General features: G+C 36.9%; 2 protein-coding genes across 5 annotated transcripts; both read left to right on the top strand.

Annotated features, from left to right (window-relative positions):
- The first annotated feature begins 16,058 nt into the window (after window positions 1–16,058).
- Window positions 16,059–21,029, top strand: LOC109021620. Of its 4 annotated transcripts, none has more exons than XM_035690108.1 (10): window positions 16,059–16,391; window positions 16,539–16,589; window positions 17,420–17,536; window positions 18,017–18,463; window positions 18,782–19,218; window positions 19,368–19,467; window positions 19,674–19,733; window positions 19,868–19,957; window positions 20,065–20,166; window positions 20,411–21,029. In XM_035690108.1, the coding sequence occupies exons 1-10, from the start codon at window positions 16,344–16,346 to the stop codon at window positions 20,717–20,719; spliced, it is 1,761 nt and encodes a 586-aa protein (XP_035546001.1). In that variant the 5' UTR covers window positions 16,059–16,343; the 3' UTR covers window positions 20,720–21,029. The 4 variants fall into 4 exon arrangements, with proteins under 4 accessions (XP_035546001.1, XP_018859821.1, XP_018859820.1 ...); XM_019004276.2 differs by having other exon boundaries at window positions 20,044–20,166; XM_019004275.2 differs by having other exon boundaries at window positions 20,041–20,166.
- Window positions 21,030–49,277: 28,248 nt separating this feature from the next.
- On the top strand, window positions 49,278–50,213 carry LOC109021395 (kiwellin-like). Its single transcript, XM_019004015.2, has one exon. The coding sequence runs from the start codon at window positions 49,406–49,408 to the stop codon at window positions 50,054–50,056; it is 651 nt and encodes a 216-aa protein (XP_018859560.1). The 5' UTR covers window positions 49,278–49,405; the 3' UTR covers window positions 50,057–50,213.
- Window positions 50,214–60,948: the final 10,735 nt, after the last annotated feature.

Below are 60,948 nucleotides of genomic sequence, written 5' to 3'. Positions count from 1 at the left end.
GCCCGTCCTTGTGGTGGGACTTTTTCCAAAATATTTTTATAAAAGGATGACGGGAATTACCGTCCTATTTAAAACTTTTTACTTGCATACCCAGGGTGTGAGACTCCACGTTTATAAATAAAATGTGTTTTGATAATAAAATAGGGTTACAGCGGAAAATATAAATCTTATAATAAAAAGACCTCTCGTACGTTTAAAACTCGTGCCTAGACTTCCATGCTCTTCCCCATGGGTCATGTCCATCCCGATCATGCAGTTCCTGTGGGGGGAAGGGACATGCATAAAAATTAAAATGAGTCGAAGACTTGTAAGTATTACTTCATATAGTTAAAATATAACAACATAGGTTTTCATTCATACATTCATCACTCGTACATACTATTACGTGCATGCATACGTGCTTACGTGCGTTCGTTTGAAAACTTCACTGGACGGGATTTTTCTCTTTTAAACATGGGCATCCTTTTTGTAAAACGTTTCTCCCGCCAGTGTCTTCATTTCTTCAAAAGTGAGTGCATGTTTACATGCATACGTGCGTTCTTTTGAAAACTTCACTGACGGGGCTTTTCTTTTTAAAAGGCTTTCCTTTCTTTAAAACGTGTCCCCCGTCAGTGCCTTCATTTCTTAAAGGTTCATGCGTTTGTGCGTTCGTACATGCATGCATACATCCATTCGTTCTTATCGCTTTCATAGGCCAGTACACACTGTTACGCCCCGTGTGTTTGGGGTTAGCAGTCTTCCTTTGGACCCGGATTCCGCCTGTGACCACGGGTTGGGAACCCCTTTTCATAGGGGGCAGCACTGGGTGAACTTCCAGTACTACTTACCCAACATTGCAATCTGCTCATTCATCAGTACCCTTTTATTCATGTCATGTGGCCGTTACGTGTCTTCATACGTTCATGCTTTCATTTCTTTCTTTCTTGCTTTTCATTCATTGGTTCATGACAGCTCGAAAGCACTGGAGCTTTCATTCAGTTCGTTCTTTCATTTGACGGTCCTTTGTTTTCATGAGAAAACGTTTCTTTTCGTGAGAAAATATCGTTTGGGGCGTAAGCCCGAAAATGATTTTTTCGTCTTTCAGTTCATTTCAGTTCTATCATTTCTTTAACAGTTCGTTCGTGGAAAACTTCATTTAAGAACATACATGGGCTTAAACGTCAGCTTTCGTGGCATCCATAAGCGTCACATTGAACGTCGTCAATCATGGCATCCACGAGCGTTACCTCGTGGCGCACATGAGAGCGTCGGTTCGTAGGATTCACAAAAGCATCCGCTTTCATGCCTTTCATGCATCTTCATCAGTTTATGGATTTTCTTAGAAAATACATACAATAGATATAGCGTATAGTCATCCATTCACATGCGTACAATTAATACTTTAGTTGCGTAAACAGGGGCTGCCAAGGAGGGGCCGTACATATTTATACCTTTGAACACTTAGCATTTTCTTTCTTAAAACGTCTTTAGTCTTTTCTTAAAGCGTCATAAAGGAAAAACTTTCGTTTTCATTTTCTTTTATCTTATAAAGACTCTAGAAGAGTATGAACGTAACACTTACCTGGACTCCATGCTATTTGCATGTCATTCAGTCCATTCATGTGCTTGTCAGATGGCAACGTACATGCATACACATAACCTTAGCATCATTCTCTGTCTAATGCATAAGTAACTTAAACTATAAATAGAACTACGCTATACTTAGAATACTCTCCTTCTATCTCGTGCACTTACGTGCCCTTCACTATGTTAAACCCTTCGGGGACCACTTACGGTCACCACAACTTCTAACTCAAAGTCTTGTCTCGAGTGCTCATCCACTAAAGTGAACTCATTATTCATCTTAGGATTAAGACACTAAGACATTCGTCTTACTCTTCTTACAACCACATTCGACGCATGATTCCGACCGATAGAATCACACATCTCAATCCTAACGATGCATCCATCACTACCTTCATGCATCTTAGCCCCTACTAAATCCTCATTCCCATCCATAGAAGCACACGGCTCTAAGCCAACTCTGAGGCTCAAGCACCGTGTAACTGTACTTAAGACAGATTATCCATTACATATGGTGAATCCGTCCGACACATGTGTCTAACCAGATTACACATGTACCTTACCCCTTTATCACCTAAGATCAACATATATAACAGGTTGATCACCTGCTCGTAGGGACAAGGGCCATACTCCAATACCAATCTTCTCTTAACCCGGCTAGCATGACTCTTCACGCTACTCGTCGCTTTTGACAGTTCATCCCAACACTTAACACGATAAGACTTCATTCACAACTACGCCTTATATCACGTCACATAGCTCGAGATTGCTTCAGAGCTACACTGTGACCTTGTCGCGTTACCCAACATTCAGCTACGTCAACTCCTGACTCATCACGAGTACGGTTCCTCACGTACTCCCATCACATCGTGACATCTCATCACGTTCCCGTTACGCCATTTCTATACTTTAACACTTCACCCATCATAAGCATGACTTCCAATAACCACGTCACCTAGTGACGTTGCCCAGTCATGCTTCTGCTGCGTACTCTTACACTTGTTCCACTACTTCGCCCATCACAAGCACGACTGTCAGTAGTCATGTCACTTAGTGACATTCCTCAGTCATGCTTTCGCTGCGCACTCTTATACTTATTCTGCTACTTTGCGCATACTCCTAGCCATAAGTCCATCACAGTGACACTTGTCACCTCAGACTACAGGCTATGCCATAACTATTTCGGAACACTGTTCCACAGTTCCCGACACTATTCATCACGTTCCACGCCCATCAAACACAGAACCATCCTTATCTCTATGACACGCCATACGGAGTGTCGCTGCCACGTGGAGTACATTCCACGTATACTCCCCTCATACATACCACATCACCACTATGGCATACCTGCCATATGATACTTCACTCCATCACATGGAGTACGTTCCACTCGTACTCCCTTTACATATGCTCCATCACCACTATGGCATACCCGCCATATGGTGCATCACTATATCACATGGAGTACACTCCCCGTATACTCCCTTTATACACACTACGACACATCACCATTATAGCATCCCTGTCATATGGTGCATCACTCCACCACATAGAGTACATTCCACATGTACTCCCCACATATATACCACATCACCACTATGGCAGATATGCCATATGGTACATCACTCCATCACATGTAGTACGTTCCACCCGTACTCCCTTTACATACGCTCCATCACCACTATGGCATACCCGCCATATGGTGCATCACTATATCACATGGAGTACACTCCTTGTGTACTCCATCCACATGCATTACGCCACATCACCATAATGGCATATCCGCCACATGGTGCGTCACTCCACTACATAGAGTACATTCCACATGTACTCCTCACATATACAACACGCCACATCACCATTATGGCCTACCCGCCATATGATGCGTCACTCCACTACATGGAATACACTCTACATATATTCCATGCACGTTACGCCACATCACCACTATGGCATACACGCCATATGGTGCATCGTCCACCACATAGAGTACATTCCACATGTACTCCTTTTACATGCACTACGCCACTGAGTACACACCACTTGTACTCATCCCGTTCCACAATACGCCAGGAGGGTATATTTTACATATACTCTCATTGTCTCACATTATGCCACACATAAAGTACACCCAGCGTGTACTATTCCCATTCCACATATACCACGCCACCTCACCACTATGGCACATCCGTCATACGAAGTACATTCCACATATACCCTACCCCACATAGTGTACACTCATCGTGTACTCTTCCCATTCCATATACACTACGCCGCCATTACAATACAATCCACAACACTACACAACACACTTTTCAATTACGCCCAATACTTCACAGTACACTACACGGCACAATGCACTCACATACAACACAGATAAGCCCCAACACTTCACTACCCAGAATGCCCAACACTTCATCATACAACACCACATCCACGATATCACAACTCCATTAATACTAACAGCACAGTCCACAACCTAGTCAACTAATCAATATCTAACATAATTAACGAGAGATAGAGGGTTATACCATCAACGGGATAACTCGTGCGTTGCTCGTTGACCGTCATAGCTGATGATATCGGAAGAGTCGTACGTGGCGGCTAACTCACGTACGGTGACTGTTTAGGTGTTTGGATAGCTAGGTGTGGTCTTGTAAGGGTTCGTGGTGGCCTTGTGATGATGGCAAAGAGCATAACACGGCGGATCTAGCCGTGTATAGTGGCGGCCAACCACGCGCAGTGGCTGTCCATCACGTGCAGTGATTACCCACCACATAAAGTGATGGTTTGGACCTAGGGCTTGGCTAGGGAGGTGCGGTGAATCTCGTGGTGGCATCGAGGTGGCGCCACGGTGGCGGATCTGGCCATACCGTGGAGGAGAAGCCGTGGGAGAGAGAGAGAGTGTGCTCTCGTGGGTGGTAGATCGGGGCCAAGGGAGGTCGGGTTGGCTTGGTGGCGGCCTGAGGAGGCTGATGGTGGTGGCTACCAGCCGTGGGTGGCGGTGCATGGTGTGCAACCCGTGCATGCATGAGGGGGAGACCGTGAGGTGGAGGAGGGGGTTTCTGGCCATGGGTCACGTGGAGGATCTCGGGAAGGAGCCATGGTGTTGCTAGGTGGCCGTGGGTGCTGCGCACAGCAGCGCTAGAGGGTCTCCTTGTGCCTGCGTGTGTGCGACGGAGGGAAGGTGGCTACATGGGAGAGGCCAAGCTCGCAGGGGAGTGGTGGCCGATGGTAGAGGAAGCTGCCGAGGGAGTGGTGGCATTGGAGGGCGGTGCACGACGGCGCTACGTGCACTATGCCCATACGGGCTGTGCAGTTCCGAAATGGAGAAAGGGAGAGCGTGGGAGAGGGGGCCAATGGTGCCGGTGGTGAGAGCTGGTGGTGCACGGCGGCGCCGAGCTGAGGCCTTAAGCCATTTGGCGTGGAGGGAAGCTACGTACATTGTATGCTGGGGAGAGGGAGAAGAGAGAGGGTTATGGGGAAATGAGAGGGAAAGAGAGGGGGTCTAGGTATTTAATCCAGTCCCTTCATATGGGGATCTACTCAACGGTCTAACGATGATGAATTAAAATACTGATTTGAAAATGCGTAAACGTTAACTTAATTAAAAGCACTTAGATGAATTAAGGTAAATATTATTTTAAACTAACTTTAGTTTATAAAATAATATTCTTCATCATTAATAAAATGATGAAGTCTCACTTAACATATTTAAAAGGATTAAACCATTTAATTAATAAAAGTTCTCAACATAATTTAAATCTCATAATATCTTAAATAATTGAAATCATTTAATAATAATATTAAAATGATTTCCGGCAATTATAATATTTTTAGAGCTCTTCAAAAATATTATGATTGTCGTATTTAAGATCAAATTTTAATTCAATAACAATGGAAATACTCCTTATAAATATTTCCAGCATATTTAAAACATTGGGCGTGCCCTAGAAGTCACACGATATCATTCGAGACACGCCATCATGGTTCGGCACGCATAAAGTGGCTCGTAGTCGCTAGATAGAAGGGCAGATGATCACATAATCTCTGCTTTCGAGATTTGCTTACGTCCTAAAGAAGAACAGACGTCAGAAAGAGAGAAGCATACGTAAGAAGAAGGAGCTGGGTATTACACGAGCAGAATCCATACAGAGAGGTTCGCTCGTATTGCGCTCACTCAATGCTCGAGCAGAACTCATCCAGAGAGGTTCGCTCGAAGTACACTTGATGTGGCGCTCGAGCAGAACTCTTCTAGAGAGGTTCACTCGATGTGCGCTCGACTCAGCGCTCGAGCGGAACCCATACAGAGAGGTTCACTCAAAGTTCACTCGACGTAGTGCTCGAGAAAAACTATTCCAGAGAGGGTTGCTCGACATCTCGCTTGAGCTAATGTTCGAAACAACGTGCGCTCAACTTGCGCTCGACACCTCGCTCGAGCCAACAGAGCAAAAATCATAGGTGTTATGTTCTTGATTCTCTTGCACATTTTATCAAACACATTGCATGCATACAACACAACTTACAAACACAACATACAATTCATCAAACACATTTCCTTACTACAAATTTACAAAACCAATTTACAAGAATCACAACAAAATACCAATTGATAAGAGACCTCGAGTAGAAAAGTAAATTGCTTGAATTAAATTTAGGACTCGGAACCCCTTACTCTCACCGTAGGTGGGAGCTGAACAGAGGAGCAACGACGAACGGCACTGAGACGCAAGAGAGAAGGGACGCGAGACGGCTTCACTGGTTCAGACTTCAGATGGACTCCGTGAGACGCGAGAGAAAAGAGAGAAGGAAGACCGAAGAAGGGGGGTCCTATGTTTTGGACCCCCTAGTGTGATCAAAATGATACTGTTCCATATTAAGTGGAACGGTGCCGTTTAATTTAAAAACAAAAACCCAGCTGTAAAACTTTAAAAAAAAATTGGAGTCGGAGCTGGAATCGGAGCGGATGTCAGACGGAGTCAGAAATTTTGAAATTTTGCACAGCCCTAACCATAGGTATTACTTGTAAACTTTTTAAACCACATGTACCAGATACGATACTGACTGCCATGATCTCGGTGTTTACCACCCTGCGAAATGCTTTGATTAATCAGAAAAGAAATTAATTTGGTCATTGGTTAGGTTGGCGGCTGCCACCATTAGCAATGGTTGGGGACCTCCGAAAAATTTCGACAATGAACTCGGAGTCGGGGAAGCTGGGTTCGACTATGGAATGGTCAAATCCGGCCATTCTGGGCTGTTTTGGCCAGTCTGATGCTAAAAGGGTGGTCTGTCACCACCTTAGCACCAAAGGTGGTGGCAGTCCATCTTATTAAATTTTTTTAATATTTGAAACTAAAAGGATTAAGAGTACTGCTACAGACCATTTGAAACTTACTGCTTAGATGATCATCTTTATGTGACACCACTAAATAATTCCACGAGATTTATTAAAGATTAAAAAAAACACAAAAAAATATATTCAAACCAAAAAGGTATTCGAAAATACAAAAAGAGAAAGACTAAAATTTTAGATTCAATCTATCCCTTTTGTGTTTGTATTTTTAATTTTTTTAATAAACCATGTGACATTTGAATGCTAAGTTTGATATGGCTAAGTAGCATTATTCAATGGTTAAAATCTTATATGGGTAAATCTATCTTACCATCTAATATCATCCATATTGAGATGACCAGATTTTTTCCTAAATCTTAGTAAAAAGTCATGTAGCCCCATTTTAACTACTCATTTTTCCAAAACATCTTATGGCCGATTCCCTATTATTTCTCTATTCTATTAAAATAATCTTTTTATATTATTTTTTCTCTCACTTCTATTTATAGTTTTAACTACTTACTCTTGTGTCTTTTTCATTTTTTTTTAACTACTACTCTCTAGCAAATATTTTAAACAAAAATTTAAATTATTTTTTGTGGGCACGATAATATTTCCAAAATTAATACATTTTTAAGAATAATTTAATTTTTTGTCGAAATTTACCTTTTCCAATAGTAATATTTTGTAACGGTTAAATTCTCAACGATAATGCTTTTTGTCATTCTTCTAATGGTAATATTTTTTTTTTCATTTTCCTAATGGTCATATTTTCAAACGTTAATATTTTCGTGTATAAATAAGAGCACTTGCTCTTTCATTGATATCCAAAGCAACCTAAGTTTTATTTAAGATTAAGAGAAAATTTTCATTCTAGGCTCATTCTTCACTTTTGTCTTTAAATGACTTGTTCTTTTTTTTTTTGCGAATTGTTTCTTCACTAATTAGACTATGAAGATTAACTGGAGATAGATGAAGGATCAACATCTACTCACGATGGTACTCATTAACGTCTTAAGTACATTAGACATGATCATATAGATGGGCATGAACGACTATTTTGCAACTATTTGCAAAATCACCAATATATCCCTTGAATCTATTTTGAAGGTGATTTCGTATGAGTCATTCTATTTTTCTTTGTATTCAGCATGAGGTAGAGACTTACGAGCACTACTTCATCCAAAGATGAGATAATGCTAGAAGACTTGGTTTATCTTTCTTGTAAAAGATAAAACCCCTGCACTTATAATACTTACTTATGGAGTAACTGCTGATTTCATGGATGAATACATACGAATTGGAGAAAGCACAACAATAAAGAGCTTGAAAAAAGTTGTGGAAGCAATTGTAAATATTTCTTCTAATGAATATTTGATGTCTTCAAACGCAATTTGCTCAATTTTTCGTTGTTGGTGAACAACGTGAATTCCCAGGGATGCTAGGGAGTATTGATTGCATGCATTGGAAGTGAAAATTTTATCTTTTGTGTGGAAAGGTATGTACTCCAATTATAGTCGTGAACCAACGTCTATTATATTATAATCGGTGGCATTTTATGATCTTTGGATATGACATGCATTTTTTTATTATCCAGTTCTCTTATTGATATTAATGTGCTAGATAGCTTTTATTTTCACTAAGCTCGCCTAATGATGTGCTCTTCCAGTCAATTACTCAATTATTGGTAATGACCACACTATAAGATACTATCTTTCCGATAGTATTTATCCAAAGTGATCAATATTTGTGAAGAAAATCTCATCTCAACAAGGGAACAAGAAGAAATATTTTTTAGCAGCACAAGAATCAACAATAAAGGAGAGCGTGCATTTGTCCTTCAAAAATGCTTTCCAATCATTCATGGGCCAGCTCGAATGCTCAAAATCAGCGATCTAAAAAATATTATAAAAGCATGAGTAATTCTACATAACATGATTATCAAATATGAGTGAGACAATAATGGAGTTCCCAACTTCAAGTATGAACAAATTGATGATAATCTTCCTGAACTGTCGCGCAATCCTACAATTGAACTTATGGAGTTCATTCAATGTCATCATCAAATTAGAAACACTTCAACTCATTATCAGCTCCAACCACACCTAATCAAGCATCAATGGTAATTATATAGCCATATTTAGAAAATTAACCAACTAGTTTAATATCTATTATCAATTTGGTGTTTCCATTCCTATGTACGATTTCAGTTTCCTAATAAAAGTTATCACAACAAGATTTGGGCTAATATTTTGAAATGAGTATCCATAATATCTATTGTAAAGTAATATGTTTCCATACAAACATTATCCTCGATAATATGCATCCAAAAGTCCAATTTTACCATATTGCCAACAAAACAAACATTGTCCAATACCACAGACAATGTCCTCAAATCTATAAAAAATAAAAAAGTTAAGGAGATACATATTAACCAATGCTTTCCATTGGTGAAAATTGTCATGATGATTAAATCAATTACACAACAATGTCACTCCCAACTGTCACTGATTATCTACATTATGTTTTGCCACAATTTTCATTTGACGTTGTTGAAAATATGTGTGTTGTATTTCAGATAAGACAGTGACATCCATCAACATGATCCGCTCGTCCCTTTCTAACCTCTCCCTTTCCGCTTTCTCCTCAACTTTAAGCCGAGCAAATTCAAGTCTTTCCACTTCCAACCTTAACCTCTTGTCCTGCTATCGTATTTTATGCTCCTCCATTTCTCAATCATTATGGCTTTTCTGCTCCATCAAATAGAAATACTCTTTCTCTTGAGTACGTGACCCCTCAATAAGAGTAAACTTCGTCCTGGAGATCTCGACAATGTCCTTAGTTGGCCTAGTTGGGACCTTCAGTTTTGCTTTCTCCGCTTTCTTTCCCATTGGCCTCTCTAAGTCAAAAACATCATTGTCAAGAACATGCTCCTCCTCAACATCATTTACTGAATTTAGAACAACAAAGGTATGTGTTGGGGTCAGCGACATCGTGAATTTTCACTCTGGACCATCCTTGGAGCAACACTCAACCCATTTTGGTTGGTCCTTCAACAAATTCCAACAATGTTCGAATGAAAATTGAATTTTCTCGAGTGATTGGTACATAAGCTTCGCTTTGTTAACCTTGTAAAATACAAAAAAAAAAAAGGAAATAATTAGTGTATTTATCCAAAATTTTATAAAACAATGTGTATAAGAGCTTGAAAGTAGAGGATGATATACCTTGTCTTGTTCGGTGATACCACTTTGATTTAACCGTTCTACTCTGGCTTGCTTCACACAAAATCTATTAGTCGTCTTTTGAATCGCCGGCCATTGATGCATTGAGGATCCACTGGTTCGCTCTATTGTACTTTGTTTATACTTATTGAAGTATAAAAATATTTTCTACCAAAGTTGGGGTGTTTTTAATCGGTCTCTTGGATTGCATCTAAGCTAGTGTTTAGCTATGCCGAAACAAGTAGTTTGTCCTCCTCTTGTTTGAAGTTGGCATCCCATTGTGATTTTTTCATGGTAAGAATCTCTACTTTGGGTGGGGGTGGAGAGTCTTCCACTAACACTAGCGTGTGTTGAATTTGACTCAAGAAAGTGTGGTCAATGTTAGGATTCTGATTTAGGAGGTTCGTGAAGAACATATTTATATACCCTTGTGAGTTTATCTTTATAAAATCGTAGGCAATAAAAAAATTTAGACATGTTAGAAACTCAAAATCAATGTGAAAAGCATTTTGTAAACTGGTTCAGGAAAATAATAGTAACATAAAGGAAGAGGCAAGAACTTTTAGTTGCAATAATCAGTTGCTAATATTGTGGGTCTTCACACATATATTGGCCATCCGAGTTACCCTGCCATGAAGTTTGTATCAATCTCCCTTGTCTCCACTCAAGTTTTCCATCATCATAGTCGAAGGGGAAATAAAACCAAGTAAGCAAACAAAGCACAACAATGATTCAATGAAGCTAAGAAAGCACAAACCATAAGTCCAAAAAAGGTTAGAAGGCACAAAATAATGCATAAAACAGATTATAGCAAATGATTTTGGGGCTGCCAACATAGGTGGATGGGGCTACTACATGGAATAACATGGGCCAAGCCCCCTTGCACACCGAACCAATTAAGCTAAGAAAGCAGAAACCAAAGTTCAAAATAGGTTATAGCACATGATTTTGGGGCTGCCAACATAGGTGGATGAGGTTGCCACATGGACCAACAAGGGGCAAGCCCCTTTGCACAGCTAACCAATTAAGCCAAGAAAGCACAAACCAAAGTCCAAAACAGATTATAAGGCACAAAACAATGCACACAATAGGTTATAACACATAATTTTGAGGCTGCCACATGAACCAACAAGGGCCAAGCCCCCTTGCACACCCAATCAATTAAGCCAAAAAAGTACAAACCAAAGTAAAAAACAAGTTATAACATATGGTAATTGGGCTGCCAACACAGGTGGATGCGGTTGCCACATCAACCAACAAGGGCTAGGCCCCATTACACGCTCAAATAATTAAGCCACGAAAGCATAAAATAGAGTCCAAAATAGGTTATAAGTCAATAAAATTGGGCCTCACAAGATCGAATGGTTGCAAATCCTGGTTGCCTTTGTGAAAATTTTACAATAAAGATGGTCATCCGAGTTACCTTGCCATACCGATCGATAAGCATTCACAAATAATGTTAACATTACACTCGCAACTTGCAATCCTACCATCATCACAGTCTCATCACATTACAAATATAACCACAACAACAACCCGTGCATATAAATCCCAAAAGATGCAAGCAAGAATGCACTAACTCAAGAACAAATCAATTAATAGTAGAGTGACTGCCTGAAATCACAAAGCACAAATCAGTGATATCTAAAATCCAGTGATAAGTTTACAACAACATATCACAAAACACAAATCTTAGAAATCAAAAAGCAAAAAGCACAAAGCACAAACCATAAACCACAAATCTCAGAAATCACAACCAACCAACAACCGAGATCAACACATTACACAAAGTACAAATCACAGAATCTGTACAACAGAAATCAAAGAAAATGAAAATCTGTCAAAGCCCCAAAACATGAGCATCAAAGCTCTACAACTCAAAGATGGAATAATCGAATAAGAGACCCAATAGTAACCAAATTTGTACAAATCAAAGCTATACAACTCAGAGAGCCAATATCATTGCTATAAAATCGAATGGTAAACAAGCCCAATAATAGCAATGTACAAAATGATCGGAGGAGTTGCCGGATGGGGACACGAAGGACAGAAATCCAGAGTATTCCAATGTGAGAGAGAGAGAGAGTGTGTGTGTGTGTGTGTGTGTGTGTGGATGTGTGCGTGTGTGGAGAAACTTATCGAAGAAGATTAGGGGTGTAACCGGTCCGGTTTGATCCGATTTTGGACAAACTTTGGGACCGAACCGGTATGCACCGGTTTTGCATTTTCAAAAACTGATTCCGCACCAGTTACCCTCTAAAACCGGTACTTCTAGTTTTACCAATTACAGTCCGGTTCGATCCGATTTTTCGATTTTAATATACTAAATTATATATATTATATAATATATATAATAGTATATTATAGCATATAATACTGTAGTGATAATATTTTGTAATATATTATAATTATATTATAGACTATAGTGATATATTATGGTATATTATAGTATATTATAATATATAACGATATAGTATTAGTATAACAATTAATACAATAGAATATAGTGATATAAGATTTTAAAATTTAATATTATATTAATTAGTAATTTATCATATAATATAAAACTATTTTATATATAATTAGATATTATATATAAAAATCATATACAATATAAAAAATTATAATATATATATGAACCGGTCCGGTTCTAATTTTTTTGTCCGATCTGGTTTTAGAAAAAGAAAAATCGAAACCGGACCGATTTTGACTAGTTTTAAGAAAAATAAAATGGGTACCAGACCAAACCCACCAATTCGGTCCAGTCTAGTTTATCGGTTTACTAATTTTTTGTTTACACCCCTAGAGAAGACGATAAGAGGGGCTGCCAAATGGGGACACGAAAGAGACTCAGAAGCAAATAGGTTGTGAGAGAGAGAAGCTACGCAGAATTAAAGGAATCGAAATGAGAAAATAGGATGCACACTGGCTCTCCAAATATGGGGATCCACGGTAGCATCTCCAAACCCAAATCCTATTTGGGAGAGCTGTATGGAGGATGCATTTCGGGTTTTCTCCAAATATAAACCCTAAATTTTGAAAAAAATGAAGATATAAAAAGCCGGTGGTGAATAATCTAATAGAACATTGGATTGTGTAAAAGGACCTAATGTAAAAGTCATAATTTTATATTTTCTGTATATTACACATTTACAAGCACGCATTCACACAAAATCATCATCGACTAAAGTAATGAAAAAATTAATAAAATATTATTATTTTTAAATAAATATTAAATAATTAGTGCTTGTGCCAATTCACTCTCAATTGTTTTATTATGATTCATGAATAGCCACACAGGATAAAGATTTCGAGTAAGTAACGGTGAATGTACAAATGCTAATAAAAGAGATTCCTTCATCATTGATACATTGTTACTTATTACTTGTTCCTTAATCCTTATTAAAAAAATCTGTACTTCAACTTTACAAGACTCCTCAACAGAAGGTGAACCAGCTTGTATGATCCAGCAATCATGGCTACGTGGAAGACTAATTATTGTAGATTATAAGGCTAAATATATCTTATATTTAGGAAAAATAATATTTATAGTTTTAGAATGTATAAGTCACACACACTCTATTTAAAAAAAAGTAAATAAATATAGAATTGGTCACATGAAAAAATTAATTTTTTAATAATAAATCATACTTTTTTTCAAAGATAATATACGAGATTTGAACATTTTAGAACTCTATTTAACTTTTTATATAGATAGTAATATGGCCCACATGGATAATATAATCAAATTTTCTATCTTTTGATAGAAGGATCCAACATTATGATACAGCTTCATGGTAATCATGGATGGCTTAGAAGATTCATTTTAAAATCCAACCAATTTGCCCCTGGCCTCCAAAATATAAAACAAGATAATTCTCATGTAATCTATTTATTTCTAACTAAAATTGAGAAAAATAATCTTGATTCTTTAAAATTTTTTAAAAATACTCAAAATACTTCAAAAATATGAAAGCTCTTTTTTAACTTCATGTGATATTCTCCATAAAAGTATGAAAAGAATTTTTTGATTCTATTAAAATATAATATTTTGCCTCCAAAAAGATCTAGAAAAGAATTATGCATGCATATCCTTAATAAAATTAGGCAAGATTAATCCAAAAGTTCTAAAAAAATTGAAGATATTCTTAAGTTTTGGAAAACCCAGAATTTTGGCTTTTAAAATATGAATATCCATACATGATATATATGTACAGATATTTAAAATGTGTATTTTCTAAACTATTAATATTTGTTATTATTATACCTAGCTATCTCGATATTTCTTCCTTCAGTTTCTTTTTTTCTCTTTGAAAAAAATACGTGAATAAGAAATATGATGATTTTTCTTTACTTTATTCATATTGAGAATTTTAAGATGATCAATTTTAATTTTGATAAAATTGGTTCAATATAATGAAATTGCATTTATAATATATATATATATATATATATATGTTTTATAATTATAAATATGTATAAATTTGGCCTCCTAAAATACAAAGACTTCAGCACTGCTTATGATTTTCCAAGAATATTTGAACAAACAAAGTTACGGGTGTAACTGGTTCGATTCGGTCCGGTTTTTGACATAGTTTAGAATTGAATCAATATATAACGGTTTTGTGATTTGAAGAACTGATACTGCACCGGTTATACTCTTAAATCCGTACTTTCGATTTTACTGGTTCGATCTGATTTTTCCAGTATAATATATAGTATATAATAATATAGTAATAATATATTGTAGCTAGCATATTATAATATATATTATACTTGTATATTGATAGACTATAGTGATATATTATAGTATATTATAATATATAGTGATATAATATATATTAGTATAACTACTAATACAATAGACTATAGTGATGATATAGAGTTATTTATATAGGATTTTAAAATTTAATATTATATTAATTTGTAATTTATCATATAATACAAAATTATTTTATTATATATAAAAATTATATATAATATAAAAAATATTTTATACAATATAAAAAAACTAATATATATATATATATGAATCGGTCCGGTCCAGTTTACCGGTTCACCGGTTTTTTTTTTCACCCCTAAACAAAGTTGATAGTATTATATTTTTCACATTTTGCTATCATGTTTTGTTCAAATTTCTAATATAGACACCAAACAAGCCCTTAGTACTTGAAGAGATTATAAAACATTAATTCAAATAAACAAGTTTGACTTCCATCCTGACAAAATTACTACAAGAAAACTGCTTATTTGTGGTCAGTTAATTCCAACGAAATTACTATTTACAGTTAAAATGAGTCTGTTTTGGTCACAAATAGTCTTTTCGCCGCAATTAAATAGCCACAAAAGCCTGTTTTTCTTGTAGTATATATATATATATATATATATATATATATATATATATATATATTACTAAATACATTCCATTGAAAAAATGAATAGATAAGATTAAAAGATTGATGAAAAAATCACCTTATTTTTTCACTTAAAACAATCTCATCAATTCATTTTTCAACAGGACGTATATATTCATTAATATTTAAACAGGATCTATTTAAGCCAAACTCCAAAAAAACATTAAATTCATTAATTCAATGAAATATATATTGATAATCTTGCCTCTTCAATTATAAAATAGATAGAAGTAAACAATATATGGTGAATGTACAAATCCTTGTAAAAAAAGATAGATTCCTTCATCAATGATACGTACGCTATAATATAATACTCATTACTTGCTCCTAATGAATAAATAAATCTCTACTTTTAACCTTAGAAGACTCCCCAACAGAAGGCATAACCGCTTTCAAACTACAATTGCAAGCTACGCTAAAACCAAAGCCCACTTCCACTCTTTTCTCTGCATGACCATGTCCCCACAAACCAGACGGTTGACGAAGCCGCCCCCCTTCCATCTCTTGAACTAACCTCATCACCTTGAAAGCTCCATCTCATCTTCTCAAGATTGAAGCTCAAAAAGCCTTTTCCCGGCCAGATCGATTCAAACGTCAACAACAACAACAACCAGTAGTCTCGATATTCATCTCTTCCTTTGCCTCCACGCTAGCTTCCATTCATGATTCTGATCTCCCCACCAACACCTCGATAGAGTAACCAAACCCTGACCAATATCCCATGCTATTTTTAGTGTTTCTTTGAGACGCTAGCTGGGGCTGGCTTGCTGAAGTTTGAGGAGTGCTGTCGTACGTGGAGTTTCGTTCATGGCGAGCCAAAGTGTCATGTTTTCGGTTCAGACGCCGTTGGAGATTGTAAGTATCGTCCGTATAATATTTCGGTTTTTCGGTTGCTGCAGCCTTCACTGTCTACTTCTTTCTATCGATATTTCTTGCTACTTTTGTCTTTCTGTTGTCACGTTTTTCTTCCTCTTGTTAATTTCTAACGTCGAGAATTTACAGAACAATAAGAAACCTGGTGGGCAGCAAGAGAGAAAACAACTTGAAAGAGAGGTATATATGGGATCGGAAAACCATTTATTTCCCTTCAATGCCTATATAACTCTTGGTCTGATTCAAAAATCAAGCATCTTGAAGAATATCGAACGAATAATTTTGCCAACCCAGAAATGTAGACAACGATAGGTGACGATCAGTACTACTCCCCCTATCTGGTTTATGTTCATCTGGTATTAATTAAGCAGTCCAATATTGATGGTTCATATGCAATTGTTATTGTAAAATCTGAGGCATTTATTTCTAACGAATGTTAGAGTTTAGTCTAAGAGATCACTATGAAATGTTGATTTTTCCCTAACCAAGGATCAAGTGAAAGTGGACTAGAAAGTCTCTTCTAGCCAGTCCAGACCAATTAACAAGATGTAGCACACAACCATTCACTAATATTATAGTCTGTTTATCAGATTATATTAAAACCGGTTCAAGCCGCTTCCCTTGATGGGAAATTGATGGGAGTCAAACTTTTGACTCTAGATCCATTTTTTTTCTTATTTTCGTGATGTATATGTTGGCTTTGGAAAGACTATAGGGGACTCTCACCCTCATTAGAACTTATATCCTATAAACCGCTAGTTTATCTATGAATATTTTAGTTGCAGAGAGGAAAAAAAAAATGAATCTTAAATATTTTACTGTACTTGAGGAGAAGTTCTTTTGGTAGAATGCTCAAAAGCAGTTAGGTAATATCATATGGCAAGGGACATGTTAACATAGATATATGGGATATAATCGAGAGCTAGCTTTTATTCGATCTGATCCAGAAATATTGCATTCATGTTGTTGGAGAAAGCTATTTTAAGCTATTCCCATTTAAATGCATGCAGGTCTCTATGCTACAAAAAATGCTGAATCAAGAAGAAATGATGCACGAGATTTTGGATCATGCACATAATCAACATAATGGTTCTGCTATCAGCATCCCTAACTTCCTGCCTCCAAAGGTAAACAGCCATTCATTCAAACACGCAAAAACATGCAACATTTCATCAAGAACGCATGATTAATGAAGCTCCTTGTAGGAGACATGACTTCTGAATACCTCAGTTTGAACATTGAGATAACATTGATACATAGCATCTACTGAGAGTACTCGTCCAGACCTCTCTGTATACAGCATTGCCTTGAAATTCTAAGCTGTCAAAAATTAAATTTTATCTTGTGGGAAAAATATATAGGCTCTCAGACATAGTAATCCTTCAAAATACTATAGTTTTGTGTAATATACCAAGTCCTTTTGACATACATTTTTCTTACCAAATGTTTAAAGTTCATATTATAAAGATGTAGGCTTCTAGGATTTTGTACACAATGGAAACTATATGCCATCTTATATTAAGGTTCCAAAAATGCTTTAAACAAAGTTAATTCATTAAACTTCCTTTAAGGTGTGCTAATAATTGTCTATCATGTTTACTATGTAGATGAAAGAGCTCTTAGCAGAGTTAGCAATGGTTGAGGATGAGATAGCTCGACTAGAAGACCAGATAAGCCAACTTCAAAGCAGTTTGAAACATGAACAAGAGATCATCAAAGATTCGCAATCTAAAGTACAATGGCAACGTGGAAGTCTGAGCCATCCTGATCTTCATCATCCCTCACTCACAACAAAGCCAAACTCCATATACAAAGGTGGCAATGAAATCATGGCCTATGAAACGAAAGCACTGCACTTCATAAGTAAAGCTATAAAAGGCGATTACAGTCTTAATGATTTCACTGTATCTGAGAAATTGGGAAACAGATTTGATGAGCAGAAAGAAAATCTTTTCCAAGAAGCTGCTAAATTTCAGGACAAGGTGGTTCCAAGAAAAAGTGGGATGCTGAAACCATCCTCACCCTTGCGAGATCCTCGACATCCATCACCAAAGGTATACCTCTGCTCATTACTGCCATAATTTGTTTGTTGGTGATCATTTTCTTATATTCATTTAACATCTTGTTAGTAAATAGCAGAATCAAAGATGAGAGAACTATACTAGACTATGGATCTACCTAATTTATTGTATAAATTTTAGATACCAATGATTAAACCATGTAAACTATACTCTTTCTTCTGGGATAACACACTTCATTTTCTGCTTCTGTTTCTATTTTCATTCTATTAACATTGATAACCAGATGGCAACATATTGAGATGTATATAACATGAGGTTACTAAATCTAGATTTCAAATGACTTTGTTTCAGCCAAGAGAACGTAATTCACCAATATTTTCAGACATCCCTCCAAAATCTCTATCGAGTGAAATTCAACTAGAAGATCAGGAAAACCAGCAATGGCAACCCAACTTGCTATCAGAGAGCATCATGAAATGTTTGAACCTCATATATACGAGACTGCTAAGAATATCAAGAGCAATGGAACTGGAGAAGTCAGGCCCCATTTCAAGGTCTATGAACACTTCTTTTAGTTCAAGAAGCTTTAGGGCCGAGACTGGCTTAAAGTCTAGTCTTCTGTTACAAAAGGAATCAAGACAACAAGACCCCTATGGTATCTTCGACATGGAAGAGTCTATCCCCAGGGACATTGGTCCTTACAAGAACTTGGTTATTTTTACGTCAAGCTCTCTCGACCCCAAATCGATATCAAGCTCCAGTTCTATTCCTTTACTAAGAAAGTTGAGGTAGGAATATGCTAAACTCTACATATTGATAACTATTGTATACACAGATTCCTACCTAATATGAGTACCATGCATAAGTTTAGGCATAAATGCAAACACGAAATAAGATGTCATTTTGATCTCCCTTTTGTCTTTGTGGATTAATGCAGCATTTTGTTGAACAGTCTTCAGACAGTGGACTTGAGAATCTTGACAAACCAACAGAAATTAGCATTTTGGATCAACATGTACAATGCTTGTATCATGCATGTATTATGGAAAAAGCCATTCTTCCTTCTCTTTTTCATCTTATTGAAATGGGTTTATCTAGCCTGATGTGCATGTAATCTTGCAATTGCATCAGAGTTGCAGCTGTAGTACTCTGATGTTCAAGTAAGCTTAAGAGCACATCAGGATGCCCTTACACATATTACTTAACTCTATCAAAATTCATCGTAATTACAATTCTGTTTCAGGGATTTCTTCAATATGGAGCGCCTTCTACTCCACACAAATTGCTTGCAATAATGAACAAGGTACGTACATCTCGGAACTCTCTTCAAAGACAAATTTCTCATGATTTTTTTTAAGCAAATTGCATTGATTCCATTGAAAAGGAGTTCTAAGTAATTGCAACTATGCTAGCGAACTATGTATCTTGTGAATACAGGCAACCCTTAACGTAGGAGGCAACATAATAAATGCTCAAGCAATAGAGCATTTTATTTTGAGAAAGGCAGCATCTTCAAGCATGAAAGAGGTAAATTTAACCAAACCCATTTTCTATCCGAGTCATACAGACATGAATATTACTTTTACAATCTCTTGAGAGGTGATTTCTAGAAGGTTTATCGCAAAGGTGAAAAGGATGATGGTAAGGAAGGCATTGTTCGCGAACTTTTCGGAATTGAATCAATGGATCCAAATGTCATATTTGCTCTGTGCTGTGGAACTCGTTCATCTCCTGCTGTAAGTGAAAACTATCATAGTTCATGGCATTTCTCATTCTAACTATCTTATGCTATACACTCTCATCCCGCTCTTATCACATTGCATTGATATGTGTAATGTAATCAATAATCAGATAAACTCATTTTTTTAAAATAATGAATTCAAAGATCATTAGGATAAGAGTGGAATGAAGATATAATATATAGTAATTTTCTTTTCTTAACCTTGACACAGCAAGAAACATCATTAATATCATGTGCAGGTAAGAATATACACAGCTGATGGGGTTGTAGCTGAGTTGGAAAAATCCAAGTTAGACTATTTGCAGGCTTCCATAGTGGTGACTAACACAAAAAGAATAGCATTCCCTGAACTCCTGCTTCAAAATATGCTTGATTTTGCTGTAGACACAGACTCATTTGTGGAGTGGGTTTGCCAACAGTTGCCAACTTCAGGTTCGTTGAGGAAATCAATGGTGGATTGCTTCAGAGGCCATAGCTGTGGCAAGATATCCAACATGGTTGAGAAAATACCTTGTGACCTTGAATTCCAGTATTTGTTGGCAATATAATTAGCTCCAGAGATCATTTTTCCAGCACTTGGTACGTCCTCTGCAACAGAATATGCAGATCAATGAAGTATTTGAGTACTTGGTCACAGCAAGTTTCCTTTCTTTTTACATCATTTTAGCTTTGGTTGACAAATTTCATGGATGGTTTTCTTGTATCTACTTATTAGTGAGTACTGCATGGACTTTCCTAGAGTGATGATGATCATCCTCAATTTTCCAAGATATCAGGAAAATAATGGAATTTTGGTGAAAACACACTTGCATCCTCAAATTAGCACTTCAATGTAAAATCATAACTTGTCGTAAAAGGTTAAAGTGATGAGAAGAGGTAAATTTTATTATTTGTATTATATTCTTAACACTCTTCCTCACATGTGGGCCAGTCTCTTTCTCAATGAGTAGACCCAACACGTGGAATATTTAATTAAGTGGGTAGAGTGTAGAGTCAGGGTTCAAACTCAAGACATCTGCTCTAATATCATATGAAATCACCACTTATCCCAAAAGCTTAACCTGATGGGAAGACGTAGATTTTATTATTTGTATTATACTTTTAACATTCAAATCATATAGAACATTGTCCAGATTTTGACACTAACACGACACAATCTTGAAATTCAAATCTTCATAAAGGTCAGATCTTATGGATAATGCACATACCTTAGGATTAATCAATCGCAATATATTATATAGAAAAATGCACCAAATTAACTGCAAACGGATTATATACAATTTTTTTTAATTAAATACCTTTTATTATTCTGAAAAAGATAGAAGACAGGCAGAATCTGTAGACCGTATAGACCCGAATATAAAATATTGTTCTCTAAATTGTAAAAATTATTTAAATTAAAAATTATAGAAAATCTAATTGGTTAGAACCTTCACTACATATAAAAGGTGCCACGGTGATATAAAATGGATATGCAGGTGCTCAGTGAAACACAGCAAACCTGATCCGACAAAATTGCAACAAAAGGCCATCTGTGGTGGTTGGCTAAACTAGCGTAACAAGTTATAGCAACTCATCATTGCGTCAGTTTACAGATCTTTTCTTTGTTTACATTAGGGGTGGCAATATATGGCACGATTTGTAAATTCAACACAAACACAATACGAAATTAGTAAGTTTGGATTTGATATAAATAGATTTGAATTAAAACAAGTTGACCCATAAATTCAACTTTGCAGCTTTGACCATACCTTATGTTTGATGTCAGAAAAAGCTTGGTTTTTTTATTTTCCAACCATAGGAGGGAAGCCCAGATATTTCTCGTATTGTAGCACATGACTAGAACCCCACAATGCCATGATATCCCTCTGTTTTCCAACTATTACATTGCTGCTTAAAACCATTGAAGTTTTTTCCTTATTGATTTGCTGACCTGAGGCATATTCATATTGTTGCAGAAAACCCTGTAGTCTTCTGTTGGTCTCCACTTCAACTGTACAAAAAATGACACTATCATTTGCAAAAAGCAGATGATTCAAACGTGGTGCCCCTCTGCAGATTTGTATCCCAGTTATATACTTTGACCTTTCAGCTTCCTTCAAGAAACTAACAAGGCTCCCTGTGCACATCAGAAATAAATAGATAGAAGGGGATCCCCTTAACTCAATCCTCTTGTAGGCACAATATAACCAGCAGGTGCACCATTAATTAGAATTGAGAAAGAAGCTGTCTTAATACACCTCATCAGCAAGTTGATCAAACTTGAATGAAACCCCAACTTCTGCATCAAGAAAGCCCCACTCCACCCTATTATAAGCTTTACTCATATTTAGTTTTAAAGACATAAAGTCTTTTTTGCCAACTCTTTTGTTTCTCAAATAATGGAGCACTTCATAAGCAATTAATACATTATCTGTAATTAACCTACCAGGAATAAATGCACTCTGAGAATCTGAAATGACAGATGGAAGTATTGTTTTGAGCCTATTAGCAATAACTTTAGACATTAATTTATAAACCACATTATAAAGACTGATTGGTATAAAATCATTTACTTTCAGATGGTTTTTTTTTCTTAGGCACCAGAGTAATGAAAGTATGATTTATGGACTGAGGGAATTCACCAGTGTTGAGGGCTTTAAGTGCTACATAAGTCACAAACTTACCAATGGTAGGCCAATACTTTTGGAAGAAAACAGGAGACATGTCATCTGGACCAGGAGCTTTCGTGAGATGCATCTGTTTTAGAGCCTACAAAACTTCTTCCTCAGTGTAAGTTTTGATAAGTTCCTCATTCATAGTATCAAACACCTTCCTTTCCATTTTGTCAAGAATAGCAGCATGTCCTCAAGAGCCAGAAGCTGTAAAAAGAGACTCAAAATAATCAAGAATTAGCTTGTCACAATGTTCCCCTTCATACCAAACTCCATTTGCATCTTGTAGTTTCAAAATACTATTCATTTTTCTTCTTTGAGACCCCTTAGCATTAAAAAACTTTGTTCTGATCTCCCTCAGCTAACCACAAAGCTCTTGATCTCTACTTCCACATAATCTCTTCCCTTTCCAACCACTTCTGGACCTCCTGTGTAGCGGAGATGAAAACTTCATTTTCATAACCCATTGGATCCTTTTCCTGCACAATCTGCAATTTTTTCTTTGCCTCTTGTAATTTCACATGGACTCTGCCAAACTTTGACTTATTCAACTGATCTAGTTTAAGGCTACAACCAGAAATCATATCCATAACTTCATTCAAGTTGCACTGGGAATTACCAAACCTCCACGAGTCAGTAACAATCTCTGAACATTCATCCTCACCAAGCCACATGGCCTCAAATCTAAAAGGCTTCTTCCTTCTTTTTGTCATAGTAACACCCTCTAACTCCAACCATAGAGGCAGGTGGTCAGAGTAGGTTGCTGATCCATGAATCACAGTGGCCCTTTCATACAGAAATACCAGGACTGGTTTGCAACAAACATGTCCAATCTTTCACAAATAGTAGCAGAACCACCTCTTTTATTGCACCAGGTAAAATTAGTCCCTCTGAATCCCAAATCTCTAAGCTCGCAGTCTGCTTAAAGATTTCTGAAATCAGCCATTTGTTGTTTAGGCCTGCCTCTTCCACCCCACTTCTCACTTTGAGTCATTTCTCATTGAAATCCCCAAACATCAACCATGCCTCATCTACCCTTCTATCAAGCCTTCTGATCAAATTCCAAGTCTCACACCTTTTTGCAACTTCAGGATGGCCATATATACCCATTAGGAACCACTATTTTCTAATAAGCAGATCATCCACAACCTTTGCATCAATGTGTGCTATGAGTAGCTAAGAATAAACAGATCAATATCTTTCTTCCAAAGAAGAGCAAGCGCCCCACTACAGCCAATACAATCCACTGCTAGACAGCCATCAAACTTCAAAATAATTCTACAATTCTCCATTGCATGTACTTCAAGTTTTGTTTCCTGCTTAAACAAAATGTTAGGATCTTCCCTCTTGATTAGATCACAAAGGGTTCTAATACCGCGGGATTCCCAAGCCCCTGGGTATTCCAGCTTAAGAGTTTCGTGGCTCCCGGGGGGGCTGGGAACCAGCCTCCACCGATGATAAAAGGTGATAGTTTAAGTTGCTAACATTCTCTCTCAACCTACTCTTCATTCTGAAGTACCCTCTTCATACCCACAACTAGTCCTGCATTAAGAAGCTAAGTATCAGCAGCTTGAGACTTTCTCTTCTACTTGTAAAGGCCTCCAGATGGTTTAGTCTATCAATATAGTCAGTGTTATCACTTACTATGGTGATAAAAATATAAGTTTAATCATTTGAGATAGTTAGAAGTGTCAGAATGAGTTATAGTCTACGCCATTAGACTCAATTGATTATTTAGGATTTTTATGGCGCAATAACTCATTTTCATAATTTCAGACGTAACGCCTGTTTGAAACTGCAAAATTATTTTTAAAGGCACTTCGAGGTTGAATTTTGGTAAACAATTTTCACTATAGGTTAATATGAATATTTAGGATTTTTTTTCAATACTAAGTTTATTATGCTTTTTTTGAAATAAATAGTAATTTTGATAAGTGCATCAAGTGCAGTGTTTTCAAAATCACAGTTTGGAATGTCCAAATTAGGTTAGAGAAGTTTTATTTTGACACTTGGCAAGATCTTAGCCACACATAGTGAATAGTATTAGACACTTGGCACTATGAGGAACTATTAGATGGATTTCTGAAGTAAATCAAGGTGTGAGATCATGCCACCTAAGCAAAACTTTGTTTTATCTGGTCAACCAAATTGTGCCGGACCAAAGAGGGTTTCAATCCTAGTGAAACTCTAAATGGTTGGGATACAATTGAAATCCCAAAAACTTGGTTGGAACTGAAACCCTAAACGGTTTCCCAAACCCTAAAGTTGGCCTCCAAACCCTTTTTAATCCGATTTCTAGCAATATGTTTAATCACTTCATTAAATCACTTCCACATGCTATTAATTAATCAAATCCTTGTTATAACATCATTATCCAACCTTTTAAACCTTGAAAATTTGATTGGGCCAAGAAAAATTAGATTTGGGCTTGATAGCATCTCAAACCCAAACCAAACCTCATTTAAACCCCAAATTGAAGCCCACTTGATTGAGGCCCACGAATTTGGCCACCTTGGCAAACCTTCTTGAAGAAGTTTCCTCTCCCACATGGCAGGCCATCCACTGCCCTTGGCTGCACCCAATAGTGCCTTAATGTCAAGGAGAAATCCACCTCATCAACCTTCATACCTCACAGCAGCTACAGACCGTCTTTGCCCCCACTATTTTCCACTTTATGTCACATAGCCACCTCCAATCAAGGGTCATTCAAGCCCATAACTTCCCCTCCAGAAGTCTAAAGTCATGCAAGACACATTTAATTTCCTTTCATCACTTCTTCACCCCATTCTTAGAGAGAAACTCAAAAGAGCTCTCTCAGGTAGATTTCTAGATATTTTTCTGTGGAGATTTTCAACCCTTTGTAAGTATTTTCACATGATGAATCCTTCATAAACGTTGTTTTTATTTGAGTGTAGTTTCCGTAGATATATTATTAGTCTCATTTCATGCTTATTTGATCAGTCAAAAGTATTTTTAACCATGAAAATGTCATTATGGGCATAAAACTGAAGAGTATGTTATGTTTTGGAATTTTTGACCAAGCTAGTGGACATATCTTGGTCCGAAACTTTAATGGAGTCTTTTTAGCATGTGTTTATGAATGTTCATTGAGGTTTTATTGCATGACTAAAGCTTTCGATTATAGATTTCTTTAGATCTAGAAACTTAAAACTGGAAGTGGAGAAACAATTTTGGTTTGAGAAAGTTTGAATATTTCGTGGTTTAATCTTACTCCAAAGACTTTGATATTTTTATGTGATGATCCTAAGCATCTTATATACATGTTAGGATATCATGTTTAAGATATTTAGCATTATTTTTAAGGATATGATTTTTCTATGCAAGAGGATTTCAGTTAGGCCTAAGATTTTATATTTTTGGATTAGATCCATGTTTTATTGAGTTTTAGCCATGTAATTTTAAGTTTGATGGTTGGATCTTCTTTAGGACACATTTTTAAATCATGTGATGTTTTAGTTTGAAACTCACATGTCTTTAAAGCATGGATCAAGAGATTGATCAAATTTAATTGAGAGAAAAGTTTTTGTTTTTGGACCAAGTGTAAAACTAAAAACTCCAAGTGTTATTTTGTGATTTTTGGTATTTTGTTTGATCATTTAAAGCATGGTTGATCTTAGAATAATGTTATGAATATGTTAGAAGTAATATTTGATTTTTTTGGAATTCTTGGAGATGTTTTGAATAAGATCAAAACTTGTGATTCAAATGTTTGTTTTTAGTAAAAAGATCCATGTTTTTAGTTAAAAAGTTTGGATCTTTTTACTAAAAATTTTTGGGTTGATGATTAGTAAGTTCTTGTTGGATGTTTTATGTATGTTTTTAAACTTAGGATAGGAAGATCTTTGTTGAGAAAATTTGGTTTGATCATGAGTTTTGAAATTAGAAGAAGTGCGACAAAAATCAAGGGAAAAATCCTTTGGATGTTTCGGCCATAGTGTGTTTTCCATAGTTGTGATTTGTTTTAAATTTTTCTGAGTTGATATTTGAGTTTAGGAAAAAATTTACATGAGTAATGTAAATTTTGAAAATTTTTGGAGTTGGGATATGAAATCCTTAAGTTATGGGTAAAATGATCATTTTCCCACATGTAGAGGGTTAAATGGTAATTTTACTCTAAGTTAACTTGTTTTCATGCTTCTAATTGTTAGTGATTAAATTTTTAATTTTTAGAATCACTATTTTCAGTTCTTCGTGTTTCGCACTTTATTCTCATAGAACGCGACGATTGAAGTAAATTAGCTCTTAACTTACTATCAGTTTACTATGTATGTGTGATGGGTAAGGAAACTACAATTTCATCTTACTTTATGCCATCTATTACATATATGCCATGTCACATCATGTTCAATGTTACATGTATGCCATATCACGTAATATTCACTATTACATCTTATGCCATGTTATGAAATGTTGTCTGTCACATGTTATGTCAAGCTACAAAATATTTTCTGTCAATTATGTCGTGTCTTTCGACTTACGTTCATGTACGTTTTCGTACAGTTAAGTTATTGTTCATTTCATGGTTATTGTTAAATCATGTTAACCCCATGATATAAGAATATCCTATCATGGTAACCTCATGAGATAAGATTACGCAATCATGGTAACCTCATAAGATAAGACTACTCTATCATGGTGACCCTATGAGACAAGAATATGTTTCAAGTTCATGTTTATGTCATGTTATGTTCAGGTTCATGTTATGTTCAAGTTCACGTTCATGTTATGTATGTTCATGTTCATGCTATGTTTCAAGTCATATTATGTTTCAAGTTGACATTCATGTCTGGTTATATTCAAGTTCATGTTATGTTCAAGTTCACATTCATGTTATGTCATGTTCACGTTTACGTTATGTTGCAAGTTCATGTTCATATTATGTTATACTCAGGTTCATATTATGTTCAAGTTCATGTTCATGTTCAAATTATTTATGTTCACGTTTCATGTTATGTTTCAAATCCATGTTATGTTTCAATTTCACGTTCATACTATATTGCTAGTCCATGTTATGTTTTAAGTTCACCTACATGTCATGTCACGTCAAGCTAACTTTCAGTTTCAGTTTCAATTTCAGTTCAAGTTATGTCATTTTTGTCATGCTATATGTCAAGTTATGTTATACTTACTTACGACTTTAATTATGCATTCATACTCTTACTATCATGCATGTATCATTGACATGTGTGGAAGTTTCCTATTAACTTGCTGAGAATCTCACCATGGTAGTCCTAACTACCATTCCCCCCAAATGGTAGGCGATGTGTCAGGATCAAAGCAGGGAGCAAACACTGGCAGACTGGAGGAGGTTGACTAGATGCCGTAGACGCAACACAGACCTTGTAGCCTCCATAGTTAGGTCTTTGGACAGTATTTTAGCATCGTTAGTAGAGTTACGCGAGTGACTCAACAAACTAGCCCAATAGTGTATTTTGATAATATAGTTATGGAGCTAGGTCTCCGTTGTTTTGAGATTACAGTCTTCTGAGACCCGTGCAGTAATCGTGGATACTTATTTTGTTAAGTATGCATGAATTATGTTTTAACTATTTGAGATATTATAAGTTTGGTGCATAGTATTCCTTAACAAAAAAAATATTATCCGTTGCGAATATTGTACAATGCTATATGCATGTTAGGAACATTGCATCTTATATGTCATGAACAGGGACAAGTAACCTTGTGTTGCATGTCCCAACGCTTCGGATGTTCGTCCGTTCCCAAGCAAAATCTGGGGGCGTCACAAACTCCATGCTCGAACCTAGAGTGATCAAGTACATGTCCCGCCAAGCTTTCTAATCCAAGCTCCATGCTAACATCTAGCACGGTCAAGTACATCTCCCACCAAGCCTTCCAATTCGAGCTCCATGCTCGCACCTAGCGCGGTCGAGTACACCGCCCACCTAGCTCCCCAAGTCGAGCTCCACGCTCACACCTAGCGTAGTCAAATACATCTCCCGCTTAGCTTTCCAAGCCAAGCTCCGCTCTCGCACCTAGTACAGTCAAGTACACCTCCTTCCATATCTCCAACTCAAGCTCTGCACTCGCACCTAGCGTAGTTAAATACATCTCCCGCCTATCTTTTTGAGCCGAGCTTTGCGCTTGCACCTATCGCAATTGAGAACATCTCCCTGATAGCTCTCTATTCCGAGCTTCGCACTCCCACCTAGCACGATCAAGTATATCTCCCACCTAGCTGTCCAACCCGAGCTCTATGCTCCCACCTAGCGCGGTTAAGTACATCCTCTGCTAGCTCTCCAAGTCGAGCTCTGTACTCCCACCTAGCACAGTCGAGTACATCTCTCACCTAGCTTTCAAACTCGAGCTCCGCACACCCACCTTGCATAGTCAAGTATATCTCCTGCCAAGCTATCCAAGTCGAGCTCTGTGCTCACACCTAGCGTGGTTCAGTACACCTCCCGCCTAGCTCTACAAGCCAAGCTCCAAGCTCGCACCTAACACGATCAAGTACACTTCTAGCCAAACTTTCCAAGCCAAGCTTCGCGCTCGCATTGGTGCGTCCGTGCTCGAAAATCTTCTGCACTCTAAAGTCTTCATCAATTAACACAAACAAATAGAGGACTAGAGACCAGCTCCAAGAATTTATTTTTATACAGTTTTCCACAAACTGTACCTATCATAGTTGACTCAAAGATTCTCAAAATCTTCTTATTGAGAAAATTGACCTTAAGAATTGTGGGTAACTAAAGAGGTAAAAACAATAAACCATATATCTAGGTCCAACCCATCAAAGGGCCACCATCAGGAAGCTAGAGAGAAAAGACAAGGAGGTGACAAGACAAAAAGCAAAAGTTGAGGAAGGAATGAAAGTGAGATACGCAATGGAGAAGTGACATAAAGCTTATTTGCTCACCTACCTTTGACAAGGACACAATAAAAGGGATTTGAGATCTGAAGGAAGGGGGACTTCTAGACTTCTAAGCGACGATTACAAGAGAACACAGAGCACCTTCTCCAACCTCCAAACAGGAAAGTCCATGTAACACCCCGTTTCCGGAGGTCCGGAGAGTTAGCTCGTAATACTTAATATCAACTTCAATAACACAACTATAAAATCCAAAAAACTCCATAAAATGTTAATCCATTTAATCAACTCAAATATCTATGTTCCTTCGTGGGGACAACAAAGAAATTCTCAATAACATAAATTAAAAACTCTCCAAAAACTCAAAAATATCCTTAACTCATCAAATTAAAATAACCGAAAATAAATCAGTTTACTAACTATGACTCTCAAATAAGCACTTGTACCCTCAGGCACTTATTACACTACGATCATCACACCTTACTAAAACTTCCTACTCTTGTTCTCCAGCTGAACTTTCAAAATTATCTGAAAAATATTTGGAGATAAGGGGTGAGTTATCAACAACTCAGTAAGCAGAGGATATATACTAGTGTGTAAACATGAGCATTTATAGAGTTCAGAATACAAAAGAAAATATTCGCTTTCAGAATGCAGAATCAGAATATTGTTTTCAAAATGCAGCGTCAGAACATGTTATCAAAAATATCAGAGCGAAAGTTTGAAAATATTCATAATCAAGATCCCTTTGGCATAGCATAAACTGAAACATCACATCTTATCTTATCATATCAGAATAGATACTATGATTAATCCATGTGGTAGGGTTGTGCAAATCACGGTAGCTAACCGAGCAGAAACAGAATGTGAATCTTCCCCTTATTCATTCTCGGAGCCCCAAGTGTGCACAAAGAAAAGACCACACAGAAAACCACTTTGTTTCCAAAGTAGGTGCACCAAAAACAGAAAAGTTGGTACCAACCTGAACAGAGCTCACAGTTTTACACCAGTGTGGTAAGGTCAGAACGGAACAGAAATAGAAATAGAATGTTATACCAGAGGTTTTCAGAAATCACATCATATTATATCAGAGTACAGAAAATCTTCAGAACAAAACTAAATCAAATCACAAAAACATAATTTATGCACAAAATTTCATATTCACTCTTGTTTTCAAAGTTCAGAAACAGAATGTCAAACATAAGCTCATGTCTACACTAGTCAAGATAGAAAATACTTTCTTCTTAAACAAAATCTCATGAGTAATGCAGAACAAATAACTGAGGTAGTTCAAATTTCTTTTCATAACCAAATATGTATATTTTCCAAAAATCAACCTCAGCTCATTTTATTTTAATGCAAAGTCTAGCATAGGAACTCCGCTTACCTGGACTTCTTAGCTTTTTCATAAGTTTCCTAAAAAATGTCGAACAATAATTAATCACCACATATAACATAATCATGCAATTTTCATAAATTTTCAATCGAATGCATATTTCAATAATTAAGCCTAGGATGCTAAAATGACCTATTTTATTTCTTCAAAAACCTAACTTCACATAATCCTAAAATATCATCACATTTTCTAAATTCATCAATATTCACTTAATCGAATTCTTACCGAATAAGAATTTAATCGAGCAAGTATTAAGATAATTACAGAACTCAATAAAAAGTAATATTTAAAATATCTAAAATTCCAACAACATTTTATAAATAACTAGAATACATTGGCTACTAAAATTTCCAAAAAATAAGTCATGAAAAACTCATCTCTTAAGAAAAATAGGTTTACTTCCTTTAATTAAAAATATTATCAAAATATTATCTACACAAATATGATATTTAATGAGACTTAAAACAAAACTCATTTAAACATAAACCCAAAAAAAAAACCTCTCACCCGTAAACATAAATCTGGGAACTTTCCATATATATATATTAGGTTAAAACTGGTAAGTACCCAATCTAGGTTAAAACTTTACATATATATATGTGTGTATATATATATATATATACACCTTTTGAGAAAAAAAATATCGATGAACATAAACAAAAACATATGAATAATATAAGTGCAACGGTGGCAGGGACTTACACCTGGAGAAGTTAGGGGCCGTGTGACAGTTGGGCTGGAATACCGTGGTGGCGCGACTGGAGAGCAGGCATGCGGTGGTGAAGCTGCTTACACAGGGCAGTGAGAGTGAGAGAGATGCGAGAGAACAGAGGGTGAGTGCACGAGAGGAAAAAATAAAAAGAGCAACTTGAGAGGGACTCACCGTGTGGATAACGATGAAGCAACGACGAAGTGGTTGGGGCTGAGGCAACTGGCGCGGGCGGTGGCTTAAAGGCAGTGGGTTGGTTGTGCCATGACTCCTCTGTTTCAGCTGTCTAAAACAAGGGAGTTTCGTGGCTTGCAACGGAGGCGTTGGGCGGCAGCTTCGTGTGGCTGGGCATCGTGATGGGGTCTGGACAGAGTTTTTTGTGGGGTGGATGAACTGGGCAGCAACTTTGTGGAGGTGCCGATTCGTTGTTGGCCTTGCGTGGGTGCTCCTCGCGGTTGCTAAAGTTGACTGGATGTTGAACGTTCCCAACACAACAGTTTGTTGCTACGACTGCAAGGAGTTGGCTCTCAGTGGTGCATGGCGTGGTGGACGGTCATGCGAGGGTGCAGAGATGAATCCGAAGCAATTGTGTGTGGCTGTGCTAGCAGGTGTTGGGAGGCAGCGACGGGGAGTAGGCTAAAGAGGGTAGCAACTTTGTTTCGATAGTTTCTCTGTGCATGAGATGATAAGTGCATATATATATAAATATATAAATATATAAAAGAGTGGTACGAAAACCCTAGAGAAATGAGGGAGACATGCGTGTGCATGGAGTGGATAAATACATTAGAGACATGTAAAGGTGGGGAGTGTTTTAAAAGCAAACTACGATTAGGTCTCTAGTTTAATAATAATGAGCACGGGCCATACGATGATCGGGTAGAGTTCATTTCAAAAAAATAAAGTTTTTAGAAAGCGGCTTAGTGTTGGGCTCGGATGTTGCACTCCAGCTTGATCATTTGTCTAGTAAGTTACAAGAAACCATGAGAGATTGTAAAATACTCTCATTTATAGTGACTTTACACTCCAAAAAACCCGTGGACGTCGGCCTTGGTACGGGCACCTTACCCCCACCCAAGACCCCACCATTGCGGGCTCAAAATGATACCGATTGAGGTCCAAATCGTCACCGTGGGCCAAGAATGACTCATTCTCTCATTCTGGCCTGTTGTGCGATTTTTGGTATTAACAACGATGATCCCATGACTTGAAAATGTGTACTTTCCTGATTGCAGAATGTCGACTTATTATTTTTTTTTTAAGTTGATTAGATAATAATCAGTATTATCTCTTAATTGAAATAGTTACTCAACAAGCATTTATGGCATTTTACGATGATTTAAAAGCTAGGATTTTCCTGAACAATCCCTGTTTACTGTGGGAACGAAGTTAGAATAGTAATATTGGCGAGACCTTTTGGTTCTTTGAAGTTTTAAGATATATTTATATATATATATATGAAAAATGTTAACCATAAGTAAGAAAAATTTACAAAAAAACCTACTTCTCTACGTATCAGCTATTGATACGCTGAAAGTTATAAATTTAAAATTCAAAATTTGAATTTCAAAAGAAAACTAAAAAAAATGAGTTTTGTTCGTAAAATTATAAGTACATATAACACTACTCATATATATGTGTTTGTGTGTGTGTATGCGTGCTATATATATGCTTGGTTTTATTTTGAAGGAATATTGTTTTTAAATACTAAATTTTATAAAATGGAAGTGCTTTCCACTTGAGTAAATTGTTAATGCCAAAAATCACACAACAGGTTGGCGCTAACTGTTAATTTCAAAACTAAGATCTAATCCCACACACGGCGCAAGTCATGGGATCATCATTGTTAATGTCAAAAATTGCACAACAAGCTAGAATGCGAGGATGAGTAATTCCCGGTCCACAGAGATGATTTGGGCCTCGATCAATGTCGTTTGGAGGCAACAATGGCGGTCCAGAGTGGTGGTACGGTGCCCGTACATACATCTATTGCAACAAATAGAAGACAATTTCAGCAAATATAAATGCAGAACAAGACACACAGATTTACTTAGTTCGGCATAGGGCCTATGTGACTACAAATGAGTGGTATTTTACAATATCTCATGGTCTTTAATAGCCCACTATACAAATGATCAAGCTGGAGTCTCTCCTTTGGAGGTTGAAGAAAGTGCTCTGTGTTCTCTCGTAACCATCGCTCAGAAGTCTGGAAGTCCCGCTTTCCTTCAGATCTCAGATACCTTTTATTGTGTCCTTGTCAGAGGTAAGTGACACTACAACAGTAACGGCTTTTTGCATCTAAAAATTTCGATGCAAAAAATCCACACCTTCTTGCCAATATTAATTCCCGTCCAAATTCGATCGATGCAAATTGGACGCTATTAACGACTCTCAAAAGGTTTATCCCATCAAAAAGTGTTAACGCCGTAAAAAAACCAATTATTGCGGCTCAATATATTCTACACAATTGTTGATTTTAAGTGACGTAAAAGCATACGCTGCTGGTAGAAAAAATACATTTACGGCAATACTTACATGCCACAAATACATAGATATTGTCACTCCTCTATCACTCCTCCCTTGAGTGTCTCACTTTCCTTCCTCAATTTTTGCTTTTTGTCTTGTCACCTCCTTGTCTTTTCCCTCTAGCTTCCGGATGGTGGCCCTTTGATGGGCTGGGTGTGGTATATCTGGGCCTGCTATTTGTATCCCCTTTACTCACCCACGAGAGTTGTCGCGGTGAAGAAAGATGCAACAAACTGAAGTAGTGAAATAGCCACAGACAAATGTGTGAACCGTGAGCCACTGAGAGGAACAACCAAGTATCGTGAAGCTCAGCCCCGAGTTCATCTCATCAGACTGTAAATCAACCCCTTTCTGTCATCAACACTATACCGAGGTAAGTGGTTCTCAGACTATACTTGAAATATTTGTCATCAGAATTGTGAAATTGTGAATTGGGTTCCATTGTAATCTATGTAATTAAGTGAAGTGTTGGGATTGAAATTATAGTTGGTTGTGATCTTGTGTCGTGGCAGAGAGACCCCTTGAAGCATTGGGATTAAAACTATAGTTGGTTATGATTCTATGTGGTGGCTAAAAGCCCTTGTGAAGCATTGAGATTGAATGTACTATTTCAAAATATTGTATTTTTCATAATAAATATTGTTGTTGATATGTCACTCATGTATTAACTACTGCATTATAATTGATACCTGTTGATGATAATCATGCCATTGAACTCTGCTTTTGTGTGCATAAGCTGCATTACCTTAGTGGAGCTCTTCTGGTCACTCGGGAGCACATAAAACTGAGTAACATCCCCTGGATTGTCACTAGGCATCAATGGGCTCGAGCGAGATAGTAACGCTCTTGGATCAACATCATTGCCTCCCTACTAGTAGAGGCTAAAGGATTCTTGGCCACAAATGCGCTAGGCATGGAACTGGACATCGCTTGTTACAAAGTTACTCGCACAGTCGTTACTCATGGTGTGACAAAGGGAACCAGAGTGTGTGGATGGTCCATTTGAGAGACCATGGTGTGCACATTAATAAAATGACTATTTGGATTTTTGGTGAGGTTTGTGAGTATCACGACCCCGAGGTAGGATGGGGCAATATCTCGGTGGAGCTCCTCTAGGCACTCGATAGTTTATAAAACTGAGTGACGTCCCCTGAGTTATCGTTAGGTGACAACGAGCTCGGGCAAGACAGCAACGCTCTCTAGTCGACGTCATTGCCTCTCTGCTAGTGGATGCTAGAGGATGATTGACCATGAACACGCTAGGCGCAAAATTGACTATCATTTGTTATGAAGTCACATGCACGGTCGTTACCCGTGGTGTGACGAAAGGAGCCAAAGTTTGTGGATGGTTCATTGGGGAGACTATGGTGCATACCTTAATAAAATAGATGTTTTCAAAACAAAATGTGATTTTCGAGGGTGTAATGTTTTGAGTGAAAAATGTTTGGTTAATTGAAAAATGTCTAATATTATATTTATCTATATCTTTCTTATTTCCATTATTTCTATTCTACCTGCACGTATTTTGAGTGTTAGACTTAGTTCTACTTACTAAAATTTTGTGAAATCTCACTATGGTGTCCCCACCTGCGATTCCACTCCTCAAAATCGTAGATTTTGATGCAAATGATGGGTATAATGAGGGGTACGAGTATGGAGGTCCGGCTCTGCCAGGAGAATGAAGATCGAGGTTATTCTCCCTTTGTAATTAAGTTTTGTTTTTGGCTCTTTGTAATTATTAAAGGATAGTAATATTCTCGTCTACGATTTGAAGACTTTTGACTTACAGATATTTTGGACTATGATGTAATTTAAATTTCTCTGGTATTGTTAGTTAGATTCTTATGACTGCCTTTTTTATTTTTTGATGGGATATAACTATACATATTATTTAAATATGTGAGCACACACTTGTCACAATAAGCGAGGGGTGTATGACCCGAGTGATCAACATCCACGCATCGTGGCTGCTACCAAAACCACAAGCTGGGGCCGGGGGCTCCATACTTCTCACTTAGAGATACTTATGGCATCGGGGATGCTTCTACCCGACCAACCAACTCAAGGACACCACCATGTGATACACCGAGGGATCCCACATCCCAACTATCAAGTGTGGCCAAATACGACACCGTTCCAACCCAATCTCCACAAGGCATTCTCCTCTCATGTGAAGCACGTGGCAACATTTCGTGGAATGGTTCAGAGAATTCTCCATCCCATCCCATGAGTATAGATTCACGATATCTACCTCTCACACAAGGATAGAAATCCTCATACATAGATAATGGGTTCACACTCGGGGTTTCAAGGTCATCTATTGAAAACAGTTAAAACACATTCAAACATTCAAAACATTGAAAATCAATGCGTAAATGTAGATATAAACATAATGATTGTAATATTTATCATGCATGTAGAATGGGGGGAAAAGTTACAAAGATAATGCAATACCTCTTACAAAAAACATTCAACCCACATTACCTAGCCCTGTCTTAGAAGCTAACCTACATTCCTACATTGGAAGTTCTTTTATTGCCTCTCCACTCCTTGCTTTCCAAATCAGAGCTCTTAGGTGAATGAAGTCTCAAAAGTGAGATATCGTCCCACATCTAGGCCTTTTAAATATAGGTGGATTGTCAGATGTCCTTTTTGGCGGATCTCTGACTCTAGATCTATTGTAAGGGTTTTCCTTAATCCTTCTATGTTACATTGCAGAATGACAGGGACAGATTGCCAAACATGGCCTGCACTCTTGGTCTTTTAACTTTCCTTGAGCTTGGCTTAAGTCGAACCACTACGTTAGATAATGACTTGTCAAGCCTTCACCTTTTATTGTAAAGCCACTCCAAATGTGACCCTTCACATGGAGTGTGGGCTTCTGCATACGACAATGTCACCTTTCCTGGTCCTTCCGTGTTATCTTGAAAGATTCCCATGTCTTGGTTGGTCAATCATTCATTGACTGTTGTTCATCCTGGACAAGTAATCCTATCTTGCCTTGGGTGAGTAATTCATATCTTTAGGGGTGAAAACCGACTCATTTGGCGTGGTTTTTGGGCAAAACCGACGCCGACCAATGAGAGAAAATTGTGTGGAGCAACCAACCGTAACCAGTCAATGGGGAGGAGGAAACTGATCGAGGCGGTTCTTTGGAGGTTCTTGGTCGAAGTTCGGTTCCCGTAGCGGCGAGATTCTTCTGAGAGAATAGAGAGAGAATTGCAGAGGTGTAAAACGAAGGGGAAAAGGTGATTGGGGAAGAAGCAACCCCATCTTGAAACAATGCCGTTCAGTTTAAGTGAAACGATATCGTTTCATACATACATTTTTTTTCATACGTGTTAAACGAAACGACTCCGTTTGGTTTAGTACCAAACGGCGTCGTTTCTATTATGTTTTGTATACTTATAAGTGCACAACGACACCGTTCCAAAATTAAGTGGAACGGCATTGTTTCGATTAGGGTAGATTAGGGTATGTTTGGCAAGTGAGAGTACCTCTATTCTTTACTTTATTATTACTTTTTACCTACTTTTCTACTATTCATTACTTTCCACCTACTTTTTACTACTATTCAATATTTTATCATTACTTTTTCATTACATTTCCATTACTATTCACAAACATTCTCAACACTTCTCAACACTTTTCACTATCCAAACGTATCTGAAAAAACATATAGTTTTATTTTCTCGAATATTAGAGTATTTCACATCTTTTGCCAACCACTCATTTCCAAAAATGATTTGCCTCCTTCCCCGCCAAGCGGTTCCTCGTAACCAACCTCAAAACAAGTTAACATATGAAACAAACAAAAGAAATGCCAGTCATGGGACCGCACTCAAGATTTGTCTAGTCAGTCAAATCTAGCACGTGCTAGATTCCCTTTGCGAGTCATTGGGAAGATTAAAAGACTAGAAACTACACGGTAATTTAAAAGACAGTGACAATCATAGAGCAAGTTTGGAATAATGCTGAGGTAGTTCGATAAATAAGAAAATATTTCAAAAGTTATATAGATAATAGATATATGCAGACGTCGGCTTGTTAGCTGCCACTCATTTCAAGTCCTAAGAAAATGTGTGCCTCCTGAATAAGTACATGATTTTATTTGTAAAAGCCCCTTTAATTTTGTAGGATCGTAAAGTAATAATAATGTATTTACATCATATAGACGTGCATACCAAGAACCGCGAGATCTCACCATTACTACAATTCTTATAACTTCGTTCCTTCGTTCCTTATGATTTTTTAAATCATGAAACGCTAAAAATGGCCCACGAGAGTTGACTGACCAGCATTATTAGATGACCTTTGCAACTCATATGGAAGACTAAATACAATGAACTGCTGGGTAAGTTGAACCAGAGAGAGAGTGACAGTATTAGAAGAGACTATTCATAGGCCCAACATTTCCAAGTCACCCCTCTAAAATGAAGTGTAGCTATAATAATGCATGGAAGAGAACAAAAAATATAGACTTTAGTCTCTGCATGAGTTCCCTCGGAAAGACGATATTGAAGGTTGAAAACAAAAAAGAAAGGGGTCTATATAAGAAGATGCAGCCTCTCATCCTCTCTCAAGTGCTTACTAGTTAAAGATCATTTAATGGCAAACACACTTTTGTTTGTTTCCCTTTCGATCCTGACTTTGTTCCTGTAGTAAAGAGTGAATGTTTATACAAATTCTTTCAAATCATGGTGGATTAAGAGATAATATGGATTATTGTTTGAACCAACCTCAAAACAAGTAAACATATGAATAAACAACAAAAAATAAAAACAATTGCTAGTCATGGGATCACCCCTACCCACGAGAGTTGACAGGCCAGCATTAATATTGGATGACCTTTGTGACAAGGAGACTAAATACAATGAACTGCTGGGTAAGTTAAACCAGAGAGAGAGTGACATGCAGTACTGGAAGAGACTATTAATATTTAACGTTCGAACGGTTATGCACGTATAAGTTAAAACGGGCAGCGATTTCTCTCACGCCGCCGTCCCCACCGTTTGAAAAATCGAGAAAACGTTTGAACGCACTACATTCACCGCCGTCTGCCGCCGTGATCAGCACATACGTCAATCACTTTTCCTCTCAAGTAAAGGTATGTATTTTCAAACTCATTGTACCGTTTATTTTATAATTTTATGGTTTTATTTGTTTTTTTAAAAGAAATTAGATTTTTTCATCAATAATTACCGTAGAACATCATAAATCTATCGTAGGATGTTTAGAAATGAAGAGTATTTTGTTTTTAGTCGAAGAAACCACGGAATCGATTACTTTTTGGGTGTTTTCATGGCCACTGAGTTGACTCAGCCATGGCTGAGTTAGATCTGTTTTCCGTTCGAACTATTTAACCTATCCGTTCGAACGATTAAACCTGTACATTCGAACAGGTTTAAAACGTTTGAACGTTACTAATTGTCCGTTCGACCATATATTTAGATGTTCGAACGCTAATTATTAAATTCAATCCATTTACATTTTATTAGCTTATTAAATTGTTTTCATCTTTTAATTGATTATAAGTTCTATCAATTAATTTATTAAATTGCTATTAGTATATAATTTTGTAAATCTTTTAGTCGTAATTAGATTTTATCACTAATCTTGAATGTATATTTTATTTTTAGAATTTCAGGATCATAATAATGTCTTATCGGGGCCGTAAACGTGATAGATCGGGAGAACCTTCTATCAAAACAGTTCGAGAGCGGACCATTTTACTCGAGTGACAGGTAAAACTGTCTAATTTTGTAGCTCTTATAAGGGAGGGTCATTCCCTCCCATCAGTATTCAATGATCATGGTTGGGCACCAATCTTAGATCAGCGAGAAGAAGGAATGGAGCTCATTTCCTTCATTGAGATCGTTACTGAGTTCTATAAAGAGCTCGGTGCTGCCAGCCCAGACGATGGAGGGGCATATAGGATCTGTGTCCGAGGAGCTCCTGTTATATGTTTTGATTAGGGTAGATTAGGGTATGTTTGGCAAGTGAGAGTACCTCTATTCTTTACTTTATTATTACTTTTTACCTACTTTTCTACTATTCATTACTTTCCACCTACTTTTTACTACTATTCAATATTTTATAATTACTTTTTCATTACTTTTTCACTATTATTCACAAACATTCTCAACACTTCTCAACACTTTTCACTATCCAAACGTATCCTAAAAAACATATAGTTTTATTTTCTCGAATATTAGAGTATTTCTCATCTTTTGCCTACCACTCATTTCCAAAAATGATTCGTCTCCTTTCCCGCGAAGCGGTTCCTCGTAACCAACCTCAAAACAAGTTAACATATGAAACAAACAAAAGAAATGCCAGTCATGGGAGCACTCAAGATTTGTCCAGTCAGTCAAATCTAGCACGTGCTAGATTCCCTTTGCGAGTCATTGGGAAGATTAAAAGACTAGAAACTACACGGTAATTTAAAAGACAGTGACAATCATAGAGCAAGTTTGGAATAATGCTGAGGTAGTTCGATAAATAAGAAAATATTTCAAAAGTTATATAGATAATAGATATATGCAGACGTCGGCTTGTTAGCTGCCACTCATTTCAAGTCCTAAGAAAATGTGTGCCTCCTGAATAAGTACATGATTTTATTTGCAAAAGCCCCTTTAATTTTGTAGGATCGTAAAGTAATAATAATGTATTTACATCATATAGACGTGCATACCAAGAACCGCGAGATCTCACCATTACTACAATTCTTATAACTTCGTTCCTTCGTTCCTTATGATTTTTTAAATCATGAAACGCTAAAAATGGCCCACGAGAGTTGACTGCCCAGCATTAATATTAGATGACCTTTGCGACTCATAAGGAGACTAAATACAATGAACTGCTGGGTAAGTTAAACAGAGAGAGAGTGACATGCAGTATTGGAAGAGACTATTAATATTTAACGTTCGAACGGTTATGCACGTATAAGTTAAAACGGGCAGCGATTTCTCTCACGCCGCCGTCCCCACCGTTTGAAAAATCGAGAAAACGTTTGAACGCACTACATTCACCGCCGTCTGCCGCCGTGATCAGCACATACGTCAATCACTTTTCCTCTCAAGTAAAGGTATGTATTTTCAAACTTATTTTACCGTTTATTTTATAATTTTATGGTTTTATTTGTTTTTTTACAGGAAATTAGATTTTTTTCATCAATAATTACCGTAGAACATCATAAATCTATCGTAGGATGTTTAGAAATGAAGAGTACTTTGTTTTTAGTCGAAGAAACCACGGAATCGATTACTTTTTGGGTGTTTTCATGGCCACTGAGTTGACTCAGCCATGGCCGAGTTAGATCTGTTTTCCGTTCGAACTATTTAACCTATCCGTTCGAACGATTAAACATGTACATTCGAACAGGTTTAAAACGTTTGAACGTTACTAATTGTCCGTTCGACCATATATTTAGATGTTCGAACGCTAATTATTAAATTCAATCCATTTACATTTTATTAGCTTATTAAATTGTTTTCATCTTTTAATTGATTATAAGTTCTATCAATTAATTTATTAAATTGCTATTAGTATATAATTTTGTAAATCTTTTAGTCGTAATTAGATTTTATTACTAATCTTGAATGTATATTTTATTTTTAGAATTTCAGGATCATAATAATGTCTTATCGGGGCCGTAAACGTGGTAGATCAGGAGAACCTTCTATCAAAACAGTTCGAGAGCGGACCATTTTACTTGAGTGACAGGTAAAACTGTCTAATTTTGTAGCTCTTATATGGGAGGGTCATTCCCTCCCATCAGTATTCAATGATCGTGGTTGAGCACCAATCTTAGTTCAGCGAGAAGAAGGAATGGAGCTCATTTCCTTCATTGAGATCGTTACTGAGTTCTATAAAGAGCTCGGTGGTGCCAGCCCAGACGATGGAGGGGCATATAGGATCTGTGTCCGAGGAGCTCCTGTTATACTTTTAGCGGACGGACTCACTGCATATCTGGGTATTCCTAGGCTTCTTGATGCCTATCCAAACCTGCCGCCTAGAGAGTCTGATCCTTCAGGTGATACAGCTATGTCTCAGGACGAGGGACCAGATTACACAGATGAGATCGATACACTTGCTGATCATGAGGTCAGAGACTTGATTGTTGGTCCAGATGCTCCAGTGTACTATGGGACGAAGAGTATTAGGCAGGCAGATTTATCTTCTTTCTTCAAGATCATGAATTTGATCATTGCCAACAATATTGACCCACGGCAGCACAAGACGGAGGTCGGCATGGATCGAGCGAGATTTATGATACGGGTCGCTCGTGGCATCCCAATCGACCTCGTTGGTTATATATTTGAGAGGATCCGATCAGAGACATGGTTCATTACGACAGATATACTGCCGTTTGGGATCCTCATCACTCGATTTTTGCTACATGCCGAGGTTGTGTCCGAACCTGCCGAGTATTCCCGATTTCCGATGGCACCGATCAACAGCACCACCCTATCACGAAGCACGAGACACTCTTGATTTCGTTTTCGTGGGGCTGTTCCTGACAGGGCTGAGATTCAGAGAGATGCACAGCCGGGAGATACTGGAGTATCGGCTAGTGAGACAACTACACAGGCTGAGGCATCACGCACATATATTCGCGAGGAGATGGCTGACATATTGCGTGCTGAGATCGGCGTACACACATCAGCAGTGATTGATGCAGTGCATGCTGCCATGCCTGAGTTGCGTACAGAGATTATGGCTACCATCTCTGGGTTACGTACAGAGGTTAATGAGTTACGTACAGCGATTAATGCCAATAATGTAACTCAGGTCACACTTAGTACTCGACTGACACAGGTAGAGACACAATTAGCTGCAGTCGAGGATGTGTGTAGAGACATCGCATCACAGTAGTTTTTATCTTTTATTTATATTTTCTTTTGTTATAGTTATGAACAATATATATGGCATTTTGATAATTTGCTTTATTTGGTTGATTAATATATATGTGGTTGATAATATTTATTTAACTAAAAATCTTATTTAAAGTAAAAGAAATCATTAAAATATTTTAAAATTAATTACATAAAATTAATTAATGAATTTGTATATATGATGGATATTTTTTATATTTTGAGTTTCGTACCGAAATTAATATTATGTCTTCGAATGTATAAATGTGGTGCTTGAATATGTTCTAACTAAATATATTCCGTTCGAACGGTTTAGAAACCTTCCCGCCAGGATTTGCCACCAAATATTTTCCGTTCGAACACAACAAATTATCGTTCAAACGTTTTTGAACTTTCCCGCCATAATAAAGTAATTATCCGTCAAATTTTACTGTTCGAACGTATTTTTTGATGTTCAAACGGAAAAAAATTTTTGAGACGATTTAATTCGTCACAGAAAATACTGTTCGAACGGTTATTATAACGTTCGAACGATTTTGTAAAGTCATCAATTTTTTGGGACGAAATTTTTTTTTCATCCCTAAATAATTTCGTCCCAAAATCTCAAATTTGTTGTAGTGTATGTTTTGTATACTTATAAGTGCAAAACGACGCCATTCCACTTAAAGTTAAGTGGAATGGCGTTGTTTTGATTAGGATATATTAAAAAAAATGTAATTTTATTTTCTCGATTATTAGAGTATTTCTCATCTTTTGCCTACCACTCAATTCCAAAAATGATTTGTCTCCTTTCCCGCCAAGCGGTTCCTCATAACCAACCTCAAAACAAGTTAACATATGAAACAAACAAAAGAAATGCCAGTCATGGGACCGCACTCAAGATTTGACTAGTCAGTCAAATCTAGCACGTGCTAGATTCCCTTCGCGAGTCATTGGGAAGTAAAAGACTAGAAACTACACGGTAATTTAAAAGACATGACAATCATAGAGCAAGTTTGGAATAATGCTGAGGTAGTTCGATAAATAAGAAAATATTTCAAAAGTTACATAGATAATAGATATATGCAGACGTCGGCTTGTTAGCTGCCACTCATTTCAAGTCCTAAGAAAATGTGTGCCTCCTGAATAAGTACATGATTTTATTTGTAAAAGCCCCTTTAATTTTGTAGGATCGTAAAGTAATAATAATGTATTTACATCATATAGACGTGCATACCAAGAACCGCGAGATCTCACCATTACTACAATTCTTATAACTTCGTTCCTTCGTTCCTTATGATTTTTTAAATCATGAAACGCTAAAAATGGCCCACGAGAGTTGACTGCCCAGCATTAATATTAGATGACCTTTGCGACTCATAAGGAGACTAAATACAATGAACTGCTGGGTAAGTTAAACAGAGAGAGAGTGACATGCAATACTGGAAGAGACTATTAAGATTTAACGTTCGAACGGTTATGCACGTATAAGTTAAAACGGGCAGCGATTTCTCTCACGCCGCCGTCCCCACCGTTTGAAAAATCGAGAAAACGTTTGAACGCACTACATTCACCACCGTCTGCCGCCGTGATCAGCACATACGTCAATCACTTTTCCTCTCAAGTAAAGGTATGTATTTTCAAACTCATTTTACCGTTTATTTTATAATTTTATGGTTTTATTTGTTTTTTTAAAAGAAATTAGATTTTTTCATCAATAATTACCGTAGAACATCCTAAATCTATCGTAGAATGTTTAGAAATGAAGAGTACTTTGTTTTTAGTCGAAGAAACCACGGAATCGATTACTTTTTGGGTGTTTTCATGGCCACTGAGTTGACTCAGCCATGGCTGAGTTAGATCTGTTTTCCGTTCGAACTATTTAACCTATCCGTTCGAACGATTAAACCTGTACATTCGAACAGGTTTAAAAAGTTTGAACGTTACTAATTGTCCGTTCGACCATATATTTAGATGTTCGAACGCTAATTATTAAATTCAATCCATTTACATTTTATTAGCTTATTAAATTGTTTTCATCTTTTAATTGATTATAAGTTCTATCAATTAATTTATTAAATTGCTATTAGTATATAATTTTGTAAATCTTTTAGTCATAATTAGATTTTATCACTAATCTTGAATTTATATTTTATTTTTAGAATTTCAGGATCATAATAATGTCTTATCGGGGCCGTAAACGTGGTAGATCAGGAGAACCTTCTATCAAAACAGTTCGAGAGCGGACCATTTTACTTGAGTGACAGGTAAAACTGTCTAATTTTGTAGCTCTTATAAGGGAGGGTCATTCCCTCCCATCAGTATTCAATGATCGTGGTTGGGCACCAATCTTAGATCAGCGAGAAGAAGGAATGGAGCTCATTTCCTTCATTGAGATCGTTACTGAGTTCTATAAAGAGCTCGGTGGTGCCAGCCCAGACGATGGAGGGGCATATAGGATCTGTGTCCGAGAAGCTCCTGTTATATGTTTTGATTAGGGTAGATTAGGGTATGTTTGGCAAGTGAGAGTACCTCTATTCTTTACTTTATTATTACTTTTTACCTACTTTTCTACTATTCATTACTTTCCACCTACTTTTTACTAATATTCAATATTTTATCATTACTTTTTCATTACTTTTTCACTACTATTCACAAACATTCTCAACATTTCTCAACACTTTTCACTATCCAAACGTATCCGAAAAAACATATAGTTTTATTTTCTCGAATATTAGAGTATTTCTCATCTTTTGCCAACCACTCATTTCCAAAAATGATTTGCCTCCTTTCCCGCCAAGCGGTTCCTCGTAACCAACCTCAAAACAAGTTAACATATGAAACAAACAAAAGAAATGCCAGTCATGGGACCGCACTCAAGATTTGTCTAGTCAGTCAAATCTAGCACGTGGTAGATTCCCTTCGCGAGTCATTGGGAAGTAAAAGACTAGAAACTACACGGTAATTTAAAAGACAGTGACAATCATAGAGCAAGTTTGGAATAATGCTGAGGTAGTTCGATAAATAAGAAAATATTTCAAAAGTTATATAGATAATAGATATATGCAGACGTCGGCTTGTTAGCTGCCACTCATTTCAAGTCCTAAGAAAATGTGTGCCTCCTGAATAAGTACATGATTTTATTTGTAAAAGCCCCTTTAATTTTGTAGGATCGTAAAGTAATAATAATGTATTTACATCATATAGACGTGCATACCAAGAACCGCGAGATCTCACCATTACTACAATTCTTATAACTTCGTTCCTTCGTTCCTTATGATTTTTTAAATCATGAAACGCTAAAAATGGCCCACGAGAGTTGACTGCCCAGCATTAATATTAGATGACCTTTGCGACTCATAAGGAGACTAAATACAATGAACTGCTGGGTAAGTTAAACAGAGAGAGAGTGACATGCAATACTGGAAGAGACTATTAAGATTTAACGTTCGAACGGTTATGCACGTATAAGTTAAAACGGGCAGCGATTTCTCTCACGCCGCCGTCCCCACCGTTTGAAAAATCGAGAAAACGTTTGAACGCACTACATTCACCACCGTCTGCCGCCGTGATCAGCACATACGTCAATCACTTTTCCTCTCAAGTAAAGGTATGTATTTTCAAACTCATTTTACCGTTTATTTTATAATTTTATGGTTTTATTTGTTTTTTTAAAAGAAATTAGATTTTTTCATCAATAATTACCGTAGAACATCCTAAATCTATCGTAGAATGTTTAGAAATGAAGAGTACTTTGTTTTTAGTCGAAGAAACCACGGAATCGATTACTTTTTGGGTGTTTTCATGGCCACTGAGTTGACTCAGCCATGGCTGAGTTAGATCTGTTTTCCGTTCGAACTATTTAACCTATCCGTTCGAACGATTAAACCTGTACATTCGAACAGGTTTAAAAAGTTTGAACGTTACTAATTGTCCGTTCGACCATATATTTAGATGTTCGAACGCTAATTATTAAATTCAATCCATTTACATTTTATTAGCTTATTAAATTGTTTTCATCTTTTAATTGATTATAAGTTCTATCAATTAATTTATTAAATTGCTATTAGTATATAATTTTGTAAATCTTTTGGTCATAATTAGATTTTATCACTAATCTTGAATTTATATTTTATTTTTAGAATTTCAGGATCATAATAATGTCTTATCGGGGCCGTAAACGTGGTAGATCAGGAGAACCTTCTATCAAAACAGTTCGAGAGCGGACCATTTTACTTGAGTGACAGGTAAAACTGTCTAATTTTGTAGCTCTTATAAGGGAGGGTCATTCCCTCCCATCAGTATTCAATGATCGTGGTTGGGCACCAATCTTAGATCAGCGAGAAGAAGGAATGGAGCTCATTTCCTTCATTGAGATCGTTACTGAGTTCTATAAAGAGCTCGGTGGTGCCAGCCCAGACGATGGAGGGGCATATAGGATCTGTGTCCGAGAAGCTCCTGTTATATGTTTTGATTAGGGTAGATTAGGGTATGTTTGGCAAGTGAGAGTACCTCTATTCTTTACTTTATTATTACTTTTTACCTACTTTTCTACTATTCATTACTTTCCACCTACTTTTTACTAATATTCAATATTTTATCATTACTTTTTCATTACTTTTTCACTACTATTCACAAACATTCTCAACATTTCTCAACACTTTTCACTATCCAAACGTATCCGAAAAAACATATAGTTTTATTTTCTCGAATATTAGAGTATTTCTCATCTTTTGCCAACCACTCATTTCCAAAAATGATTTGCCTCCTTTCCCGCCAAGCGGTTCCTCGTAACCAACCTCAAAACAAGTTAACATATGAAACAAACAAAAGAAATGCCAGTCATGGGACCGCACTCAAGATTTGTCTAGTCAGTCAAATCTAGCACGTGCTATATTCCCTTTGCGAGTCATTGGGAAGATTAAAAGACTAGAAACTACACGGTAATTTAAAAGACAGTGACAATCATAGAGCAAGTTTGGAATAATGCTGAGGTAGTTCGATAAATAAGAAAATATTTCAAAAGTTATATAGATAATAGATATATGCAGACGTCGGCTTGTTAGCTGCCACTCATTTCAAGTCCTAAGAAAATGTGTGCCTCCTGAATAAGTACATGATTTTATTTGTAAAAGCCCCTTTAATTTTGTACGATCGTAAAGTAATAATAATGTATTTACATCATATAGACGTGCATACCAAGAACCGCGAGATCTCACCATTACTACAATTCTTATAACCTCGTTCCTTCGTTCCTTATGATTTTTTAAATCATGAAACGCTAAAAATGGCCCATGAGTAGGGTTGCAAACGGTCCGGTCTGGTCCGGTCTGGTGATGGATCAAAAATTATTGGTCCAGTCCAATCGGTCTGTCCTTTTTTTTTAATTTTTTAAATAATTAAGAAAAAAATTTATTTAAAATACTAAGTTAAATTAAGTGACTTATTAATGTGGATTATGTAACAAACTCAATAAAAAAAATATTTTATTTGATCAATGATAATAAATTAGATGAAAATTATATTATTAATTTATATAATTACTATATAATTAACTAATTGATATTTTATATTTATTAATTCATAGAATATTAACAAGTAATAGCATATTTAAAATTTTATATTGTTAATAGTGATAGGTTAGATGAAGATATATATAAAATATTATTAATTTATAGAATATTAACAAGTATTAATAATATATTTAAAAATTTATATTGTTAATTGTACAATTATTATATATAAAATATATATAAAAAATATATTTTTATTTTTATTTTTCATTCGGTCCGGTCCAGTCCGGTCCGAAAAAACCGTGGACCGTGGACCGGACCGAAAACATTCGGTCCTCTAAAATATAGATCGGACCAGACCGGTCTAAGTCTCGGTCCGGTCCGGTCCAGACCGAAACAGTCGGTCCGAACGGTCCGACCGGACCGTTTATCACCCCTATCCACGAGAGTTGACAGGCCAGCATTAATATTGGATGACCTTTGTGACTCATAAGGAGACTAAATACAATGAACTGCTGGGTAAGTTAATCCAGAGAGAGAGTGACATGCAGTACTGGAAGTGACATGTAGCTATAATAATGCTTGGAAGAGAACAAAAAATATAGACTTTAGTCTCTGCACGAGTTCCCTCGGAACGACGATATTGAAGGTTGAAAACAAAAAAAAAAAAGGGGGTCTATATAAGAACATGGAGCCTCTCATCCTCTCTCAAGTGCTTACTAGTTAAGGATTTAATGGCGAACACACTTTTCTTTGTTTCCCTTTCCCTCACTATCGTTAGTGCTTTTTCATTCCTTCCATTCCTCGCGCATGCGATCTCTTCTTGCAATGGCGCATGTCGTACCCTTAACGACTGTGCTGGCCAACTCATTTGCATCAATGGCAAGTGCAACGATGACCCTGATGTCGGGACTCATCTATGCTCTGGAGGTAGTGGCCAGCCCAGCGAGGGGACTTGCCAATCCTCAGGCAACCCCACGTGTGGAGGCCAATCCCACATTCGGTACAAGTGCTCACCCCCAGTGACATCCTCCACCCCTGCCCAGCTCACACTCAACGATTTCAGTGAAGGCGGTGACGGCGGGGGGGCATCAGAGTGCGACGGCCGTTACCATATGAACAGTCATCGCATTGTCGCACTATCAACAGGGTGGTATAACCATGGATCTCGATGTGGGAAAATAATCAGGATTACGGCTAATAATGGAAGAAGTGTGAACGCTAAGGTGGTAGACGAGTGCGACTCTATCAATGGGTGTGATAAAGAGCATGCGTATCAGCCACCATGCAGGAATAATATTGTCGATGGGTCGAGCGCTGTTTGGGATGCCTTGGGACTGAATAAGGATCTCGGCCCCGTGGATGTCACTTGGTCTATGGCGTAAAACTAGTTACTTTAGATCATATCGTATTAGTAAAATGTACTAAGACATAAAAATAAATAGAACTTTAAAGTCCAGATGCTTATAAGTACGTAATTGGCTTCAAAGATATTGTATTTGCGTGTCGTTAATAAGTGAATAAGTTTTTTCCTTTGTGTCTCTCCCACGCCCTACAACAAATTGGCATTTTTATCACGAGTGATTTTGCCGCAATTAGTTTATATTTTTGTCAAAAATGACTTATTTCTACCACTTCAAGTCATAGCTAACTCCCCGTAAATAAGTGGTAATATATAGTACTTAAACCCGAGAGCAAAAAGTATGTTGGAAATAGTACTCTTTTTTTCGGCCATTTTTTTTCTCACAAAAAATACAAAATTTCATTGAAAAAATGTGTGCCAACCATGATTAACGCGGGTCGGAAAAAGTAAATTTTCTTCCCGGTGAGTTTTTTGTCATCAAAACAAAGTAAGCCATAATTCAGAGATGCCTATTTACAGCAATTTTAATAGCCGTAAATACACGTCGACCGAATACATGAAAGTTACAAGGTTTTCAAGCAACAATATTTAAAGGCTATATAGGAATCCTTCTTGGAGTGGCAAGACAGTGCAACGGAGGTGGATCGAAGAGATTGTTGTGGTGTCCAAGGAAGTTTATCTTAAAGAAATCTCTCTTCCCTCTGTTCTTTATAAATCCAAATCCGAAATTGATTTCTCAACTCTGAGAAGATCAGTGCGCATCACGGCCGCTTCCTGATAGAGAAATTATTAGGTGTGAAGCCAACATTGTCGAGTCTCGTCTCAAACTGGCATTTACAAATTAATAAGCCAACATTATAACGTAAAGTAATCTCAATATTGCATGCTTTACATGATAGAATTGCGTACGATAGAGTTGACTGACCAGCATTATTAGATGACCTTTGCAACTCATATGGAAGACTAAATACAATGAACTGCTGGGTAAGTTGAACCAGAGAGAGAGTGACAGTATTAGAAGAGACTATTCATAGGCCCAACATTTCCAAGTCACCCCTCTAAAATGAAGTGTAGCTATAATAATGCATGAGTTCCCTCGGAAAGACCATATTGAAGGTTGAAAACAAAAAAGAAAGGGGTCTATATAAGAAGATGCAGCCTCTCATCCTCTCTCAAGGGCTTACTAGTTAAAGATCATTTAATGGCAAACACACTTTTGTTTGTTTCCCTTTCGATCCTGACTTTGTTCCTGTAGTAAAGAGTGAATGTTTATACAAATTCTTTCAAATCATGGTGGATTAAGAGATAATATGGATTATTGTTTGAACCAACCTCAAAACAAGTAAACATATGAATAAACAACAAAAAATAAAAACAATTGCTAGTCATGGGATCTCCCTCAAGATTTGACTGACTAGTGCTATATTCCCTTTGCGAGTCACAAGGAAGATTACAAGTTTGGAATAATGCTGAGGTGGTTCGATAAATAAGAGAATATTTCAAAAATTATATAGATAATAGATATATATACAACCACAAATGAGTTACACAAAAGTAATCCCACAACTGACGCGGCTTCATGTGATCCATCATATATGCTTTACAATAAAAGTAACTTTACAATCTGATAAACTATATCACGTCACATCAATTTATGAGATTATTTTTGTGTAATCACTTTGTAGTTAGAGTATTTCTATATATGTGTGTGTAGACGTCGGCTTTGTTAGCTGCCACTCATTTCGAGTCCTAAGAAAATGTGTGCCACTCAAGAACCACAAGATCTCGTAAATATTACAACAGCTCTTCTATATACAATCGGCTCTTGTAACTGTGAGGAGACCAGCTGACATGGCATAATGCCAGGTCAGCCAATATATTATTAAAAGAAAAGAACAAAAACAAAAACAAAACATAATGAAAACGGAGGAAAAATTGTTGAAAAGGGAAGTTGGAGGCTGCGTCGTCTGGAAGAAGGGGAGAAAAGCTCTGCTCTGCTCGATCTCTGAACTGGAAGAAGAGATTTCGCCGCCTGGGTCTAAGAACTGGAGATCACGTCATCTGAGTTTGGGAAGAAAAACTCATCTCGATCTTGGGTCTGGGATGAAAAGCTAGGAAGAATAGCTCGTCTCTGTTCGATCTTGGGTTTGGAAGAAGGAGAGATCGCCACCACCGTCCTCGTCGTCTTCGTGTTTGGAAGAGAAAAACCTACATGAGCTCGGGTTTGGTTTCTTTAATCTGTTTTGCTCAAACTCATACTTACTTTCTCATTTTGGTTTCTGCAAACTCAAACTGATACTGGTTTCTTTATGGTTTCTGCAAACTCATACTTATTTTCTCATTTTGTTGGTTTTCTTTATGGTTTTGTTTTGCACTGGATTTGTTGTGTGAAGATTTCATTAAGATGAGTATATATTTTGTGTACATTGCAATCCTGAAGAAGCATACTTAAGACCACTCTCGCACTGCGTGACTCTGTCTATGTAAGCTTGAAGGGGAGACAAAGGGGTTCTAGAGACGAAGGGGAGAGATGTTGTCATGCTAAAGGGATTGAAATGGTTGAAGACCAAAAATCGCTAGAGTGAACCGAAGCTTCTTGAAATGGAATGGAGGGTACGAACAGCAGACTGGAGTGAAATCGCTAAAGGGAATTGTTGAAGACGAAGGGGAGAGGGAGAGAAGACGAAGGAAGACGAAGAGAAGATGAAGGAAGATGAAGAGACGAAGTCTGGAGGAGTGAGTTTCGAAGCAGAGGGAAGGAAAAAAAAGAAAACGGTATGTTTCGTTCAAAACACATCGTTTCACTTGCCACGGGGGTAAGGGTTCCCCCGCGGTTACCCAAGGCAGTTGCAGATAGACTTTTTGATATTCCAATTCTAACTTCGTTCCCGCAGTAAAGAGGGATTGTTCAATCAAATTCTGATTATTATTATGATTTTTGCAATAATGAAACTAAAAATTTGCAAGTCATGGGACCATCTTCCTCGAGAGTTGACTGACCAGCATTATTAGATGACCTTTGCGAGTCATAAGGAAGACTATAGACAATGAACTCATGAGGTGAGGTAAGTTGTAAATGCAAAATTTTGGCTAAGACTAGGTGACTAGATTGATATAGATTTTTTGTTAAGTTTGTTGGATGAATGTAAAGTATTTTATCTCTATCTATAAACATTTGAATTGTGTCAAGAAGTTATTAGATAATATGGTTTTGATAAGTCAAGAGTGTGTACAACTGAAGTTCGAAAAGTCAGGAATTATCTAGTTGAAGAAATCTATATCAGCTGAGAAGACTTAGCACCAGGTGTCAACAGACGGGTCAACAGAGTTGTTCCCAGCAGAGTCATTCTGTTAGTAGAGTCCTACTATGCCTCAAATTCCTAACAAACTCAATCCGTCAGCAGACTTTCGAGTTTGATTGCTAATTGACTCTCTTACTTGACCCGACAAACGACCCACAAACGGGTCGTTTGTTGGGTCAAGTAAGAGAGTCAATTAACAAAGCTTTTGTAATTGAGAATTACTTTTAACTGATTTTCAAATAATAAAATTGATTTTTCTGGATATAGCTATCCCGTAGGATTTTAACTTTTAGGAGTTTTTCAAAGGGTTTCTCATCATAACCAAATTTAGTGTTACGCACTTTATTTACTTTATAAATATGATTGGTTATGAAATTATTGCATTATTGATCACTAACCAATTTATTGAATGAGTTGGTAGATCATTACATTACAATACAGGAATAAGTGGGTAATTTCATAAGTTAAACCAAAGAGTTCCAGTGCTAGAAGAGACAATTCGTAGGCCCAAAATTTCCATGTCACCCCTCTAAAATGGACGTGTAGCTATAATAATGAATGGAAGAGAACAAAAAATAGACTTTAGTCTCTGCATGAGTTCCTTGGGAACAACGATATTGAAGGTTAGAAACAAAAAAGAAAAGGTCTATATATATAATATTTATTATAAATTGTGATATTAAACATTTGAATTTATTGAATGTGAATTATTATTTATTTTCGTGAACCACTATCTCAAATATGTGCATTGGTTCAATGTTAAGGGTGTGTTGTTTCAAATGAAAAGGTACTAGTTCAAATGTAACGCCCCGACCCCGAGGGTCCGGAGAGTTAACTCATAACACCTGATAAACAACTCTAACAAGGCTAGAGTACTTCCAAATTCAAGAATATATCCATTTTACCAAACCTTAAATCGAACGTAAATACTTCAATTAAAATAAATCAAATAAACTCATTTATCCAATATTCAATCCAACAACCCAAATAAAATCATCTCTTCTTCATGTCTCAAATAACAACTAGAAATAATAAAACATTAACATAGTCTCCATAAACCGTCTAAATCCATTGAAGCAAACTTAAGAAAGGTAAATAACCTCTAACACCAACACTAATATCATGAGATACCCAACAACAAAACAATGCTAATCTTCTCCATAGACTTTAATACTGATCTTCAGCTAAGCCATCATTGTCATCTGAAATATTATGAAGATTAACGGGGTGAGATATCAACAACTCAGCAAGCAAAGAGCATATGTTAGTATGTAAACATGAGCATTTATAATATTAGATAAGCCGTACAAAACATTTATTTTCAGAACGCGGAAACAAAACTTGTACAATAACTTTAGAGCGAAATTTTCAGAAAAATAACTTATTCCAAAAAGAACTTCCGTTGGCATTTCCAAACTGAAACATTATAATTAAATCATCTCTTAGCATCACATCGGGACAATACCATGTTTAACCTCCGTGGTAGGGTTATAAACTACCATTATACCCGTGGCTGGGCCATATTCCATGTTTCACCCCCGTGGTAGGGTTATAAACCACCATTATACCCGTGGCTGGGCCATTTTCCATGTTTCACCCCCGTGGTAGGGTTATAAACCACCATTATACCCGTGGTTGGGCCATTTTCCATGTTTCACCCCCGTGGTAGGGTTATAAACCACCATTATACCCGTGGCTGGGCCTTAACAGAACAGAACGGATTTCATCGAAAATCCGATTACAATCATATACAGAATCAGAACATCATGCCAAGATTCTCAGATGACACATCATATCAAAAAAAATCACTGAAAAGCTCCAGATCATTTCACATGTTCGAGATAAAAATAAACAAAATATTCTCATTTGTTCACAATGAAACTTTTAGAATTTCCTTATTCGCTCTTTTATATAGTTCTGAAACAAAGTGCACAAAACTAACTCATGTCTACACCAGTCATGTCAGAAAACATTTTTTCTTATATTGAATTATGCAGATGCAGAATAAACATTTGAGGTTGATCATCTCTTTTAAACAAAACTAAACACACTTATTCTCAAAGCCAACCTCCTTTTATTTATTTTATGCAAAACTAGTATACCCCGCTTACCTGACTTTTGCAGCGATTTATCTATGTCTTGAAATCGACCTCTAAAAATCTCGTCACCTATTGATAGAAACAAAATATACACTGAGTATTAAACGATAATTGACATAACGTCCATCTAATAATTAACACTCATAATCTCAACCCATAATATAGCAAAAACAACTCACTAAGACCACCATATAGTAATCTGGACAGCTTGCATTTCAACCCAAAGTACCATATACTAATCTTAATATTGTCCAACACAACCAATAAAACCAAAGTCAACTCAACTCATCAATAAATCACACTTATATCAGTAGCTCATAATCTCAAGCAATCGCCAATAATTTACCAAAACGACATTACACATCGCACGTTTATCTCCGTTCAAAACTCCATAACAGAAAAATCCAACACTTTTAGGTGTTAATCGGCACTCAACAAAACTCCCTTCTATTTATTTCTAAAATACCCAACCAACTAACCCAAAATCAACTCTAATATCTCACGAGAGCAAAATATATATATATTTAAGTGAAGACTTACGGGCTCAATGCTTAAGAGAAACCGAAAGCCACTGCACAACAATACACAAAGCGCACGGGATGAACCGAAAGCCAACACCAATCCACGGACACAACAAAAACTGCAGTGATGGGGAAAAGAGGGTCGGCCAAGAGAGTGGAAACCAGGGTCTAACATGAAGAATAAAGGAGAGGGCGAAAAAATTACCTGAAGGCAGAAAATCACCAAGAAGAAGAGAGAGAATCGCGTCTGAAGAGGGAACCTCCAGTTGCATAAACCAAGGTACACGAGAGGGAGGGAGACGCACCGAACCGCAGCAACAGAGGAGAACGAGAGAGAGAGATGACGATAGCTAACCTTTGAAGAATCAGAAAAATGAAACTCACGGAGCCGAAAGGATGAACTGCAAGTCTGTGTGGAACCGAAAATATTTTCGTGGGTATGTGGGATGCAGTTGCACGAGATAATGGGGGAAACTTGCGAACGTAACAAAGGATTCTCAATGGGGAAGAAGAACAGTGCACGGCAGAAAGTAATTTAATCCCTCTCCAAACGGCACCGTTTGACTAATACAAGGTGCTCGTGGGCTGGGCTTCTCCAACGGGCTGGGCTTCTCCAACGGGCTAGGCTTAAAGCCCGGTTGTTACATCAAAACTCCTCAAGTACACGTTAATTTATTTTGTAGAGTAAGTAAAGTGTTGGACTTGGCAGATACAATGCTTGGGCAGGCCAAGCCTTGCACGTGGACCAAACAGTCACAACACTTGGGTGCTTACACATAGGTGAATAGGAACTTTGATAAGGTGCAATGCTTCAAAAATCAATTTAATTGAAAGTGCACTTCTGGAAACTAAAACCAATGCCCTCCCTTACACAAGGGAGACGCCTAACCACTAGGCTTGGCATACCCTTTGGTCTTTAAGTGAAACATCATGACCTTTAAACCAGTAACTGACAGTTGAAAAGTTACAAGTTAAGAGCTGTGATCTTTTACATGGTGTCACTTCATTCTTTATAAATAGAGGATGAGACCCACGAATTTTAACCTTCTATTCTCCCATATTTTCAGTTACTTACACAATTTTATAGAGAAACTCTGAAGGAAAAACTTCATAATTGTTATCTGCAGTTGGTGACTTTGTTATATTCTAGAGGTGAATTGCTTGTAACCCGGTAGCAAACTCTTTTGAGTGAGGGCAATTATCACCTTAAAGATAGTGTTCTACATGCCTCAAAGTGATTTTGTATTCTGATTAAAGTCTGATTTTGATGGTTCTGTTATGTTCTGATAAGGCCCAACCATGAGTTATAATCCACAGGCTATAATTGTGGTTTATAACCCTACCACGGGAGTTAAACATGGTATACAGCCCAACCACAGGTGATGATAGTGGATACGACTCAGCCACGGGTAATAATAGTGGCATGCGGCCCAACCATGGGTGATAATAGTGGATACGGCCCAACCACGGGTTATAATAGTGGATATGGCCCTTCCACGAGTTATAATTATAGTTTATAATCCTACCACGGGGGTTAAACATGGTATACGACCCAGCCACGGGTGATAATAGTGGATACGACCCTTCCACGGGTTATAATGGTGGTTTATAACCCTACTATGGGGGTTAAACATGGTATATGTCCTGATGTGATGCTCTAATATGATATGAAGATTATGTTTCAAATTTTGTTATGCCAAAGGATTTTGAATAAGAAACGTTTTTGAATGTTTCGCTCTGAAATTTTTGGTAACATATTTTGATTTTGCATTCTGAAAACAAATGTTTCTTATTATGCATTATGAAAGTAAATATTTTGTTCTGCATTTTGAATTCTGGAAATGCTCATATTTACATACCAGTATATTGTTTCTGCTTACTGAGTTGTTGATAACTCACCCCTTATCTCCACTATTTTTCAGATGATTATGATGGTCCTGCTGGCGAGTAAGAATAGGCTGTGTTAGAGAAACTGTGAAGTTCATAGAAGAATAAGTACCCAAGGGTACAAGTATTTATTTGGGAGTCTCTTTAGTTGATTTATGATTTTATATTATTTTGGTACTATAAGTCATGGAAATTTCGAGACTGTGTGGAATTCTAATTTATTTCTTTGAGATAATTAATTAGTGTATTGATGGTGGGACATATATTTTTGTTTTGAATAAATAGATTTCGTGTTTGGATGGAATATCAGAGTGTAAAAATCTGTTATGGAAGATGACATTAGGTTACAAGAGCTAACTCTTCGTACCTCCGGGTACGGAGTGTTACATTACCCACATGAGAAGACTTTGTCGTGCGCCTGTACCAAGCCTCCACCATCTCTCGCCATGTCCTATTAGCAAGGTAAGGGATGCCCAGAAGGTTTAAGCATTTTCTCCATATAGCCGCATCCGTTTGACCCTGATAAAGAACATGCAGGTCTAAGTCTTCATATATGCTTAGTAATATGCTTGAAAGATATTGTATTTGCCATGTCATTAATAAAATCACAAAAGGGAAAATCTTCCAGTCAGATGGGTCTAAAACCCATTTTCATACCTGCCAATCGTATCGCAACACGTAAGCCATCCAAGAAAAGGGAAGCTGCATTCAAAACACTCAATCCCCTCTCATCTATTTCCTTTCTCCCTTCCATTCAAGTGCAGGAGGGCGTTTCTGGATTTTCCACTTCGGTTTGGTGGTGGTGTTCAGGAGGGCCTATCCGTGGTCAATTTAACGATCTAGGAAATCAACTTGGTCGAGTCATCACTTGTGAACCATGATAATGCTCTGACCGAGCTCGCAACCTTCTTCTTCATCTCAAAAATTCAACAAGAATAGAGCTTTGACTCATTGCAACACCGATCCCAACAAATGTTGCTAGCATAATTGATAAAACTGCTTGCAAATGAACCTGTAATCCACAAATACATATTCAATATAAATTTCCATTAGCATCATACTTGGAAAGAGTCTCCTATTGCATGTGTCCAAATCGTATCCCATAACCAAACTATTGCGCCATGTCAAGGATAAGGGATGCTTAAGTTAGTTTAATGCCAAAACTAGAGTCGAAAAAGCATCATAATCTGAAAGATCTAGCATCCATTTTTGTTATATGTGGCACTGGCTCCTAGGGGATCTGAAGACGTAGAGACCAAACAGAGCCATGGCCAATTTAAACAACTGGTGATAGACACTATTGACTCATATATTTAATACAAATAGAGGGAAAAAGCTTAATATTTGCCTACCTAAATTTGGATAGGATATTGATCTTCGGATCATGAATAATGATATTTGCCTTCCCCTCGCATCTAATTCAAATCCAAGAAAATGTGTTGGACGAGGTGCAGGTTTAGTGCATCGAGAGGGCGAAAACGAAAGGTTTACGTGAGGAGAAAGGAAATAGATGAGAAGGGATCGAGTGTTTGAGATGCAGCTTCCCTTTTCCTAAATGGCTTACGTGTTGCAATGCGATTGGCCGGTGTGAAAATGGGTTTTAAACCCATCTGGCTAGAAGCTTTTCCCATCATAAAACCCATCATATCCATTTTACATGCAAAGTACGTTACAATTTATAAGGATGCAACGACACTTTCAAAATTGGAAAATGAAACTATGCGCCTAAGTTTGTCGGTCCCTGGCCTCAATTTGACCGCTCATATATATATATATATATATTAATTAATGATTATAGAAGTGACTATTAGTGTATTAGTATTTTTTATTTTTTTTTAAATGTTTAAAGATGTTTAAAAAACATTTAAAAGAAAAGGCACAAAAAAAATGCAATTTACACTAAGTGGACACCAAGTGGCGAACTTGGGTAGTATAGTAACACTACTCTTTAAAATTTATTGACGCATCAAAAAGGTTCTCTCAAAGGTCTGACTGCTGGATTGTGAGTCGTATTGAGGTGAAAAAAGGAAAGCTGAAACCCTTTTGACACTGATCATTGTATGAGAGCATGCATGCAAGTTATTCATGATGATATATGCTTATAATTTGCAATCACGTACAATAGGAGCCTTTTGCCAAGTCTGAATTTTGTTCCACTATTGGTAGTACCTATTATTATTGTTTATTAAAGTGCTTTTATGGGCTGCATATATATCACTTACCGCAGGAAGGGTAAAACAAAGGAAAACCGGTTAATTGGGGCTTTCCTAGAAAAAGGTTGGGCTAGGGTGCAGGTGTCTGCAAATCTTTGTTTTGACCTCTCCTCGTCTATCAGTGGTCAGTACATGATAAATTCAGTCCTAGGTCATCAAAATGGAATTCCAACGTTCACTACAAGAGAATGCATTTTTTGAGATGAAAAAATTAGTCCCAAAAAATGTCATTTTCTTTACAAAAGAGATTTAGAGACGAACAATTTGCGTCTCTATTTCATCCCAAAAGGTCCGTCTCAAAAGGTTTTTGGAAACGAAATTTCGTCTCAAAAAATATTTTTATGGACTAAATCTGGCCAAACAAGTCGAAAGCATTCGAACGAGAATATTTTTTGGGACAAAACGTTTTCATCCCTAAAAACCATTCAAATTGAACATGTAATGTTCTGACGGTCGGGTATCTATTTGAACGCTATCAAAATTTGATTCAAATGACGCGAATTTATTTGATCTTATTCAAATGGAGCGAGTGTTAGAACGGTTTTATTTGTGTTCAAACAGATATATTTATGTTTGAACAACAAGAATCTAATCAAACACGATTGACAAACATTCGAATTGAAAATGTATGTTCGAAGGGCTAGTTCGATATTTTTGTCAAATGGCGTTTGGTACATTCGAATAATGACAATTGTGTTCAAACAAATTATTATTTGTTCAAATGTTCAAAAATGCAGTCAAACAGATAATTAATCTATTCGAACAGGATTGACGGTTCTCAGTTCATTCAAATAGTTTTTGATTGGTCGTTTGAACGAAAGCTAATGTGTTCGAAAGGTAATAAATTGTAAATTACCATTTGAACTAGGTATTTTACATTCGAACGGTACTC

This window comes from Juglans regia, chromosome 5 (assembly GCF_001411555.2).
Source record: "Juglans regia cultivar Chandler chromosome 5, Walnut 2.0, whole genome shotgun sequence".
Taxonomy (NCBI): Eukaryota; Viridiplantae; Streptophyta; class Magnoliopsida; order Fagales; family Juglandaceae; genus Juglans; species Juglans regia.
This window is presented reverse-complemented; position numbering and strand designations above follow the sequence as displayed.

What these genes read in the sequence shown, in the direction of transcription:
- LOC109021395 (XM_019004015.2), top strand. Translation starts at nt 49,406, where the DNA reads ATGGCGAACACACTTTTCTTTGTTTCCCTTTCCCTCACTATCGTTAGT.
- LOC109021620 (XM_019004275.2), top strand. Translation starts at nt 16,344, where the DNA reads ATGGCGAGCCAAAGTGTCATGTTTTCGGTTCAGACGCCGTTGGAGATT. An exon ending in CTAACTTCCTGCCTCCAAAG is followed by an intron (nt 17,537 to 18,016) that starts GTAAACAGCCAT and finishes TTTACTATGTAG; the next exon opens with ATGAAAGAGCTCTTAGCAGA. An exon ending in TGCTTGCAATAATGAACAAG is followed by an intron (nt 19,734 to 19,867) that starts GTACGTACATCT and finishes TTGTGAATACAG; the next exon opens with GCAACCCTTAACGTAGGAGG.